The sequence below is a fragment of the Helianthus annuus genome, chromosome 14 (assembly GCF_002127325.2).
Source record: "Helianthus annuus cultivar XRQ/B chromosome 14, HanXRQr2.0-SUNRISE, whole genome shotgun sequence".
Lineage (NCBI taxonomy): Eukaryota > Viridiplantae > Streptophyta > Magnoliopsida > Asterales > Asteraceae > Helianthus > Helianthus annuus.
The window spans coordinates 125746205-125818293 of record NC_035446.2 but is presented as its reverse complement, the minus strand read 5'-3'; the positions used below and the strand labels follow the sequence as shown (position 1 = coordinate 125818293).

The 72089-nt window shown below is 38.7% G+C and overlaps 3 protein-coding genes and 1 long non-coding RNA gene across 4 annotated transcripts; 3 read left to right on the top strand and 1 right to left on the bottom strand.

Moving 5' to 3' along the window:
- Positions 1-25677: 25677 nt before the first annotated feature.
- Positions 25678-30955, top strand: LOC110909304 (putative WEB family protein At1g65010, chloroplastic). The gene is made up of 7 exons (XM_035983073.1): positions 25678-25914; positions 26109-26165; positions 26802-26915; positions 28912-28922; positions 29008-29107; positions 29213-30803; positions 30864-30955. The coding sequence occupies exons 1-7, from the start codon at positions 25678-25680 to the stop codon at positions 30953-30955; spliced, it is 2202 nt and encodes a 733-aa protein (XP_035838966.1).
- A 787-nt stretch (positions 30956-31742) lies between these two features.
- On the bottom strand, positions 31743-40988 carry LOC110909305 (lanC-like protein GCL1). The gene is made up of 4 exons (XM_022154339.2): positions 40714-40988; positions 34509-34693; positions 34315-34426; positions 31743-32747 (listed from the first exon to the last, which is right to left on the bottom strand). Exons 1-4 carry the CDS (start codon positions 40876-40878, stop codon positions 31935-31937), a joined length of 1275 nt encoding a protein of 424 aa, XP_022010031.1. The 5' UTR covers positions 40879-40988; the 3' UTR covers positions 31743-31934.
- A 3801-nt stretch (positions 40989-44789) lies between these two features.
- On the top strand, positions 44790-52036 carry LOC110909308 (nudix hydrolase 8). Its single transcript, XM_035983072.1, has 11 exons — positions 44790-44919; positions 45018-45250; positions 45362-45427; positions 45532-45669; positions 45759-45836; positions 45929-45979; positions 46063-46206; positions 47217-47424; positions 48518-48534; positions 49412-49575; positions 51730-52036. Exons 1-11 carry the CDS (start codon positions 44790-44792, stop codon positions 52034-52036), a joined length of 1536 nt encoding a protein of 511 aa, XP_035838965.1.
- Positions 46632-46813, top strand: LOC110909309. Its single transcript, XR_002575337.2, has 2 exons — positions 46632-46682; positions 46766-46813. It is a non-coding gene; the product is annotated as an uncharacterized LOC110909309 (long non-coding RNA).
- Positions 52037-72089: the final 20053 nt, after the last annotated feature.

Below are 72089 nucleotides of genomic sequence, written 5' to 3'. Positions count from 1 at the left end.
GTTCTTGTCTAGACTCGAGTAAGTACAATTGTGTCATTGAGATTAAACACATAAGGATAGTGTTTAATTCACTCAACGTTGGCTCTGATACCAACCTGTCACACCCCGATTTCCACACGTTTCACCGGTAGGCCCGGTGGGGGATTACCGTGACATAGTTGGCAACAATACAGTCAAACAACACAATATTTAAATGCACAGCGGAAGCATAAAGATAGATATATTTCAACCAACAAATGTAATATCCAAGTATCACAAGTAGTCGAAATAATCCACAGGGGATCAAAAATAAAATAGGAAATAATGTTCAACAGATAGTAGCATCCAGGCTTGCGAGACTCTAACGATGCTAAGGAGTGGCCAGCCTATTTCGTGTAGAACCTGCATTTAATCTTTTTGGGGAAAATACGTCAGTTTACACTGGTAAATACATTCAACCGACACTTTTAAAAAAAAGTTGAATGAAATTGATTTGAATGCACGTGGCACAAATTTTTATAACTTGGGATAATTAATCAAATCTAATCTTGTAAAAGAATTACATGTTCGTTATGCGTTCAGTCGCCTGGTTCGTGCCGGGTTTAAGGTTAATTGACACACCACATAGTATAAAACCGCGGCGGGAAAACCAATGGTTATAACTTTATAAATATGGACACATTGTCGGGTGTACGCCTACACTCGCGTGCCAAGGTCGTGGCCATTTCGTAAAATGATGCCAAGGATATCCGGGACATGGTCATTAAACTCCCAAAAGCGTAAAACAAACAAAACCAAATTTTTAAACGGGTCACATTGATAATACTCAACTACTAACGAGTTAAGGTCAATTGCCCGACCAAGCGGTATTTTATATACCATACCCCAAGCCCGTATAAGGGGAAATAAGTTAAAAGTATTTACCTGAGCAAGTAATAACCACAACAAGCAAATGCAAGTATCTTTTACTGGTCTCCTATTCTGGAACGAAGGTTCATAATAACCTATTAGCATCCTAACGGGTCTTTAATTTAGCCTAAGCTTAGATCGGTTAGTTTCAAAGGATAAATACGGTTTAGTCGCATGAAAGGCGAAAACCGGGAATGGAATGTGGTTTGGACCCAACAAGTTCGGATACTTGTATATTATGGGTAAACTAAACACATTCTGGATTTTGAGGTAAAAACGACAAGGTTGGACCCGTTTCGGCTAATTTATGTAAACTAGTTACATAAACCGGACCGAACGCGTAAATGGCGTGACGGGTAACCGAAAGAGTCCTACACAGGTTTCCTAAGTTAATATGCTCCAAAGAGGTTGTGGTATCAGTAGGATACTTTCCATTATGCCCATAACGAGTTTAATCCCAATATACGCCCCGTAGGGGTATTTTGGTTATTTTAAAGGTTATAAAAGGGATTTCCGGTTTATACAGGAAATCTGAGTTTTCTGACCAGGTTATAAATTTCAAACTACTCTATTTATTATATGAAATCAGTAGCAATTGGATTCGGGTCGAAATACCATGTAGAACTCATTTTATGTCCGAAAAGGGTATATTCGGTATTTACCGAATCAACGCCATAACCGCAGGTTATGAGCAGGTTAAAAATAATTAAAAATCTTTAAAAATCCCAAAATATTATTTTACATCAAGGTGTAAAAGGTTTGGTGTCGAAATTTGGGTTTAGATAGGCTTTATGCTAATTGCGCCGTTTAATCATTAAAGTTTTCTTAATTGCGCTATTTAGCATAACTCCTATTCTAGACCTCGTATTGACATGAAATTTTAGGGACATGTTTAGAAATCAGTAACTAAAGTTATTGTTCTTTCACATATCCAAGATTCTCGTTTTAAAGTCAAAAGGGCATTATGGTCAATATTCGAGCATATAACGGAAATGTGTAAATGACTCGGACAAACAACGAACCAGCCACAGAGGGTTATACCATCATGTAACCTGGTCCTAGGAGAGTCCTAAGGCATATCTAAAACATACTAAATCTGGTCAGAACTGAAGTCAAAGCAAAAGTCAAAGTTTTGCGACTTTCGGTTCCGAACCGGGTCAAAACAGTAAATGGTCAGATCAAACAAGCTTAGACCAGTTATAATACTTATTATCAAGTTATATGAGTGATAAAACAAGTTACATGCCATCTACATTGTTAATTATGCATTAATCGAAAATTAGCATTCCGTTGAGTTTTTCTAAGCAACTTTGACCCGACATTTGGACTAGTTAGAGTAGGAATCAGAGGGTGCCCTTTTAGGGGTTTAATGCCCACATAATTACCAACATATAACTACCTTTGATTCGACAAATCACTGGACCATTTGTGATTAATCGTTAAGTCAATCGTTAATTACGACGGATTGACTTCAAAGCTATAACTAAGCAAAAACTTAACTAACAAGGGTTGAGCACACTTACTGAAGTCCTATGCATGACCATAGATGAGTAGTGAAGACACTTGAGCTCGAGAAATGATCAGAAGTGTTGAAATGAGGTGTGGTTACAATGTGTGCATCTCATGGCCTTTTATAGTAGTCTTAGATGCATTAGATCATGCCACACAACTCTACAAGTGTAACCAGATCATCAACAAGTGTCCTGAGTGCTAGGGGTCGTTTAGGGGGCGCCCATGCCCTTGCAATAATGTCTAGAGTCGGTTAAAACACCAAACAGTGCTTCTGTCCACGCTTTCTGCATCTGGGCCATTGACGCGGCCCGCGTGAGAGGTCCTGCAACTCTTACGCGGCTCGTATGAATCTCTTTGTCAGAGCTCATATCTTTTACTGCTAGCGCGGCCCACGTATAGCCCTTTGCAACCTTTATGTGGCCTGCCTGAGACTTGCTGTAAGATTTTCAAATCTTTTTCAAATATTACAGTCGGCTCTTGGCGTTTCGAAGGGGTAACTTTGCGTTTTGGGCCTTTCTTATTTACGTATAAGGGCCTCGGGACTTTTACCCAACTTATTAATCCTCGGTTATTTTATTATTACCCGAAAAGTCATAACTTTCAATGTTTGACGCTTTTCACCCCTCTCATACGAATTCGATCATAACTTTCCCATTTTATAACGAAATTTGATGAAATTTATATCGTGCATTCTAGTGATCATATTTTACCGTTACAAAGCTTCGGGTTTGTTAAAGGGTCACTCAGAGGTACAAATTAAACATGTTGACACACTTAACCCCTGTAGTTTGTAATCTCTCACTTTCTTCCACATTTCGTTCCGTATGATCCATGATTCATTCGTTTGAAGGTACGAGCATCATGTCGGGTTACTGTGAAGTATATTTATCCCTTGTTGACATCTTGAACCCTTGAATTCACATACTTTCTATGTTTGTCAACTTTAGTCCCTCTGTAGTATTTATTACCACGTGCAAACTTATGACACGTGTCATTACTTTATAGGACGCAAAATTTCGAGGTGTTACATAGATGATGTATATGTCTGATCATCATTGGACTGAGATATTGATTAATTGTGTTTTCAGTTGGGCTGCCTATAATTGACTGAGATAATCACATGGTTTGATAATGTTGATCTTACAATCCTTTTAATTCAACCAAGACTTTGTTTTATAAAGTGGCCGACACTTTTAATTGAATTTCTTTTAGGAATGGTTTCTATTGGACCGTAAGCATGCACTGTTCGAATTGTCGGTTGAACATATTATTCACTAAATGCACTGATTCTTTGGGTATTTAATTGTTTGGATCGAGATAGTGGGACGGTGCATAGGAATTAAAAAGGGGTCAATCGCATGTCTGTGTAGCATAGCCCCATATGCATATTATACATTGATGGTTATATATTGTCGGTTGAACATATTATTCACTAAATGCACTGATTCTTTGGGTATTTAATTGTTTGGATCGAGATAGTGGGACGGTGCATAGGAATTAAAAAGGGGTCAATCGCATGTCTGTGTAGCATAGCCCCATATGCATATTATACATTGATGGTTATATATTTAGGGTGGGGCCACAGAGTTCCTAAAATACTCGACGGATGGGATGTGCAAATTGTTGGACTGCATGTTAATATAAAGTCACATAAGATTGTTGGGCCTAGACAGTAGTGGGCCGTATACAAGAAAAAAAAATCAATTTCATAGAATACACAGTCTTGGATTGCACAAGCACTTGGGTTTGTGGTTCACCTTGGGCCGAACACATTGGGTCGGGTAAGACATTGGGCCACACTATATCAGGCCCAAAAAGAGGTAGTCGCACATCGGCCCACGTGTGAACCTCACATCGGGGTGCATGACGTTTGGACTGTTATGTCATACACGTATATGAACATACATGTTAGTTGTGGATTATTGAATGTGAACTCGTGATAGGAACCTGTGAGTGTACTAAACATCTGATATGATTTACTAGATGAGGTGCATGGTGTGCAACGTATCAAGTATGTGATTATATGACATATGTTATTGTTGGATTTCATGAACGACTGTTACGACTCATGTGATGATGTATGTATGCCGCTTATGTAATGTGAGTGTGGGATATGTGATTTTGTGTATTAGAACTGATTGTTATTGAAACCATACTAGGATTGGATTGATCAAACAGTGAACACTTACTTTAATCTTACCGAGCAAACCAAAGGTGAGTTCACACTTTCCACAAGGCATGGGATTCCCAAGGGTTGGGAATGGGTAAAGGATCTAAACTAAAACCGCGTGATATCCTGGTTTGGAACACGTACACGCCCTCTTCATTGAAGGGTGACAACATGTGATAAAGAATTGAATTGGAACCTACGTAATCTCCTGTTTTGGGGATTTCATACACACCCTTTTTATTGAAGGGTGACAACACGGATACTAGACCAAAAACTCTATCATTAAGTCCCTCATTTTTATATCGACTTAATCGCCGGGCCAATGGCGAGCGGGTCATTAGTTAGATAGCTCTATTTAGGTTTGACAAGCCTCACACCGTGCCACAGAGGACGGGTGTGAACTAATGGATCTGGGCACTAGTCAATGATGATAGACATTGACGTCAGGGCACCAACTTACTTTAGTCAGTGGTCGATATGGTAAACGGGTCTAGTGGTTCACATGGGGAAGCCCCCACTGGTTATGGTTTGGGAAAGAAGGAATTGGTTAATCATAGTTTAAACTATGGGGTAACCCCCACGGCAAGTAAGCCAGCTAAAGAAAAACTATGTTTTTGAAACAACTTAAAACGAACACCCAACTGTGAACTCGCTCAACTTTCTTGTTGATTCGTTGTTACATGCCTTGCAGGCCTTTAGGTGCATATTGTTGGAACTTGCTGTCTGGGATGCTGGAGTGGTCATGGGTCGAGATACATGGAAACGCAAGACGAATCTAATAGCTTTCACACACTTGGTTTATGAATTTCTTAATTAATGAGTTATGCTTCCGCTGAATGTTAAATAATGTTTTGTAACACTTCTATCAATAATAAATGAAAGTTTTATTTATTTATAATTACGAGTTCAATGTGATTGGTGGCTAGATCCTGGTATGTCACACGCCTCGCAGGGGTTTCCGCATGGGGTATTTTGAGGGTGTGACAGATTGGTATCAGAGCCATTGGTTATGGTGAACTTGGTTTTAAAAAGGGGAAAAACGTTTTTGTAAAACCAGACTATAACCAAACAGTTCTGAAAACGTGAATACGACCATGACACTCAGCTCCAGATTGCAAGGTTCGTCTCTCGTATACTCGTGGTACTGCATAACTAGTGAACACTTACATATGATATTGCATGTGATTGCACGTTTAGCACAACAGTATGAATTCATGTATTACTTGAATTTGTTATGTGACTAATAGGGTGGTACTTCCCTAAACCTTCATGACTTACGCTTCGTGATGCTCCTTGTCGCTACTCGAGTTTGAGGGACCATTTGACATGAGTTAAGAGGAGCTGAGATGAGCATGCAAATCACAATATTATTGTGGGTGCACACATAATAATAATGTGGGGTGCATGCGAGTCCCAGTGAGCCTTAACAAGTGAAAAAGGGGTTCCGTTCCGTTATTAGATCGATGTGAAACATAACAAACCTATAGGGGTCATAGCAGTGATTGTCCCCTACTCGAACGTGAACTTTGCATTCATCTCTGGATCCTTTCGAATCTCGATGCTATCGAGTATTACCTGAACACCCATCTGAACGCCTAGTGAACTATGTAGAATGTTAGGTGCTTGCATGAACGTCCTTGAGTTGGTTTATACCTTTCTCACTTCTCTTCGTTTGATGGAACTCTATGTATTGACGTCTTAGACTCCGAAGTGTGATCACTTCTGCAACACTCTCGTAGCATACCGCATATTACTCAATCGACTTGTTAGATCGATGGACCAAAGGGTGAGCGTAGTATTTTACCGACCTCAGTAATTGGACAACCATGATCACCGACAACGAACACCAGCAAAGTGACTGCAATCGAATCTCTAACCCTAGTCAGCGACTAATGGGAGTCAACCTTTATGAACAAATCAAGACATAAGCAATGACAACTGACTGTAGAATGGAATGTGAAACTCCCCGCACAGTGAGTAGTGCCTTAGCACGTACCATGGAATGTGAAGAGGTGGACCCTGTCGGTAAAAGATCGTAGAGCTCCGTTTCAAACAACAGCATTAGAGGCAACAGTCACAACAACATCAAGGTATTTGTAATGATAACCAACAGTATAGAAAGGGAAGGTGCCTACGGCATGGAGTGGCCGATATTAAATCCAACGACAACAACCAAGGGAACGACGGCCGTACTGGAAATCCTCGCAACGAGTACAACAACACGGGAAATGATGCTCATGGAGGGACATTAGGGGTTGGCGTGGGCGATGCCGGGATTATAACAACAAGGTGGCCTACGTGTTCTTGGTGACTAATCACTTCGCCACTGTTCTGCTTAACCCTGATGCTTCTTGAAACCGAACCTGTTATGAAGTCGGCTGATGGCAAGACAATGGAAACCTCATATGATAGTTGGGATGCAAACTCGACCTTGGGGGACAAGTGTTCGACATCGACCTTTCTTCTGTTATTCTTGATATATGTACCCTGTGAGGAGACAATTCTACGCATCCCTCTTCTTCGTGGAGGATTGTTATCTGTTCTAACGCGTTAGAGTGGCGCAATGGTTAGTGTTATTTCAGCAATGAGAGCCAGGAGTGTCTACGGGGGGATTACCCCGCTATGTGGCAACTGTTATAGACGTAAGGTTAGGAAAAAGAGGATCGAGGACCCACCAGCTGTTCGTGATTACCCTCCATGTGCTGCCCGAGGGACCTCCAGGATCATCTCTACAACTGTTAGGTAGGGACTCAGTTTGACCTCGTGCCGGAGGCAGTTCTAACTACTCGTACTCTTTACCGTTTGCACCAGGAAGGTTTCAGGAGTTGTGATGCGTGTGTAGTGTAATATATTTTAGATGTATATTTTAAGCCCTTTTTACACTTTTAGCCAAGTTTTAAATTTATAAAACACGATATTCACTAAACTAAACACACATATGGGCAATTGCACCCATCGTGGACGTAATATAGTGTTGGTAAGATACCGAGGTCGTCCAAGGACACAAGAGCTTTTAGTACCGGTTTATCCTCAACGTCTAACCAAATCAAAATGCTAGAAAAGATTTTTAAACTAAGAAAAATAAAAACTAACTAAATGCTGAAAAATAAAAAAATAAAAAACAGATAGACAAGATGAATCACTTGGATCCGACTCGTGTATTAGTATAACCTTTGATTATTTTCGCACTTTTGCACTTGTTTAAGAGATTATCTTAGTTATTGTAGTAGGCCCCTCTTTTGAAGGCGACGTTACCCTCAACCCAGTAGTTTGAGTCAGCAAGGATACAATCCTAAAGGGTCGGATTATTGAAAGATAATGAATTAAGTTATTAATGCAAATTATGGTAGGCCCCTCTTTTGGAGGTGACATTATCCTCGACTAAGTAGTCTGAGTCAGCAGGGATACAATCCTAAATAGCCGGGTTATAGTATTAATAGTAGTTAACTTATGAGGGGGTCAAAGAGTTTGGATCCCCGCCATCCAATACCTATGGGTATTGAAGGAGATCCTACTAAATTTGACCCAAGTCCCTTGCAGGACCTCTAAACGCTGAACAAGGGCAAGACCCTTACCAAACCGTTCCCTTAACCCCCGACCAGGTAGCCAACATACCTCCATATAGACCGTGGAGATATGAATGGTGAAAATCTTTTATTTTATATAGACAGTAAAATAATGCCAAGACACCACAGACAAGCGATAAGGAAAGATCACCTTCAACATAAGCAACTAGTTATTAAAGTCATTAATACAAAACCAAATAAAAAGTGCAAAAGATTGAAAATAAAAAGTATTATACTAAACACTTGTCTTCACCAAGTGATGTAAGAGACTTAGGCAAACATGGCCTTGATTGTCAAGAACTCTTACGATCAATCTTGGATCCCGAGACGACTCACACACTCTATGATGGACAATGGATGATGGTGGTGGATGATGGTGTTGTGATGGTGGTGGGTGGTGGATGAAGTGTGAGAGAGGTGGTGTGCCAAAGGATGAGTTGCAATGAAACCAAGCACTCCTATTTATAGGCTGAACAGAAGGCTGGGCACGGCCCCGTGCCTGTCTGACACTCTCTCTCTTCATTAATTGTAATTCGCAATTACAATTAATGCGCCTGCTGTACTTTCGCCACGCCCCCGTGTTCACTGGGCACGGCCCCGTGGTGGGCAATAGAAGCTTCTATAGGTTTGTCTTTTCTGCTGCTTCTTGGGCACGGCCCCGTGCTGGCTGAGCACGGGGCGTGTTCAGTCTTCTGCCTTCTCTATTTCGCTTGGGAGGATGCTGTTGAGGGGTCGGGCAATCCACTTATGTTCCTTTTCTTGTATTTATGTTAGATTTAGCTGTCTTTTTGCTTCTTTTGTGAATTTGAGCTCATTTAATCCTGAAAATACAAAAGGAAGACAAAAACACTCTTTTTCCAACATTAGTACTTAAAAAGGGTTAGTTTTATGCCTCATTTGATGTAATTTATATGTTGCATTTTACACACATCAAATACCCCCACACTTGAATTTTTGCTTGTCCTCAATCAAAACTCTTTAATACGTGGCTTACACTCCCAAAGAAAAGGTTTTAGCTTGTCATAGAGTGTCGGGAATCCAAGACCTTTTTGGTTTTTCTTTTATTTATTTACAATCCTATTCGTTATGATTTATTTAGAACATTTCATAGGATAAATTACTTATTTGGGCATAGCATGCCTTTTTAAAATTTCATTTATATACAAGTTCACATACCTCACGGGAGAAATCACTCACACTCGGCCGAAGGTGTATTTTTAGTGAATCACTCGAGAGCGGCGTGGAACTTATCCCTACCATAGGCTTGCCAAGCAATCAATCCTCCTCCTTTTTAACTTGTTACCTTTGTAAATATCAAGAGGACTTTTTGGGTAAAGGCTTGGGCTAAAGGTGGGTAGTTGGGTTAGTGGTTAGTAGAAAAGGGCGAAAAGCGTAAAAAGCGTCGGTTTTCGTAAAACATTTTGTTTTAGTGACTTTTTTATTTTCAATGAAGTATTTCTTCAAACAAGCTTTTTGGTTTAAGAGCTTTGTTTGTTTATTTCTAACTTCATCATTTTTTTAGTCACACGAAAACCGAGCTTGTTACTAAAATAAAGGGTAAATAAAAAGGGTTTTGGTGGGTAAGAGGGTTTTAAGGTAAAGAAATGAAGGGTTTAGGCTCAAAAGGGTTAACTAGGGGGAGTTTTTGGGTAGGTGAAAAGAAAAGTGAAAATAATGGTTTTGAAAGAAAAAGGGTTAGTCCTAATGCCTCCATCATTTACTTACTTGGGTATAAGTTGGTAAGGACCGGGAATGAATCATCGTGGCAAGTTCTAGAGTCGTAAGAACCAAGCGGCTATTCACACAAGAAACGAAAAATGAGCATTTAGTCTAAAGATGTGTATTTGTATGCTCAATAAAGGCTCAAAACTCACTTTTTGTGGGAATGGGTTTTTCTATGTGATCAAGTATATATAATCGAATTTTAACTAAGCTTGCCATGCCGTTTCATAATTTTCTTATGTTAGTTCTTTTTATCACGACGCTATCGGTTGTAAACTTGCAAAAATATAACCTTATTAATCTTAGAATTCCCAACTTAAACTTTAGACAAATAAAAAAAATTGGGGTGATTAGCGGTTCCAATAGAGTTTTGTGTAAGGCTTGTTATTAGGACTTGCAAAATTTCAAGGTTTTAGCATCCCCCCACACTTAGATTACACATTGTCCTCAATGTGTCCCAAAAATAAATTTTTAGGTTGATTGAATGTGTAACCTGGTGTTTAAAAGCAAAAATTAATGTTAGTGGAAGCCTGGACACGACCCCGTGGGGACCGGACACGGCCCCGTGGTCAGGTGCCAGTAACGATAATTAAGAAACAGAAGCCTGGACACGGGGGCGTGTCGGGTGAACACGGCCCGTGTCCAGTTACCTGAACTGGGCATTTTTCTGAAGGGGGTTCAGCACGGGGCCGTGTTGGCTGGGCACGGCCCGTGTTGAACCTACTGTAACGAAGAAATTGTCGACGTGTGGTCTTGTTCTTGTGCATGGGTCCATGTTTCTCATTTCCCTTATCATCCTTTACCACCATGAGTGTGTTTTATTTATTATGAACCATCCAATCCTTAAAACCATCATTCCATTAAACCATAGAGAGATCTTACATAGTCCTAAATTTATATTAAGCTAGATAGGAAAACAAAGAAGCATTAAACCATGGAGTTCTAGCCTACACGTTATTTTAATTAGCAAAATTTCCAAGAAGCTAGTAATCTTGGTTAGATATGGCCTTATAGAACTCCTTCTTCCGAGTGTGGTTTTCCTCATATGTCGGCGAGCCACTCCTCCACCTCCCTTGGAAGGAGAAAAGAGGGCTCATTAGCGTCAGTTTGAGGAGTTGCGATTTCCACCGGGATCTCTTGTTGGTGCTCCATGGGAGGTTCCGCCGGAAAGTCGTCCCACCCGGTAGGGTTGTTAACTCCGAGTGCCAAGTTCCAATCCTGTTGAGGGAGGACCGGTTCAATCGGGGGTGTCACAAGAATATTTAACCTCTGGTGCAAGAGGTTAATCTCTTGGAAGCTACTCTCGAGGCCCACCGTAAGATCGTTAATACGGTCGATTAAGACCTCCTCTACTGACGTCATTTCGTCGAGAGCCTCCCTTAATGCTATTACATAATGCACAAGTGTAGCTTCAATGGAGGGCCTCCTTCCTCTTCGGTTGTCTGATGAATGCACGGAAGATGTTTCGCTGTTTTCACTTGACATTCTATGAAAAACAAACTAAAGATAGTTTATTTGTTGAGACAGTAGACCGGACACGGCCCCGTGCTCAAACAGCACGGCCCCGTGTTCATCTTTCTGCAGAGTTTTGGAGCAGGGAAACTTGAAGTTTTAAGTTATTTTCTGAACTTGTGGGGTCTTTTTAAACATTAATAACTTAAAACAATGTTATACAACATATTTTTACTAAGATTCCCTGATCAAAACTCATCAATCCCTACCACAAAGCTTGAAAAATTCAAACTTTAATGGAGGTTCTTGGAGAAAGATGAAGAAGAAGGAAATGGTTAAGAGAGGAAAGGACAAGATGGGTTGTTGGAACCTTCTTTTAGAACTTACCTAGGATAGTTGAGAGAAGATTCCTTCAAATCTCTGTCCCAAGTTGGTCTAAATGTGCAGAATTCTTGGCTGCATTTATAGAAAACGACAGCATCCTGGACACGGCCCCGTGTTCAGATGGAATTCTGACACAGTTTGTCCGTATTCTGACGTAAGGATCAGAAGGGAATATTTTGGTGGGCACGGGGGCGTGTTGGCTGGACACGGCCCCGTGTCGAGAGACTGTTTTATGAAGTTTGTCTAATTTTTTTAAGGAACTTAATAGTATCGGGTGGCTCCTGACTGGTTGGAACAACCCCAAAGTGCCTAAGATACCTTAATTGTCCTAGACCAAGGCGAGAACGCAAGAGGTTGTCGGTGAGGGTAATTCCTATTTTCATTCTAGGTGGACAAGTCCAACCCTTTCCCGGGCTCTCGTTAAAGAAGGTGTATGCCGAATCGCTCAGGTCTATGTATGCACCGAACGAAGTCGATGGAGAGTCCTTCACGGCACAATCGGCACAGGGACGACTATCGTCCAAGTCTTCGCTAGGTATGAAGGTATTTTTAGGAGCAACGAGGTTGTCGGAATGCGATCCCAACATTTCTTCATGGTAAGTGTCTTGGGGTGGATCAATAAAATCCTTCCTAAGCTCTTTTGACCAATTTAAGATTAGCTCTGCTAGTTGAAATAACTCGTCAAGGAGCATTTCTCCTAGAATATCTGGCTGGGCGCATTCGAGGGAGAGATAGTGATTATTTTTACTTTCGCCCCTCTTAAGGTTATAAGGAATCGTTGGGTCTATGTAGTGGGGCCTATAATTTAGAAAGTAACATTTTACTTCTTTATGTTCGCCTCCACATAATTGACACCACGTACCATAAGAGTGCCGAAAGTAAAAAGAATTACTATCACTCATGTTTATGTCAGAAATTACCAACCGCCGGGATCTAACGTTTCTATTTTCAGTAAGTGAATCTTGGGCACGGGGGCGTGTTGAGTGAGCACGGCCCCGTGTTCAGCTTACTGTCTGACTTAAAACAGGATTGCCAGTTCCAATTATTGAGCACGGGGGCGTGTTCAGCGGGCACGGCCCGTGCTGAGCTCTGCAGAAGCAGAAAAACTAAGAAAATCCTAAAAAAATTAAAAAGAAAAATAAAAATATGATTAGGCCGTTGATTCCTAACTTTCTTAAAATCCTTGTGTCCCCGGCAACGGCGCCAAAAACTTGATGCGTGTGTAGTGTAATATATTTTAGATGTATATTTTAAGCCCTTTTTACACTTTTAGCCAAGTTTTAAATTTATAAAACACGATATTCACTAACACTAAACACACATATGGGCAAGTGCACCCATCGTGGACGTAATATAGTGTTGGTAAGATACCGAGGTCGTCCAAGGACACAAGAGCTTTTAGTACCGGTTTATCCTCAACGTCTAACCAAATCAAAATGTTAGAAAAGATTTTTAAACTAAGAAAAATAAAAACTAACTAAATGCTGAAAAATAAAAAAATAAAAAACAGATAGACAAGATGAATCACTTGGATCCGACTCGTGTATTAGTATAACCTTTGATTATTTTCGCACTTTTGCACTTGTTTAAGATATTATCTTAGTTATTGTATTAGGCCCCTCTTTTGAAGGCGACGTTACCCTCAACCCAGTAGTTTGAGTCAGCAAGGATACAATCCTAAAGGGTCGGATTATTGAAAGATAATGAATTAAGTTATTAATGCAAATTATGGTAAGCCCCTCTTTTGGAGGTGACGTTACCCTCGACTAAGTAGTCTGAGTCAGCAGGGATACAATCCTAAATAGCCGGGTTATAGTATTAATAGTAGTTAACTTATGAGGGGGTCAAAGAGTTTGGATCCCCGCCATCCAATACCTATGGGTATTGAAAGAGATCCTACTAAATTTGACCCAGGTCCCTTGCAGGACCTCTAAACGCTGAACAAGGGCAAGACCCTTACCAAACCGTTCCCTTAACCCCCGACCAGGTAGCCAACATACCTCCATATAGACCGTGGAGATATGAATGGTGAAAATCTTTTATTTTATATAGACAGTAAAATAATGCCAAGACACCACGGACAAACGATAAGGAAAGATCACCTTCAACATAAGCAACTAGTTATTAAAGTCATTAATACAAAACCAAATAAAAAGTGCAAAAGATTGAAAATAAAAAGTATTATACTAAACACTTGTCTTCACCAAGTGATGTAAGAGACTTAGGCAAACATGGCCTTGATTGTCAAGAACTCTTACGATCAATCTTGGATCCCGAGACGACTCACACACTCTATGATGGACAATGGATGATGGTGGTGGATGATGGTGTTGTGATGGTGGTGGGTGGTGGATGAAGTGTGAGAGAGGTGGTGTGCCAAGGGATGAGTTGCAATGAAACCAAGCACTCCTATTTATAGGCTGAACATAAGGCTGGGCACGGCCCCGTGTCCGCTGGACACGGCCCCGTGCCTGTCTGACACTCTCTCTCTTCATTAATTGTAATTCGCAATTACAATTAATGCGCCTGCTGTACTTTCGCCATGCCCCCGTGTTCACTGGGCACGGCCCCGTGGTGGGCAATAGAAGCTTCTATAGGTTTGTCTTTTCTGCTGCTTCTTGGGCACGGCCCCGTGCTGGCTGAGCACGGGGCGTGTTCAGTCTTCTGCCTTCTCTATTTCGCTTGGGAGGATGCTGTTGAGGGGTCGGGCAATCCACTTATGTTCCTTTTCTTGTATTTATGTTAGATTTAGCTGTCTTTTTGCTTCTTTTGTGAATTTGAGCTCATTTAATCCTGAAAATACAAAAGGAAGACAAAAACACTCTTTTTCCAACATTAGTACTTAAAAAGGGTTAGTTTTATGCCTCATTTGATGTAATTTATATGTTGCATTTTACACACATCAAGTTGTTTAACCAACTACAGGAACTGACAGACAGGAGTTTTCGCTTTAAGGAGCCCTCGCTATACTCATGAAGAGAAGCATTTTCATATGTGTACTGATTATCGAGAACTCAACAAGGCGACAGTCAAGAACCGTTTGCCTCGACCACTTATTAACAACCCGTCGACCAGTTACGAGGAACAAACTTCCATTCCAAGATTTGCTAGTAAGCGAACTATCGTCAGATGGAAGTCCAAGGGGTAGAATGCTCTTAGAACATCATGTCGAATGTATTTGTCACACCCCAACCGATGGCAGAATCATCGGGGCGCGGCACTAGGCGAATCAGATTGCTCAAGAGAATCCATAACAACTACATTGCGATACTATTTATTACATTTGTTATCCCATACTAACAAATAATGCAATCACACATGTTATCACAGATTTCTTGTCCTCTCGAACAATTTGAATCCGACAACCTAGATTTTAGGTGAGTTTCTAGACTTCCTAGCTTGATTTGAGATAGCCTGCGATCTAACCTGCAACATACGTTAAAATAATGTCAATACAAAAGTATTGGCGAGTATGCAGGTTTGATATGTAATAGCATAATAGAAAAAGTATTGCGAATTTCCTACATACATAAACGGGATACACGACATATATACTCACAAAACTGATACTACCAGCTAAATCCTCGATGCTCGATTCTTCGATGGCATAACTAGACCCCGTCGGGCGCAATAGTACTATACTAGTCGTGGTGGGACATCGCGAGTATAAGTCCTAGTACATATGCAATTAGCATCACGTATAACTATGCACGTATGTCATTCGCAAGTGATAAGTAGTTTTAGCATTTGATGTGATTTTCGGTAGAACGTATGTTACACCCAAAAGTGTGATAAGCAAGAAGGGTTCAAGTATACTCACAGTGCGTATTTGGTTGGATTGGCGGGATAACGTCTGAGAACGCCCTGATTACAGACTGGTCACATGAGCGTTTGATAGCGCGTTAAATGATAACGGAATACACAAAAACGAATGATAATCAGATAGAAGGCTGGCCCGTTCAGATGGGCTGTCCGATCGGCTAGCCTTTCCGATCGGTTGGGCTGTCCGATCGGATAGCCTGTCCGATCGGTTAGCCTGTCCGATCGGTTGGGCTGTCCGATCGGCTGGCCCGTCCAGCTGTATTCGACAATATTTTGAAGGTTTTCGGTGGTTTTGGTCGAGACGTTGCTGTGACGTGTTAAACCACTGAAATCCCGTCAAGTCCGACTTATTTTAACGGCCGGGAATCACCCAGTTTCATCAGAAATGGCCGTTCTTCGCGGTTTTTCCATGTTTAACCCGAAATTGGTCGTCTCATCATTAGGAATCAGATCTTGGACCAACACGACACTAGGAATGAGTAGAAGGTCGGTATAAGCTCCGATTCCACCGATCTTGAGTGTTTGAGAGTAAAAGAGTTGAAAGAAAGTTGGAAAATTATCTTTCAATCCCTTTATTCATGATTACGTGTAGATCTGTTATGGAAATGTTGTTTATTCTTGTGGAAATCCTTTGGATCTGAGTTGTTCTTGGTGGAATGAGGCCAACACTTGAAGTTCATAAGAACTTTATGATGACATCACTCTAGAACACCCCAAATCCGTTGATTTCACGGTTAAAAGTTGGGATTCGAAAGATAGAAAGGTAGAGGAGTGCATGTAGATCAAAGAAGTACAAGATTTGAGTTGGAAACTTTCAAGAATCGCGAGAAATCGAGAGATGAAGGGGTTGGAACGTCTGGTCGAACAACAACAGTCACAGCAAGTATGCTTGAGGTGACTATGGGGTATTTATAGGCAAAGAGGAGGAGGAAGGGAATAGATGGTCCAGATCGGATGGCCCGTCCGATCGGTTGGCCCGTCCGATCGGCTGGCCCGTCCGATCGGTTGGCCCAGCCGTTTGGCCGGCCCAGCCGTTCGGCCGGCCTAGCCGTTCGGCTGGCCCATTCGTTCGGACGACCTGTCCGTTCTGAGGCGTTTCGATCCACGTGTTGGTGCGTTGCGATAGTTTTGGTCGCACATTTTCATATATTTATTTGTTATTTATTTATTTATTATAATTAATCACAAAAGGGCCATATATACGTATTCGTATTGTATATTTAATTATCCAAAGTCGCGATACAATAATTGAGTTTCGTTTCGAGTATTCGATTTCCTTTCGACGCTTCACGGTCATCGAGGAGGGTAGAATAGGTCCTCTTCTCAATGTCATCATGTGTGTTATATGTATTTTAGGTAATGAGTTGCACTACGACACATCACGGCTATCAAGGAGGGTAGAATTGGTCCTCGCTTGACAACTTCGTGGTTGTCAGCAAGTGTAACGTGATGTGATAGTGATAGGATATGCGAAAATATTGCGACATAGCGGTGTAACTGATATAGGTACATTATGATCCGAATCTCTGGTGCTAGGCGTAACGAGTATATCGAGTAGTAACAACGCACGAAAGTGCGGGTTGTTACAGTATTGCAGCCATTTCAACGTTATACACCATGATCATTGAGTTGACCAACACACCAGCAGCTTCAAGGATCTCATGAATCGACTAAAATTGTTGTTGACGTTCTGAATCATGACTAGGAGAAAGGAATGCCATGGGTGGCATTTGTATCTTATTTTAGAACTCCTGAGGGAGGAGCCACTCTGCTCAAAGTCTTGTTAAATGTAATTTCTGGGTTCGAGATGTACCTTTAGGATATATAATCAGCGTAGTGGGAATGCACGTGGATCCCGCTAAGATCCGTCTTGGTTGGAAACTGATCGACACCAAAGAGTCCTTCGTGGATACAACAATTTCTTGGTCTCACTTGATGCTATCGTAGATAAATCACAAGATTTTCGAAGGTCGCACAGCTTAAATCTCTCTAGCACAGCAGGGTGCTGTGTTCGTGAAAGACAGAACAGGAGGACGTCTTTTCAGCTTTCGAATCCCGACTCTACAATGCACTGAGCATCGTTTTTTACCCGAGGGTGCGGGTGATTCAGTGGTATACCCTTATGGTCCGAATCAGAATCTCAGCTGCACATCGACGCAACACGAGAGAGTGATGACATACGTGATGGAGTTACAAAGAGGAACTGCGCGACACACACGACTTGCGGTGAAAACCGTGGCTTTTGGATTTTGGGATGGAGGCATCACTTGGACGGTACCAGATGCGTTATTTAGACCGATCACAAGGGCCTCCCATGTACCGATGTTCGAAAGAGCTAAAGCATACAATGACATCACTGGATGGAACTTCTGGATGAATACGACTGCGAAACTTGAACGCACCACCCAAACTCTTGAAGATATGATTCGAGCATGTGTAAACGACATTAGTAACTACTGGGAGCGGCATCTACCATTAGTGGAGTTTTCGTATAACAACAATTACCACACCAGTATCCAGGCTACTCCGTTTGAGGCATTGTATGGACGGAAGAGCCGATCACCCCTTTATTAGGCAGAAGTTGGAAACCGCCAAATCACTAGCCCAGAACTTGTCATAGACATAACCAAGAAGATTGCTTAGATACGACAACGAATGGCGGCAGCTCGTGACTGTGAGAAAAGCTACGCTGATAAGCGCAGGAAATCACTCGAGTTCCAGGTTGGGGATCGAGTACTACTTAAAGTCTCACCTTGGGAAGGTGTAGTTCGTTTTGGTATACGAGACAAACTCAACCCATGATATGTTGGACCTTTCGAAATCACGGAGAGAATTGGCAAGGTGGCCTACAGATTGAATCTACCCGAAGAACTCAGTGGAGTTCACAACGTATTCCATGTGTCGAATCTGAAGAAATGTTTGTCAGATGAAACTCTTATAGTTCCTTTCAAGGAGCTCACCATAGACGATCAGTTGCGAATTGTCGAAGAACCAGTGGAAATCTTGGACCGGGAGGTCAAGATCCTCAAACGCACCAGGATACCTATTGTTCGAGTTCGTTAGAACTCCCGTCGTGGCCCAGAGTTTACCTGGGAATTCTACTGAGGCTGAAGCTTCTGCGGAATTTCGGAACGAAATTCCAAACCAACGGGGAGATGATGTGACACCCCAGGAAAACCAGGAAACTACGCAACCTAACTAGCTTCCTCAGTAACTACGTGCTAAATTTCGGGACAAAATTTCTTTCAAGTTGGGGATGATGTGACGACCCGAACTTTCACGGTCAGTGTCTCTTAGTCACGTGATCCTGTTTCTTGTTATTTCTCTTTCATATTCCTTGCGATAATAAAAATTAGTAAACGTAAACACTTGTGACAATAACGTGATTGCTAAATGAATAACGTGTTTGTGTATGTGTACCCGTGTTTGACTGATTAACTACAAGGAACCGTTAAACGTTTCTTGGTGTCGTTTAGGGAACTAACCTGATTCAGGCCGCGGATTTGCGCGCACGTAAATTAGTCTAATTGGATCACATTTATGCACGGGCTTAGTAAAGCCCAAATGGGATCCCCAAAACCTGTGAAGCCCAAAGATTTACTAAATTGTTTTGATAGCCCAAGTGAATGGGCTTAAGTCCACTACGGATTAGCTTGTAACCGCCCCCTAATTTCTTATCAATTATAATACATGAATTGTATTCTTGTTTAGCTGAGAACTCAAAGAAAAATAATAATAAAACCCTAAAGCGTTACTCCCTTTCTTTTGAATTGTGCAACGGCAGTGCGTAAACCCCCCCCCCCTGCGAGACTCTATCTCGCTTAACTTAGGATCTCGGTGAGTTCCTGTGCTTTATATCTTTTGTGTTTATGAGACTATGTGCTTGCTGTTTGTGTCATGCATGTCTAGTGTGTCGATACATGTTTGAAATTGGTGATTATGGTCATACTTGATGTTAAGTTACATGATAATAGATGTATTGCTATGATGATAGACTATTGATAAATACAAGATTCAGTGGTTATAACCGATTGCTTAGGATGATTAGAATAATAATGTTTACATGTTGAAATCATGACTGAATTAGATGATGTATATGTCCGATCATCATTGGACCGAGATATTGATTAATTGTGTTTTCAGTTGGGCCGCCTGTAATTGACTGAGATAATCACATGGTTTGATAATGTTGATCTTACAATCCTTTTAATTCAACCAAGACTTTGTTTTATAAAGTGGCCGACACTTTTAATTGAATTTCTTTTAGGAATGGTTTCTATTGGACCGTAAGCATGCACTGTTCGAATTGTCGGTTGAACATATTATTCATTAAATGCACTGATTCTTTGGGCATGTAATTGTTTGGATCGAGATAGTGGGACGGTGCATAGGAATTAAAAAGGGGTCAATCGCATGTCTGTGTAGCATAGCCCCATATGCATATTATACATTGATGGTTATATATTTAGGGTGGGGCCGCACAGTTCCTAAAATACTCGACGGATGGGATGTGCAAATTGTTGGACTGCATGTTAATATAAAGTCACATAAGATTGTTGGGCCGAGACAGTAGTGGGCCGCATCCAAGAAAAAAAAATCAATTTCATAGAATACACAGTCTTGGATTGCACAAGCACTTGGGTTTGTGGTTCACCTTGGGCCGAACACATTGGGTCGGGTAAGACATTGGGCCACACTATATCAGGCCCAAAAAGAGGTAGTCGCACATCGGCCCACGTGTGAACCGCACATCGGGGTGCATGACGTTTGGACTGTTATGTCATACACGTATATGAACGTACAATTTAGTTGTGGATTATTGAATGTGAACTCGTGATAGGAACTTGTGAATGTACTAAACATCTGATATGATTTACTAGATGAGGTGCATGGTGTGCAACGTATCAAGTATGTGATTATATGACGTATGTTATTGTTGGATTTCATGAACAACTATTATGACTCATGTGATGATGTATGTATGCCGCTTATGTAATGTGAGTGTGGGATATGTGATTTTGTGTATTAGAACTGATTGTTATTGAAACCATACTAGGATTGGATTGATCAAACAGTGAACACTTACTTTAATCTTACCGAGCAAACCAAAGGTGAGTTCACACTTTCCACAAGGCATGGGATTCCCAAGGGTTGGGAATGGGTAAAGGATCTAAACTAAAACCGCGTGATATCCTGGTTTGGAACACGTACACACCCCCTTCATTGAAGGGTGACAACATGTGATAAAGAATTGAATTGGAACCTACGTAGTCTCCTGTTTTGGGGATTTCATACACACCCTCTTTATTGAAGGGTGATAACACGAATACTAGACCAAAAACTCTATCATTAAGTCCCTCATTTTTATATCGACTTAATCGCTTGGCCAATGGCGAGCGGGTCATTAGTTAGATAGCGCTATTTAGGTTTGACAAGCCTCACACCGTGCCGCAGAGGACGGGCGTGAACTAATGGATCTGGGCACTAGTCAATGATGATAGACATTGACGTCAGGGCACCAACTTACTTTAGTCAGTGGTCGATATGGTAAACGGGTCTAGTGGTTCACATGGGGAAGCCCCCACTGGTTATGGTTTGGGAAAGAAGGAATTGGTTAATCATATTTTAAACTATGGGGTAACCCCCAAGGCAAGTAAGCCAGCTAAAGAAAAACTATGTTTTTGAAACAACTTAAAACGAACACCCAACTGTGAACTTGCTCAACTTCGTTGTTGATTCGTTGTTACATGCCTTGCAGTCCTTTAGGTGCATATTGTTGGAACTTGCTGTCTGGGATGCTGGAGTGGTCATGGGTCGAGATACATGGAAACGCAAGACGAATCTAATGGCTTTCACACACTTGGTTTATGAATTCTTAATTAATGAGTTATGCTTCCACTGAATGTTAAATAATGTTTTGTAACACTTCTATCACTAATAAATGAAAGTTTTATTTATTTATAATTACGAGTTCAATGTGATTGGTGGCTAGATCCTGGTATGTCACACGCCTCGCGGTGGTTTCCGCATGGGGTATTTTGAGGGTGTGACAATAAATACACCGGTAAGACAACGTTTTTTGCATTGTTATTCTAACGGATTTAAGTTGCCCAGCATATTTGTTTCCGGCGTAACTGATAAATCTTGAATGCGAGTTCAAGTGTCCAGCGTATTTATACGCAGGTCAGCTGTGGTTTTGCTCGTAAAGACAACACATTTACCAAAAAAACCAAAAAAAAAAAACTATGGAAATCAATCATGAAAAAATCAGTTCTTGGATATTTGATTCTGGTGCCACTGACACCATGACGTTTAAACCATTGGACATACGCTCAATGACCAAACCAACTCAAATCCATACCGCAGACAACGGAACAATGCAAGTGAGAGGAGGGGGAACAATTGAAATTTCACCAACTACAAAATTACCAAATTGCCTTTATGTTCTGTCATTATCACACAAACTGCTCTCAATTAGTCATATTACCAAAAATTAAATTGTACGGTACTAATGCATCCTACCTTTTGCCTCCTACAGGATATCAGGACGGGTGTGATTATTGGACGTGGTACTGAGCACCAAGGATTTTACTACGTGGATGAAGTGGCTCCACAGGGTACTGTGATGTTGGTACATGGAACTGGAAACCGGGAAGCCTGGCTATGGCATAGACATTTGGGACACCCATCCTCCGGTTATGCGCATCTTCCGTTTCCAAAACTATTTCCTTCAAATGGTAAAATAGAGTGTGAAACTTGTTTTCGTGCCAAGAGCCATCGACAACCATTTAAAGCTAGTAATACCAAAGTTGATTTACCTTTTTCACTAATCCATTCAGATGTGTGGGGTCCTGCTCCTGTTGTGGGGGGCAGGGCTTTCGATACTTTCTACTATTCTGAATGATTACACTCGCATTACATGGGTATATTTTTAAAAAACAAAGCCGAAGTTTATGAGAAATTTACCATGTTCTATGCTATGATTCACACCCAGTTCAAAAGGGAAATCCAGATCCTTCGATCCGACAATGGGGGGAATTTGTCAAAACTTCCATCAAACAATTCTTTAAAACCAAAGGATTAGTTCATCAAACCTCTTGTTCTCATACCCCCAAACAAAACGGTGTTTCCAGACGGAAAAACCGTATTATTCTTGAAATAACTCGAGCTCTTTTAATTGAATCTCATGTACCTAAATTTTTCTGGCCGGAGGCGGTTGTAACCTCCGTGTATCTCCTAAATCGGCTTCCCACCAAAGCTCTTAAGTTTAAGACTCCCTTAGATTGTCTATCTAAGTCTGCCAGTATTCCCCATCCTCTTAAACTTGAACCTCGAATCTTCGGGTGTACATCATTTATCCACATACCAAAAACCAACATAAACAAGCTTGGCCCATGTGCTGAGAAGTGTGTATTTGTCGGCTATGGGATCGATCAAATAGGTTACCGGTGTTATAATCCAAAAACTCACCAAATGTTTACCACAATGAATGTTAACTTTCTTGAAACAAAATACTTTTATAACACCCAACTCAGTGGTCAGGGGGATAATGAACATATAGACACTCTAAGTTAGCTAACTCAACTTCCATCATCTGATGAAGTAACAAAAGAAAACCATCACAATACTTCGAGTCCTTCAAACACAGCCACACAATCTGCGGAGCACAGCACCACTGAAGAAAGTCCATCCAACGTGATACCAGAGGTAAGAAATACTGAGAACCCTGATTGTCCTACGTTTTATAACTATGAGACAACAGGGGAACACATAGAACCGACAACAACAGAACCTAAAAACATGTTGAACCAGATGCTGAACAGGTTGAACCAGATGTTGAAGAGGTTGAACCAGTCGTTGAACATGTTGAACCAGTTGCAGTGGAGACAACCGGAAGATACCCTCTCCCTCCAAGAGCCAATAGAGGGGTCCCTCCAAAACGGTACTCCCCAGAGAGGGAAACCATAAATTCAAGGTATCCTATAGCTAATATGGTTAACGGGAACTTATCTAACAGTGCGAAAGCATTTGTTACCTCACTATACTCCGAACAAATACCTAGCTCTGTAAAGGAAACGCAAGGTAAGAAGAACTAGAAAGAAGCAATGGAAACGAATATACATGCTCTTATGAAAAACAATACGTGGGAAAAGTGCATTCTCCCAAAAGGAAAGCAAACAGTTGGATGCCGGTGGGTGTATTCAATCAAATATAAACCAGATGGTTCCATTAGAAGATACAAAGCTCGGCTTGTAGCCAAAGGGTACACTCAGACGTATGGGATCGATTACTCTGAGACATTTTCTCTGGTTGCAAAAATGGACACCATCAGAGTCCTCTTCTTCGTAACAGCCAATAAGGAGTGGCCTCTCCATCAGTTTGATGTTACAAACGCGTTTCTCCATGGAGACCTAACGGAAGAAGTCTACATGGAAGCACCTCCAGGTTTTTCAGGGGGTTTTAAAGAAGGGGAAGTTTGTCGGTTGAAAAAATCCCTATACGGATTAAAACAGTCTCCTCGGGCATGGTTTGGGAAGTTCACCTTGGCCATGAAAGAATACGGGTATCACCAAAGTAATGCTGATCATACTCTGTTCCTCAAGAAAAGAAACGGCCTCGTAACTTGCTTGATCATATATGTAGACGACGTGATTATTACCGGAAATGATGTAGAAGAGATAGCACGGCTGAAAAAGAATCTGTTTTCAAAGTTCCAAATGAAAGACCTTGGAATCTCAAGTATTTCCTCGGGATAGAAGTTCTCAGGTCTAAACGGGGGATTTTCATCTGGCAAAAGAAGTATGTCCTTGATCTCCTGGCGGAAACTGGGTTGATTGATTGTAAACCAGCAGATACGCCAATGGTGGTGAACCACAATCTTCACATGGAACTTAATGGAGAGCCTGCAGACAAAGAAAGGTATTAGCGACTTGTGGGCAAGTTAATTTATCTCTCTCACACTCGCCCTGATATAGCTTATGTTGTTGGAGTGGTAAGTCGGTTTATGCACCAACCACAAGTTGCCCACATGGAAGCTGCTCAGGGAATTCTAAGGTATCTCAAGGGAACCGTAGGCAATGGAGTGTTGTTCAAAACAAATGGACATTTAAATGTTGAGCTCTGCACTGACGCAGGCTGGGTAGGAGATAAGGGTAACCGAAGGTCAACATCAGGGCACTTCTCCTTGGTTGGTGGAAACCTTGTTACCTGGAGAAGTAAGAAACAGAAGGTGGCCGCTCTGTCGAGTGCAGAAGCGGAATTTAGAGGCATAGCTCGAGGGTTAAGCGAAGTTCTTTGGATCAGGAAGCTTCTAGAAGACATTGGTTTCTCCCAAAGAACACCCAGTAAAATTATATGCGACAATACAACTGCAATACAAATCTCATAAAACCCAGTTCAACATAATCGAACAAAACACGTGGAAGTAGATCGACATTTCATCAAGGAGAAACTGGAGGAAAGGACCATAGAACTCCCGTATATATCATCAAAAGATCAACTCGCAGATATTCTCACAAAAGCAGTCAACGGAAACACTTTATTAGCTGTTTGAGCAAGTTAAGTATTGATGACCCCACTACTCAACTTGAGGGGGAGTGTTGGAAAGAAGGAAAATAGATATAATATAGGGGCTAGTGTGTAATATGGTGTTCTATATAAACACCATCTTTGTGTAACCCTAACTTAGTACAATACAATTTCAATACAAAAATTCACAATCACAGAGTTTTCTCTATACCAGACAACAATAAAGTGGCAGAAATTGTTGTAGATGATGATCTTGTGAATGCTGCAGCACTTACAAGGTCAATCTTCGATACTAGCGCATCACCTAGATCATAACCGCATATGTCAGAATCGAAGGGGCAATCGAACGGTGGCAACTCTAGCCAGTTGGAAGAAGTGGAGCATAGTGTGCATGGTGGTACTAGTGGTGACCACTACCACCATCATTATACAGAAGATGGGGATGATAAGGGGTCCTATATGCATGGTCTTTATAACCGGAAGAAATTGTTTAGGAAGATTGGAGAGCTTATAATCGGGAAAAATAATAAGAAAATGCAAGGTAAAGAACAGGCAAAAGAATAAGGTAAAGAACAAGAAAAAGAGCCTGGTAAAGTACATGCAAAAGAATATGGTAAAGAACACACAAACGACATGGTAAAGAGAAGGCAAAAGAACAAGGTAAAGAACAGGCAAAAGAACAAGGTAAAGAACAAGAAAAAGAGCATGGTAAAGTACATGCAAAAGAATATGGTAAAGAACACGCAAACGAACATGGTAAAGAGCAAGCAAAAGAATAAGGTAAAGAACACGCACAAGAACAAGGAAAAGAGCAGGGAAAAGAACAAGGTAAAGAAATGGCAGAAGAACAAGCAAATTGATCTTCTTATAGTAAGTTTAACTTGGGATTTGGAGATATGATTGTATGTTTTAGTGAAACAATTCATATAATTATATAACTTTTTATATCTTGTATCACTGATCTTGATCATAGTTGCAACCCCTTTAGTATACTTTAATGTTTCTTCAGATGTGGTGTGGTTCTTTGGTATTTGTAATCTAATAATTGTACTTTATTTAAACAGAATAATTATTGGGTGTACCTATTTGCACACCCATTTGCCTATTGGCACACCAAAAAGGTGTTTTTTGTCTTATATGCACACCCTGCAGTGTCGAGCTGTGGCCAAAGCGCGGCGTTTTGGTCCAGTCAACCAGACAAAGACTGACGAGTGTCTGACGGGTCTGTTGACCGGACCAAAACGCCGAGCTTTGGCCGTGTTTTGGTCCTGTCAACCAGACAAAAGACTGATACCCGGTCTGGTTGACAGGACCAAAACGCGGCCAAAGCTCGGCGTTTTGGTCCGGTCAACAGACCTGTCAGTCTTTGTCTGGTTGACCGGACCAAAACATCACGCTTTGCCCACAGCTCGACACTGCAGGGTATGCACATAGGACAAAAAACACCTTTTTGGCTATCTACACACTTGGTGAGTAGATAGTTTGAGCCTAATTATTTTCTATGGGTGTGTTCGGTTGGCATATCGACCTTGTCTCTAGTACAACCTAAAGACAAAAATTGTTTATTTGCAGGAAACTAGCTTCAAAGAATTAAACGTAGTTAATAGCGTAAATTATGTAAATAAATTATCTTAGGAAATAGTATTTTTGTATAGCATTATATTTTCCATATTTATAGGATTTGTTTTGTGTTATATATAGAGGATAAATAATATAGAGTATTTAAGCCGTGAATTACAAATCTTATATGGTATCAGAGCAATTCTAATTCTGATCTTTCCCCCATGCAAGGGCGGATCCAGCCTACATTTGTGGGTTCCCAGGAACCCAATGCGTTTGGAAAAAAACGGAAAAGATTTGTGAGAACCAAGGTTGGATAACTCGTTAGTCGCTAGTCGGCCGGTGAGGTGGGGACTAGCGACTACTCGGGATTACTCAGGATTAATCGGGATTAATCAGATCGGGTTTTTATATGTAATTTTCACTTTTATGTATACATATACACATTTTTATAGGTAAATATTTTAAGTATCTAGGTTTTAACTCTTACTCGACTCATTTTTTTCAAGTATACAGGATCGATTATTGGAATTTACATGGTTTGGTTGAAAACTGGCCGGAATTTAGAGGTTTTGGCCGGAATATTCAGGCTTTTTGCCGGAATCTGGCCGGAATCACCGATTTTTGGCTGGCCGACTAGGTCCGACTAGGCCGACTAGGTCCGACTAGACCCGACTAGCGATTAATGGACTGATTAACGAAAAATTACTCAGTTACTTGCTGACTAGCGATTAATCGCCGCCTAGTCGCGATTTTTACAACACTGGTGAGAACTTTGTAGAATTTAGAAAAAATTAGTGAGAATTAAAAAGAATTCACTAAAAGGAACCCATTAGAATAAAATCATGCATCCGCCACTGCCCTCATGCTAACCTTCCCCTCTGCGCTGCTGATTTCCGCCACACTCTCCTCTTCTCTCCCCATCTTCCTCCTAATATATACGTATGCGTTCCAAGATCCATCCAACAATGACAGTCAACAACATTAAAAACCTTGTTCCCATAACCCTAGAAGTCGAAACTGCCCACTACACCACTTGGGCAGAACTCTTCTAGAACTCTTGTCGAGTCTATCAGGTCCACGACCATCTGGAACCCAGACGAAAAGCACTGGCAACTGCCTCCTCCTCTGATATTGAAGCGGCTAAGGTCGCTGCTTCTTCCTCTGATGCGGAAACCCTTTGTTCTCATCTGGATGCCATTGTCAAACAATGGATATATAGCACCATATCGACACCAAGAAATTTCCATAACAAAATATTGTTCATATCAATCATGATAAATTTCACAGATTCAAATTTTCTCCCCCAAAGAAACTTTTAACCTGTCCCTCATGCCATCAAATCTCTTATACGCTTCGAAAGAATGTACAACATTATCAACGACACAAATACATCACTCATTCACAAATAATCTGTCTCAATCATTATGTCATCAAACCTACTTCACTATTACACCATAGTAATCCACACTTTATATAAACCTACGACCACGTCTCCGCATTACGACCTGCAATAACATTAACAAACTCCATCGCGCGTACACACACAGATTGAGATCTATGATCAGTTTTCTAAAAAACTAAATCGAGATCTAAAGCTTGTAATAATAACTTTCACATGATGTTATCAAAGAAAAGATTAGGCCTTTTAATTTTGCAAACGTGTGAAATATACATACATGAAGAGTGGTGAAGTGTGGTCTGGTCCGCTGTGGTGGACTCAACCGGACCCAAATGTGTGGGGACCACACACAAAAACTTTATTTTATAATATATATTTTTATATAAAAGTGGGGTATGAGGTGGAGGTCCGGATTGGTTTAGCGTTAAAAGAAAAAAGGTCATCTTTTTAGGTAGAGGTTTGGAATGATGTGACATGCTCAGGTGGTGGGTCCGAAAACAAACCCAACGGTAGCGTTGGAGATGCTCTTAGTTCAAGAGAAGGACTAAAATAAAAACAACCCTGTAGCAATATATTGGAAAATAAAACATGAAAAGCAATGAAAGACATTATGAAGTTGTTAAAAACATAAAACATGAAAAGCAAAATAGTTTTGAATGTTGGAGATACGTATAAATCGATTATAAATTTAGTAAAATAAATTCTAACTTCTAAATATAGATTGACAATGAAAATAAGTGGAAATATTGGTGGAGAGAATCTGATTTTTAACATCCGCTAGTTTCTAAGTTGGTGATTAAAAGATCTGTGTTGCAAATGATGAGAGTGTTTTGAAGGAAAATTTGGTTTTGTTCGTTCCCAATTGCATCATCATTTAATAAAAATTGGAATCATTTGTTTATTAGGTTAAAGATTTGTATATAATCCGATCTAGATCATCTGTTACATACGGATTTCGTAGTTGCAATTCATATTCTTTACGAGTTATTGTTGATCTTTAGATATGGTCATTTGGAATTCGGACAAAAGAAGCATTCGTCGTTTCTAGTTAGAAGCATTTCTGTTGATAAACAAGCCTTAGTTTCTGTTGATCGCAATTCGGTTAGTTTATCTGACGTATATCTAATTGGGTTGAACTATAAATTTGTTTCAATTAGGTTGAGATTGGTTGCATATATGACTATGATTTATAATTTTGTTATGTAGAATCGGATAGCTAAAGCTACAATGACGCAGAAACAAATTAGTGATTTAGAAGAGGAATTGAAGAAACGGGATGCTTCTATAGAGCGATTTACGAAACAGATTCGGGATCTGGAAAATGAACTGGAGAAAACTAAGCAATCAGAATCACAAATGTTGGAATCATTGATGTTTCAAACCCAACAAATCGAGCAAACTAAAATGGACTTGGAAGAGTCTAAGCAAGATGTCATAGCCCTACAAGAAAAGCTCGATAACCTTCAAGCAGGTGGTAGAAACGGGTTCGATCGGAGGGGTGATATGGATTCATCTTCGAATACGAAAGCCCTGAGAGACGAAATCGCAATGTTGCGAAAAGAAGTGAGAATAGCACAAGAAGCTGAGGAGAGAAGCAAGAAAGCTATGGATGATTTAGCATCGGCTTTAAGCGAAGTAGCGATGGAATCTAGTAGCGCAAGCGAAAAGCTACGGTTATCGGAAGAACAAGCAGCCCATTTGAAAAAGGAAATCGAGCGATTACATGAAGAACTCGAGTTACAAACGGAGACAGCTGAACGGATAAGAGTAGAATCTGAAGAACATGTTCTTGCATGGACCGCGAAAGAAATGGGATTCATAAGTTGTATAAAGAAAGCCGATGAAGACATCGCATCACTAAAACACGATAACCATAGACTAAACGAGGCTTTAGTTGCAGCTGAGAACACCACAAGAATTGCTAGAGAAGAAGCTTTCAAACTGAGGGATCATGTGAAACAAGCTCTAAATGAGTCATCAGTTGCTAAAGAAGCTGCAACCATCGCTCAAGCCGAGAATACAGAACTTAAAGACTTATTAGCCGAGAAGGAAGAATCTGTACACTTCCTCACGAAAGAAAACGAACGATTAAGAATCAATGAAGTTGCAGCTCGCGAAAACGTCAAGGAATTTAAAAGATTACTAGCAGCAAAAGCCGAAGCTAATAAGTTTTACGAAGAACACACTGACGTTTTCAACTCCCCAGATTCTATGCTTTATGAAGACCATCTAGATGGAAGAAATACACCGCGACAAATGTTTCACTTTGATTTTAGTGAGTTTAAAGCGTTTAACAAAGAAGATGAAGACATGATGTTTTACCATGAAGACGATAATGTGACAGAAATTGTTGTAGATGATGATCCTGAGAAAGCTGAAGCGCTTAAAGGGTCGATCTTCGATACTAGCGTGTCACCTACATCAGAACCACACACGCCAGAATCGAAAGGACAGCAAAAGGCTGCAACAGGCTTTGAAGATTTGGGTGGGTCAAGTCAGCTTGAAGAAGAAGAGCATAGTGTGCATGGTGGTACTAGTGGTCACCACCACCACCACCATCATACGGAAGATGGTGATGACAAGGGCTCCTATATGTATGGTCTTTATAACCGAAAGAAACTGTTTAGGAAGATCGGAGAACTTATAGTTGGGAAAAATGAAGCCAAAAAAGAAGGGTCAACGGAGCAAGGTAAAGAACAAGCAAAGGAACAAGGTAAGGAACAGGCAAAAGAAGATGGCAAAGAACATGCAAAAGAACAAGGTAAAGAACAGGCTAAAGAACATGGTAAAGAACAAGGTAAAGAACATGCTAAAGAAAAAGAAAAAGAAAAAGGTAAAGAACCTGGTAAAGAAAAAGGTAAAGAACAGGCAAAAGAACAAGGTAAAGAAGATGTAAAAGAACAAGCAAAAGAACATGGTAAAGAAGAAGGTAAAGGACAAGTAAATTGATCTTCTTATATTAAGTTTATACTTGGAATTTGGAGCTATGATTATATATGTATGTAACACCCAGTATGTGTCAGGGCAAACGTGTCACCTATACAATAGTCAAAATTCAATACTTCATTTCCATTAATGCTAAGACATTTCAATACTACAATATAAAAAAAAAATAACAATCATCGATTTCATTTAAGAAAATCTTTGATTTTAAATCCCTTAAGCCCACTTCTTGGTCTTCACCGATGGTCCTATAACCTAATGCACATCAAAGGAAAATGTACGTCTTAGTAAACCAGGTTTTACTCGGTGCACGGATAATAACATAACAATATACTATACTTCAACATTTGTAACACATTTGGTAGTTCACATTCGGTAGGACATTTGATAACACATTTGGTAGCACATTTAGTAGTTCGCATTCGGTGGTTTTAGGGGCGGACCCACTGTCACCCTTGGGTGGGCGGGCGCCTCCTTGAAAAATAAACTTTAAAGTACTGTGTACGTGAAAACCCTGAGCGCCCCCATGAAAATTTGACCCCCCCCCCCCCCCTGAAAATTAAGTGAAAACGGAAGAACGAAATGTTTTTCCGGCAGTCATTTGTTTGGTCGGCTACTGATGTGAATTGGTCCACACAAGAGAAGGAAAGCGAAGGAAATTAGAACGATTAGTTGCATAACATCCTCATATTCACTTTCCCCTGATTATATAATACATGTAATATATATCAAAAAGTATATAAAAATAATAAAGGTTAAATAGCCGGTTCAAAGTTTCACACGAACAGGACGGTTAAACTGAACTGTTTAAATCTCAAACCAGTCGACATATTAAATAGTTTAGACGGTTTCGTTGTTTGAACACCCCTAGTACATAACTTTTAGATTGTGAGACATGAATGTTAGAAAACGGTATCGTTACATACCAACTACTTAACCAACCACCTAAAAGTATCATTACATAAAACCCAATGATATAAAAATTTTAGATTTCAAACCCAGGAAACCTAGAGTCCTCTGGTCTGACCAGGTCAGACCAAAGGCAAGCTACTCCAGCAAGCCCTTGAAAAAGGGAAAACCCATGGTCAAGTCCATGAGAAGTGGTGCTAGTCATAAGCTTCCTAGCATTGGCATACAAGAACCCACCAAACGCCTTGGCACGGTCCACATAAATAGCGTCTCCCGTTAGCCGATATAGCGCAAGGAAAGCATATGCGTTCCCAGAAGCACCGTCCGCAAGCCCTGCTTTCTCCACTAACCCGCTCTTCCACACCACTTCTCCTGCTTCGATTGCTGCATCACGCAACTCTCGATCATGTGGGAAAACTTGAGAAGCCTTGCACAGGGTTATAGCCATGCCACCGGCACCGTGAGACCACTGAACCAAATTATCCCTTGCATTACCTTCACTAGATGGGTAATTGCCTGTATGAGGGAACCTTTTGCTCATCATGTATTTTAAAGTCTTTTTTACATCCTCCGCGTCTTCTTCAGATAACGGGAAATGAAGCAACACATGCAATATGCCAGCGAGCCCATGAGCCGCACCCCAGTATCTGGTCCCATGCCATCTGTACATCAACGGGCACATAGCGTGGTCAGGTGCACCGGCTCTTCCTCCAGCTATCACTGCTTTGACTATCGGATTGAGGGTATCGGATGGCACTGTTTCTTGACCGATGTGTTTGTTTATGAATAATGCAGCCCATAAGAAACCCGCACGGCCGTGAAGAAGATCATACGACATTCCAAAACCGCCTTCCTCAGGTCCCGCAGGGAGGGCCGTCTCTTGTGCCAGCTGGAAACAAATCAATTTAAACCACAAAATATATAAGTTAACTCTATTTTCATAGATAGAGAATATATTGACTTGCTTGAAGAAAAGTGAAATTATTTTTGGTTTAACACAAAATTAGTTTAAAGCATTCACCTTTAATGAAAATATTTTCTTTTTAGCTGTTTACACTAAAGATTTCTAATGTGTATTAAACCAATGCTAGCTCCCTAAACGCGTTGGTGATATTTAAGATGTGAATTTCCTTATAACCCAAAATCTCAATCGCCCACAGGTGACATGAGATTTGTATAGCGTATTACAAGTAAAATTTAGGACCGTATCAATAATTTTTAATATCTAGACATGACCCTCTTCTATGTTATTATGATTTACAGAATGGACCCATTGCCACACTGGGTAAAGGGAATCTCACAAGTGTTTGTTGGAACACCTGTGGCCTCAACTTTGGTAAACTTTGGACCACAATCAAAGATTGTGAGTACAAAATATCTTCTTTTCCCACTTGCATTTGTCCACAATTTCAGTAAATAGACCCATGACAATATGTTTAGGCATGTGCGTATATAGATGTATGAATATGGATACATCAACGCGTGTTCCTGAGATTTGGGTGATAAAGACAAATCGATGGCAATGATAAGGTGATCTGTGGCTAGGATATGTAATTCATTATTCGAAATCGATGGCAATGATAAGGTGATCTGTGGCTAGGATATGTAATTCATTATTCAAAAGAATATTTATGCGTACACAAAGTTATTCTGTTATTGCATCAACTGATCCTTATTTTCTTTAAATACTTGGAAAAAAAATGTAATTATTATTCGTTTGTAATTAGCTTGTAGTGTTTGGGAGCTTCAAAAAATTAGTTATTGGTATCCATTCATAAAACTAATTAAAGATCGGGGCCAGGGTCGTCTATGATCCAATAGATCGTTCAACTACATTTACACGTACGACTAAAAGGGCCGAGTTAGGTAAAGCCATTTGTTGATAATCTAGACATGGTTTTAAGATGGTTTTAAGCTTGAAAACAACTTGTCCAATATACCAGGGGCGTAGCTTTCAAGGGGCCGGGACTCCCCGAACTTTTCGCCCAGTAATGTTATGTATGTACGTTTCGTATAAAATTTTTTAGGTATATACGTTTTCGACCTCCCGGTTTTATAAAAAAATTTACTTATATAAATTTTTTAGGTCTGGTGACTTCCGACCCCCCGGTGGAAATTTTCAAGCTTTGCCACTGCAATATACTTTATAACTGTTAGATCTTGTGAACACATAAAAACTACACTATTTTAATTAAATAATTCCTAAATGATCAACGTCATTCAATCTTAACAATAAAGAAGTAGACTACAGCCTGCTTAACTTTTATATTAAGTTATTAACGCTTAATCTAAAGATTAAGATTATCATGGTTTGACGTGATTGTTTCTAGAGTCCTCCAATAGCAACATCTTGATGACTGTTTAAAAAGACTCTTGGATCAACACGACAAACCACAGTAAACACCAACATTCAAACGATTACGTTTGGGTGATGAAATTAAAATATGCATATGTACCTCCATAAATTCGGCAAGATAAAAATCACGCTTGCGATGATCTCCGCAGTGATTCGCTATCACTGCACCTAAGGCATATATGCCTCCTCTTCCACATAAAAATGTCATATACCTGTTTTTTTATAAAAGAAACTATCATGGAAACTAAATAGGGAAAGATCTCATCCAAATGGCGCTAAAACCAGATAATCTACCTAGTGGAAGTATTAGTAGCACAAGCGTCGACGATATCAGCGCTCAATTGCAAATCCCGGTGACTACCAGTAGCTTCATAGAACCGCAGGCAGGTGAACGCAGTCCCTAACAAACCTGTGTAAACCGTTGGATCCACTATTTCCACACCTCCGGCGCACACCTCCGTCCACGTCACTTTCACCACCTGGTAAAAAAATATAGTGTTATAAATATTGTAATAATATATATAGTTTTTTAATACTTTTATTATCTTCTTTACTTTTTAACTTGGATTAGCTTGTGTCAACCGGTACTGGTATCGAAAATATCGATACGGTTATCAGTACATGAAGGTAAAAACCGACACCAGCCTGGTACAGAAAACGTCAAAAGTCGATATCGAATTGATTTTGAAAATCTTTTAGTTTACATTTAAATTTCGGTTTAGGTAACTTTTTGGGTAATTTTGCACTTCCACTATACGTACTGGATCAGTACCGGTATCAGCACTAAGGGTGTCCGGAGTGGTCGGTAAAGGGGCGCGGCAAAGTCGGTTTGCCGAGCGGCAACACCGCCGCCAACCCCTTTACCGATCGGTGTGGTAAATGGATCGGTGCACTAGTACAAAACCAATTTTTTGGTAGTGTCAAATTCATTTTTTGGTGTTATATTATAATACAAAGCACCAAATAACAACATTACAACACCAATAAATAAACATACCACCAAAAAATAGATTACAAAGCACCATTAAATGCTTACAACCATAAAATTGATTTTTTGATGGTGAAAGTTGTTAATACCATCAAAATACATCACAAAATTGCTTTTTTTTAGCCTGGAAGTTGAAAATAGCACCAAAAATTTATCTATGCTCAATCTTCTCCAATCCACAATACCATTAAATTAAATATTTCCAATTAAAGGTATTTTATTGATGATAGAGTAAACTTCCGTTTTACTCCCTGTGGTTTGACCGTTTTAACGGTTTTGCCCGATTCTTTCAAAATAGTCCTTTTACTCCCTGATCTATGAAGTTTATCTCTATTTCACTCCCATCCCCTGACGCCATCCAATTCAACCGTTAAATCCTGGTCACATGCCCCTCATATGAGGGGCATTTTAGTCTTTTCCCATAATTAATTATTGAGTTAACTTCCATTTTGCTCCCTATAATTTGGTCATTTTAACGGTTTTGCCCCAATAGTTTAAAAATAGCCATTTTCCTCCCTGATTTTTCTAACTTATCATCATTTTACTCCCTGCCTATAACTCCATCAAAAAAATCCATTAACTAGAAGGGTATTTTGGTAGGTGATGGTGGTTGTGGATGGTGTCAGCAGGTGGTGGTTAGTGGGGTGGTGGGTAGTGTCGGTGTTGACAAGTGGTGGTTAGTGGGTGGTGTCGGCAGGTAGTGGTTAGTGGGGTGGTGGGTGGTGACGGCATGTGGTGGTTAGCAGTGGTCGGCGGATGATGGTGGTGGTGTAGGATGGTGGCTGTTGGTGGGGAGGTTGTTGATGGTGAGACTGATTTACGGAGTAGAGAGAGCATGTAGAGAGAGAAGAGAGTGTATATCTGTTTTATATATGTATTATATTATATATAATAACAAAATATCTAAAATATGGGAAAAGACTAAAATGTCCCTCCTTCTGTGAGGGGCATGTGACCAGGTTTTAATGGTTGAATTGGATGGCGTTAAGGGCAGGGGGTGAAATAGAGACAAGTTTCATAGACCAGGGAGTAAAATGACTATTTTTAAAGGATTGGGGTAAACCGTTAAAATGGCCAAATCATAGGGAGCAAAATGGAAGTTTACTCTTGATGATATGTTTTGATTTAATATTTCATTTGTTATGTTTTAATTGAATATAAATTTTTATTTTTTTAACGGCCAACAGAATCAATTCTGAGCACTCTCGGGGCACCCACTGGACAAACGGAGTACTCTGAGAGTAACCCGAGTCCACCACCAATTACGGGGAAAACCCGGTAACCCACCCGTCCGTAGGCACGACGGTGAAATTACCGGTAAAACTTGTTTGGCTCAAGGAACCAACCCAGGTTTCCCTAGATCTCCTATCATTGCCCACCAGTGTCTCACTCTGCACCAAGTGGGAGTTTAACCTACATCCCTCAAGGGAAATGCAAGTCTTCCACCACTTTCTTTAAATCTTTATTCAATCATCACTTTAAGGTACGAAGTTTAAATTTAATTACATTTATTGTGTAATTAAGTTGGGAGTGGTGGGAGCCGAATGGATAGCTAGGAGTGACAAGAGCCAATACCTAATAGTTAAGGGTGATAAAATTAAATAACACTAAAAGAATTTTTTTTCACATTATTAACATACTAAAATAAATCACTTTGGACAAGGGTTAATGAAATATCAAAAATATAAATTAAAAATTTCGGGTATAAGATCGGGTATATAGTTCGGGTAAACGGGTATATGGTTTCGGGTAATTGGGTTTGGTATCACCTAATCCTGTACCCGACGTCCCGACCCATACCCGTGAAAAAAAATTAAAACTAATCTCATACCCGGTCAAATACCCATCGAACATTGGGTATACCTAGGGGTGGCAATCGTGTCGGGTTGATAGGTCGGCGGGTTGACGGGTTACGGGTTGGCGGGTTGGTGGGTTGAAATGCTCAACCCGAACTCGACCCATATTATTATTCGGGTCAAAGATTTCAACCCTAACCCGACCCATATTAATTTGGGTCAACCCGAACCCGACCCGTTTAACCCATATTTTTTAACGAGTTGATATAAGTTGACGATTCATAAACGAGTTGTTCGGTTTTAAGCGGGTTATCGATAACATGTTTAATGATGAGTATGAGTGTGATAAATAAATAATATAATGTGTCAAAATTAACATTATTATAACTAACCATGTAAAATAGAAACTGAAAAAACAAAAACAAAAATATAAAATATTTTTTTATCTAAATAGTTAAACGGGTTAATGGGTCAACCCGTTTTTATACGGGTCAACCCGAACCCGACCCGTTTTTAATACGGGTCAACCCGAACCCGACCTGTTTTTTTAAACGGGTTGTGTTAGTCGACCCAAACCTGTTTTTTTTTGTGTCGGGTTCGGGTCAGGTTAACGGGTCGTTTCAAGAATTGCCGCCCCTAGGTATACCTGTTTTAGTATCAGGTTTCAGGGATACCCGTCTGACTCGAATATTTTTGCCATCCCTACCACTAGGGTATAAAGCAATGAGGTTTGATTTCTCTATCTAAATAATAATACAATATTAAATTTCCTATAAATGCCAACGTTATCTTTTATAATTCTATATGTTTTTAATTTTATCTTGAGAATTAATAAATCTAAAGTTTAAATAAATGTTGGCATTATCAGAATTTAAAAAATTTGAATACTACGAGATAATGTGAAGTCCCTCAATATTTTGATCATTTGACTTAAAAAACTAAAGTCCCGCCCTCCGCTTCCTCCCAATATTTTGATTCCCCACACCCAAAAATAAACTTCTCTTCTCTCCCCTAACCCTAGCACGCTCAGTTTTCCCAACCCAACTCAACTGATCATTTGCGTTAAGTTTGCTCTCAACCGTCTCCCCTAAATTGATCATCGCTAAATCGATCTCTCATTTGTAGCTCTGTTGGAAATCATCCTCTAGGCTCGTTAATGGTCCTCGTAAAAACAGGTCCGTTCAATCTTTCTTCCTGATTTCGTCTTTTTTTTCCCGATTTGGTTCTAAAAGTTTATGCTATAAGTTGCTTAATTTTGTGTGATCCGGTTTATATTTTGATTTTTGGATAGGGGCTTTTTTTTTTTGCAGGTTGTCTTGACCTTGAATTGTTATAGCTGAGCGAGGTTTCAGTTTTGGCTACTAAAACAAGTTCTAATCGTTCAAGTCTTTCACCAATAGCTTAGGCTTTTTGAAACCCCTCCACTGGTAGGTACCATTATTCAATGTTTTTCTTTTTTGCAAGAACCGTATTTGTTTGATAAGATATCTCAATACTCACGCACACATACACATTATAATTAGCATTTTCTTTATATTTATTCCTTTTATATATGTAGGCTTTTGCTTCACTTATGGAGTCTCGTAATCCGTATAATGTTTTTTTTTTTTTTTTTGTTTTAGCTTTAGAATGAGCGTAGATAAATGAACTTCATTAAGATTTCTGTAAGGCAATGAATGGTCTGATCAAATTGGTCAAGCATCATGACTTTTGAGCACCTTAGGATTTCTGGCATGTTTGGCTAAGCTTTTTGAAACAACTTATTGACTTATTGGTTTTTTGAAAAGTCATAAGCTCCAAAATAATGTTTGGCAATGAGGGTGTATGTGAGGAGAAAAAGCCAATAAGTCAATAAGTTGTTTCAAAAAGCTTAGCCAAACATGCCCTTCATCTTACCACTGTCTTTGTTTATTTTTTTAGGACTAGCAGAAGTGGAGATCCCTATCTACATTGTTTTCAACCGTTTTCCCAGGAATGAACAAATATTAAATCCAAACAGTGTAGTATGATGTTTAATGTACACCGTATACACGTTTAGTGAATGTTTATTGTAAGCATATGTATGTTACATGACAAACAAGGGTCAGACATCGATTTGGTTAGGTGATGAGAGATCTATTTTAATAATTGTTTGTAGTATTTCATTTCGTGTACAAGAACAAACAATAAGCATACAACCACACTTTCTTAATTTTTGTTCTAGTGTTTTTTCTATAGTGGTTTGTCACCGCCATGGCTTGCTTCTAGCTTTTGGGAGTGGAAAAGGAACTTGCTTTACATGCCCTTATCATGTGAGTTAACTTCTACAATCTGAGAATTGTGTTTTCTTGGTTAGTTGGTGAATCTTGAAAGTACAAGCATGTACGAGCTTAGTTTTTTGCAGGTCTTTTGTGACAGTTACTTATTATATGGCCGGTATCGTGTACCTTTCGCACATAAAGATCTTGCATCACGTCTTAAGCTTGACTCGTATTTCACTACATTTGCATTATGGTTGTGCTCTTTCTAACTGTTTCTTGTTTTTGCGTGCCCCAGGATAAATAAGTATACTCTATGGATGGACACCAATGAAGAATGGTATTTTGGAGAATCTCAAATCGAGAATTTAGTGGTAGATTTAATGTTGGGATTTATTAAAAAGATGTTTTGATGTTGTAAACATTAGTTTGTGTTTCATTGAGACTTTTAATTTGTAATTCGATATACTTGAACAGGTTGTTTAATACTAGTTAACTTTTGTCGTGAGCATGTCTATTTGTGTGTAATTGGAATTATATTGGGAAATATTACTGAAAATTCTAGAATTTTGCAAAAATATTAAAAATTTATGTTTTTTTCTTGTCTTATTTTTTGGTGCTATGGAGATGTTTTTTGGTGCTATGTAGATTTGTTATTATTTGACACCTGTTATTTTTTGGTGGTGTGTTTGTAGATTTAATGGTGCTGGGACTTGTGTTTCTATCATCGATTTTTTGGTGGTGTGTTTGGAGATTTAATGGTGCTGTTATTGAACAGCACCAACAAATCCTATTATTTGGTGGTATATTTGTTGGTGCTCTATGATACAACACAAAATAAAGCATAAAATACAGAACCAAAAAAGTTATTTTGTACTAGTGGTGATTGCTTGCCGACGCGGGGAAGAAGAGAGAGAGAGAGTGAGGGAGCAGGAGAGAGGGAGTGTATGAGAGAGAGGGTGTTGTGGGGTGGGGTCCATGCCATCTCTCAACCAATCACACCTTTTTCCTTTTTTTTTTAAAAGTTTACCACTTCACCAAGTGTTTAAACCATTGCCAACACTTTTCACCAAAGTTTAAACACTTTTTACTGATTGACGTGGCACACTCTCATTGGTTGATTTTTTAGTTTGCCACTCCAAAATGTTTAACCACTCCTTACACCCTAATATTTATTTTTATGATTTTAAGTGCAAGTGCGAGTACTGCGCACCATAACAAGTACAAGTACCGTATCCGGTTTGTGTTTTTCCTTTCACGGACTATAGTCTGGCACAACTTGTTGCTCGTCTTCCTGTCATTAGTCTGTAATCGTCTCTATTTTAAATGTTTATATGTCTTAAATGTTTAAATGTCGTTAATAAAAAAACCTCCTAATTGTCGCCTTAAAAAAAACTAAATTAAACTAAACTGATGTTATATTTCCAAAACTTACAATTAAATAAAAATCTCTTTAACTCAATCCTGAAAAAAAATACCTGCTCTTTGAGAGCAACGGCAGCTTCCAGAAACGTCTCCGGTGAAAGTGACAAATTAGCGGCACCATCAACCGTCGGACAACTTATTTTATTGAGAAAATCGAGCTGTTCATAACCGCCGTCATTGTTATCGCTGGAAGAAGTGAAATTTACTACGGATGACATGATCTGTGTTATGAATACAGTTTACAGTGCTTGCTCTTCGTTATCTGAAACTTTGATGGATGATAAGGTTTATATAGAGAGAATCGGTGGAGAAACATGATTGATGGAGGTGGAAGGTAGGACAGAGAACATATGGTGTACACGTGCCACGTTAGCACACACACCGTGTTTGGCCCAATTGATATATATCACGCATTACTTGTGGGTTATTATTATATTTTTATTGGTTTCTGAGTTTACCATGATAAGACAGCCCTCTATAGAATGTTCTGTTAATTTTTATTATTTCAGCTTAGGTTGGTTACGAGCTAAGGTTAAGAGTTTGTGCGTGGCCCGTAGATTACAAATTTGGTATAATTTAAGTCGTTAAAAAAATTGTTATATGAAATTTAATTATAATATTTATACAATATTTTGTTTAGAGTAAATTGCTAAAATCATCTATAAGGTTTTGTCATTTTTGATAGTTTCATTCAAACAGCTTTTTTATACTATATTATTCTTCACTTTTGAAGTTTTTTATGCCATTTTTATCCAAACGTCTAATATTTTTGCCAAAATCGTCCTTGAGCTTTAGGATTTTTTGTCATATATATCCAATTTGACAGAAAAAATAATCAAAATTAGACGTTTGGATGAAAATTGTAAAAAACCTAAAAGTGAAGGGCAATATAATAAAAAAATTGTTTTGGATGAAATGATTTTGTTTAATATATTTGTAAGAACGCCTCATATTCATAGTAACTTGTCCATTTTACTGGATGCGCATTAGTCAAATGATGAACTGACGATATGATGGATCTGATTATAAAACATTTGACCGTCTAGTTACCTAATGTCACGCACCGTGAAAGCATTTGCGTACTTGAATTTTTTTTTTTTTTTTTTTTTTCACTAGTGTCATAAACTTAAGTTTTTTAAGAGGTTTGTAAAAATAAAATACTTTTAAGTGGGGTTTGAGGGTTGTAAAAACAAAATACTTTAAGTGGGGTTTGAATGCCAAAGTTTTGAATAAGTGAAATTAAAATTACCAGACCAACTATGAGTGGCTTTGGAGACTAGTGCTTCGAGTGAGACTTGAAACTATGACAGATAAGTGAAAAAAAAAAAAAAAAAACAATATCAATATCAATCACTCTTTTTATATGTCAGCTTTGATTTTATTTTTGGCTGGTTGTTTATATGGTATTCAAGATCGTTCAATTTTTTACAATATACATGACATACAAATTTTAAAAACCTATCCACCCGTACGTGCAAGAATTCATGATGACTTCTGATCATTGATCAACTAAGGACACACGTCATACATACACTATAACTTATATGAGATACATGGTTTTTACCTTTTTATGAAAATATCGAGTAGAGTTGAGGATGGTTCCGAAAAACGAAAATAATGGGTATCGGTACCAGTACCGAATATAGCCAGTATGGTACTGGTTCGATACCGGTATTTGGTACAAAATGCTCATCCCTAATATCGAGTGTTAGTAACAACAAAACATACAAAGTAACAGATTTCATATTTACTACAATGATATCAATAGACATGTATTCCCATCTATACTATATAATAAAAGAAAGGTGTTTTGGGACACTTGTCATTCTCTCATTTAATTGATTAAAATTATTAATAATACTAATAATAATAATATTTAATCTAAATTAATACAAATTCTTATTATTAATAATTTTTTTTTGTTTAGGATAAATATAAACTTTGTAAAGTTAAATGTAAATATGAAATAAAAAATTTATGACAGGTGAGTATTGGTGAAAGTTGTGATAAGATATATTTATGTTACGGTATATTAGTAATATTAAATTAAATATTAGATTTAATATTAATCTAATCTAATATAAAATTAAGGATACCCGATAATATGGATAGAGTTAAATTAGATTAGATATTATTAGTTATTAATCTAATATATGTAAGAATTATTTACCAAAGGTTTACTTTATTATACAAAGAAACCTGTTTTGAGACACTTGTCATCCTCTCATTTAATTGATTAAAATTATTAATAATACTAAAAATAATAATATTTAATCTAAATTAATACAAATTCTTATTATTAATAATATTTAATCAATCTAAAATCTAATCTAGTACAAATTTTTATTATCAATAATATTTAATCAAATCTAATAAGAATTCAAACGAATTCTAAAGTTGATATTAACTTTCAAATAATTAAAAAAAATCCGCCTAACATCACAAATGTTTATGTTAAATTCTTTAATTAATTTGTTCAACAATCACTATTATCTTTATCATTCAGTACGGTTAACCTATTTATCATAATACAACTTCCCACCTATTCAATCATATGATTTTTCAATCTTATACTAACTAAATAAATAAAGATTAATATTCAATCTTATCCTACTTTAAATATAAAAAAAATCCATTAATTTAAATTAATATTCAATCTTATCCTACTTTAAATATAAAAAAAATCCGTTAGTTTTTTTAAATATATTTTTTTTATTATTTGGTATATAAAATCATATTTATTCAACCCATGTAATACACGGAGGTTTTTAAAAATATAATTTTTTTTTATTATTTGGTAAACAATGTTACATTTATTCAACCCGTGTAATACAATGGTTTTAAAGATATAATTTTTTTTATTATTTGGTATATAATATTACAATTATTCAACCCGTACAATACATATGGTTCTTATAGATATAATATTTTATTATTTAATATATAAAATTACATTTCTTCAACCCGTGCAATAAAGGAGGCTTTTAAAAAGATAATGTTTTATTATCTATATATATATATAAACATGATAAATAAGGGCTGATGTGTCATGATATAAGGGCTTGGAAAATGATGTGGCATCACCATAGGCACTCTAGAATTTGGTTTTGGCTCCAAAATTCGGGTCATAAAAATTTGTGTATATGGGTTAACGCGGGATCCATTTCCTTTAATTTTGACCCGACTTCCATTTGTATGATATCTGTGTTTCTTTTCCAAAACCCTAGAGAGCCTCCATCTCCATTCTCCTCCTGTCGCTCTCATCTTTTCCCGTTCCATTTTCACAACCCTAACCAGTTTTCAACGCCGTTCGTCCCTGATTCTTCATCAGACTTCCATCATCAACCTCTTAATTCAAAAAATATGTTCGTGTAATATGTTCGATGAACGTGTTTACGAGATTAAGCGTTTGATTCTGAATGTTTTCTGGTTTTACAACATGAAACAGTGGAGATTCGAGGAAGTTTGGGGGTTTGAGAAGCTAGGGTTTGTGGATTTGGTAAGTTTTTTGATCTATAATCTAATCCATGTATGTTTTTTCGTATAGAGATGGTGCAAAACCTGAGGTGATTGATTAATTTAGGGTTTCACGATACACAATCATCCATCCTTGATGACAATTTAATTTATTTACATTTATATTAGTTTGATGTTTTTTTTCTTTGTATGATCTGTGTAGGATTGTTTTCGAAGCCCTAAATATCGATATACATTTTCCTTCTGGTTGAAGCCTCTTAAATCCAAACATTCAAGCATCAGGTACAAACATCTTATAAGAAAATTCGTTGCAGTTTGAAGGTCTATTGTACAGCTCATACGAAGATTTGTCAGGTACTTTCATTTGTTTGGGTTGAATCCATTCCTACTCAATGTTATTGGGTTGTTTACACTTTACATATGTAGCATCTGTTATACTGCAGGAGAACTATTGCATTCTATTCTATTTTATAAAATCTAAGTTTGGTATGTAGATTGGTAATTTCATTTTTTGTGCACTGTTATTGTTTCTAAATCTTAGATGTCAAGGAATACTAGATGTTTTTTTTTATTTCCTCTACTAATTTGGATTTTGGTTTTAATTGTGGTTTAATAGTTGTTTCGATGAGTTAGCGTTTGAAGAGCATCAACAATGGTGCCTTTACTCGAATTCTCCACACTCTATTTCATTGTTTATTTTTTCTGTTATGGTGGTTCGTATTCTACTATAGAAGAAAGATTGGCAAGGAATGAAGGAAAACAGGAATCATCGTCATTGCACTGTATTTGGTGACAATGAAGAAACAATGTTATTAAATCTTGTGATGGGAAATTGAATTGGTGAATTGGGCATTGATTGTTGAAATGATTTGTTTTATAGGTAATTCTCGAGGGGGTGTTAGTTTTGTTGGGCAAGATGCATATGAGGTGGGAGATTGTTCATATAGATACGATGGGTCGGGCTCGAACCCGAGTTTGTTTACGGAAAAACGAGTTCTTGATGCATTTGATGATGAGTATGGTGGTGTTGTTGTGAATCCGGAGAAGCTACCGTTTGAGACTAAAGTGTTTGCGTCTATCCTTCGGTCGTCTGTTTCGGTTTGGAGGACAGAGGTGAAGTTTGTTCATACTGATGCTAAATTGCTAATGTTTTGCTGATAGAACTTATTCCCAAATTACCCTTTTGTCCTAGGCAATTGATGTATTTCTTGATTCCAATTGCAGGGTAAGAAAGGAATTTGGCTAAAGTTGCCTGTAGAAAAATGTGATCTTGTTCCTATAGCAGTAAGGGTATAGCTTCTGCCTTTTATTAGTCTTGATGCTTAGATGTTCTTAAATTATAATTCTTATTTTTATTTTTTAATGGAATTAAACGAGCGATATATTTGTTATAGGAAGGGTTTCAATACCATCACGCGGAAACAGGATACGTTATGATGACATATTGGATTCCTAATGAACCATGTATGTTTCCTGCCAATGCTTCCCATCAAGTAGGAGTCGGTGGTTTCGTGATCAATGACAAGAATGAGGTGTGTGTGTATATATATATATTACATGTAAAGTGACATGCTAATCATGAATTTGTACAAGTTTTTATAAGAAAAAATTTCGGATGCAGGTTCTTGTGGTTCAAGAGAAACATTGTGCACCCGAGCTTGTCGGGCTTCGGAAGCTACCAACGGGCTTCATTCTTGAGGTGCGCATTTTTATAAGTTATAACTAATCTGATTTAATTTCTACACAACCCATATAACATTTTTATAACATTTTTGATTTGGTGTTGACCATTCGGAGGAGATTTTCACAGGAGCTATAAGAGAAGTGAAAGAGGAAACTGGGGTAAGAATCCGTGATTAACTATGATGTATCGCAGTATCAGCTGAATCGAAGTCTAACGTTTTCCGCTACATATTGTTTTTCAGATTGATACCGAATTCTTGGAAGTTATAGCTTTTAGGCACGCGCACAATGTGGCTTTTGAAAAATCGGACCTGTTTTTCATCTGCATGTTGAGACCAGTTTCAAGTGAGATCAAGACCGATGATCTTGAAGTTCAAGCAGCCAAGGTAAAACGATAGATTTTGTCTAGAGGTGTTGATTTCTGACACGACACGAAAATAGTCAGGTTTGGGCTATCATATCTAACACGTTTAATAAACGGGTCGTATTTAGGTTGACGTATTTAATTATACACGTGGACCCGCCAAGCCTTTTAACATGTTTACAACTTGATTACTACAAGTCAACCTGTTTGACTCGTTTAAATGTATGAGTCGTGTTTGGGTTACATGATTTAAATGTGCCTAGGTTAGGGCTAGCGTCTTTGACACGAATAAATACATGAGTCATATTCGGGTTCAACTATTCAACGCAATAGGAATTGACAGTTTGACGCCCCTAATTTTGTCTATGAATAAAATATCTGCACAAGCAGACATGAGAATCAAATATCTAATATTTTTTATAACATTTTTGATTTGGTGTTGACCATTCGGAGGAGATTTTCACAGGAGCTATAAGAGAAGTGAAAGAGGAAACTGGGGTAAGAATCCGTGATTAACTATGATGTATCGCAGTATCAGCTGAATCGAAGTCTAACGTTTTCCGCTGCATATTGTTTTTCAGATTGATACCGAATTCTTGGAAGTTATAGCTTTTAGGCACGCGCACAATGTGGCTTTTGAAAAATCGGACCTGTTTTTCATCTGCATGTTGACAAAAGAGTCAGGTTTGGGCTATCATATCTAACACGTTTAATAAACGGGTCGTATTTAGGTTGACGTATTTAATTATACACGTCGACCCGCCAAGCCTTTTAACATGTTTACAACTTGATTACTACATGTCAACCTGTTTGACTCGTTTAAATGTATGAGTCGTGTTTGGGTTACATGATTTAAATGTGCCTAGGTTAGGGCTAGCGTCTTTGACACGAATAAATACATGAGTCATATTCGGGTTCAACTATTCAACGCAACACGAATTGACAGTTTGACGCCCCTAATTTTGTCTATGAATAAAATATCTGCACAAGCAGACATGAGAATCAAATATCTAATATTTTTTTGTTGCGTAGTGGATGGCGTTGACGGAGTTTGTTGAACAACCGTTAATCAAAGGAGACAACATGTTCAAGAAGATCATAGACATGTGCATTGCTAGGATCGGGAAGCGCTACTGTGGATTAGCTGTTCATAAAGTCGTTTCCAAGTTTGACAACAGACTATCTTCCTTGTATTATAACGTTGTTGACGATCAAAAGTTTCTAAGATACGGAAACCATTGTACCTGGATTGCTATTTTGTGTTATTGTTGATGGACCAGTAAGAAGAATACGAGGCTGGCATCTTCAATTTCCATTTCTAAGATACGGAAACCAAAAGCAGCCCTTCATGGTTCGAGAAGATTCAAAGAACTGTGAGAATATTCTGCAGACCGTTAACCCCTTTTAGACGCCCGTAGATATCTGGTAAAACTGGCCTCTTTTAAATTTTAATAATTAATATGTAAAGATACAATAAAAAAGTTCTTTTAAAACATTTCTACTGCATGTGCCTGTTCTCAACATTTTTTTCTAATTGGGTATCTGCATTTGAGCATGCTAAATTTGTTCATGGGTTGAATTCATGGCCTTTGTTTATGTACTCATGAAAATACCACTCATTAAAGCCTTGGATCATTTGGATACTTTGTTGGGCTGTTGAATGACCCGTATGAAAAAAAAATAACTTTTTAATAACCAAATATCTTTCTTCCATGACATGTTGATGCGACAATGTCTCAAGTTAGGTAGTTGGAGGCGAGAAAAAAATATGGTCGCTATGAGTAATCGTTTAAGTATTTGATGCAGGTTTGGGGTATGAATACATAAATTTTACGTGCGTTGAATCCTGGTGAGAATTTTAAATTTTACATGCATCGTGCCCTTTGAAATTGGAATTGGAACTGTTCGTTTTCAATTCATGTTGTCATTTGGGAACAATTGGGGGGGGGGGGGGATTGGTAACAGTCTAATGATCAAATTTTAATTGTTAAGAAAATTATGCATCTTCCTTTAGTACAATTGCATGTTTAAAAAGAAATTTTTAAGTTTCTTATGTTGTCGTAGTGTCGGATTCTGAGTAATTTATGTCTTCTTCATTTACGGCTGCTTAGATAGAAGTAATGATGTCTTTGATCTATGCCAAATCTCCGAGGTGACCAAAAGGTCTGGTTGGGCAACCTGGGTAACGGGACAAAATAGGTTAGGTTTTAAACGTGTCATTTTTGTATGGGTAAAAACGGATTGGCTGAGTTGGGTTTTTTTTTTTTTTTTTGCTAACGTGCCTTTTCTTTTTTACTTAGTGTGTTAATAATATGAGATTACTGTTGCATTAGGCTTTAATGATTGGCTGGTATATATAAACATTGTATGCCTAGAGGTAGGGGTGTTCAAAAAAATCTGAATCCGAAACCGAATCCGAAATATCCGAAAACCTGTATCCGAAATATCCGAATTTTCGGATATCCGAATTTTCGGATATCCGAAAATCGGATAATCCAAAAATTCGGATTCGGATTCGGATAGTGATTTTGAGAATTTTCGGATAATCGGATTATCCGAAAATATCCGAAAATTTAATTTTTATTTTTTTCGGATATCCGAATATTCGAAAATATCCGAAGTATCCGGAAAATATCCGAAGTATCCGAAAATATCCGAAGTATCCGGAAAATATCCGAAGTATCCGAAAATATCCGAAGTATCCGAAAAATATCCGAAATATCCGAAAAAATATCCGAAAAATGTCCGAAGTATCCGAAATATCCAAAAAAATATCCGAAATATCCGAAAAAAATATCCGAAATATCCGAAAAATATCCAAAATTTATATTCGGATATCCGAAACTATCCGAAAAATCTGGTTCCAAATATTAAAAAATAATAAAAAAATAAAAATTAAATAAAAAATTGGATATTCGGATATCCGATTAGATATCCGAACCCGAATCCGAAATTTCGGATATCCGAAAATCGGATATCCGAAATTTCGGATTCGGGTTCGGATGTCAATATTTCACTATCCGAAATTTCGGATATCCGATTTTCGGATATCCGAAAACCGAATTATCCGATCTTGAACACCCATACCTAGAGGTTAAACTTATAGATTTCCACTTGCGTACCCCACAATGAGTAGTATTCATGATCTTGATTTAAAGGTAAAGATTTTGTGGTTTTCCCTGTAATATTCTCTGTATGGTGTCTCGGTTTTTTGTTTGAGGTTACAGGAAACAGAGGGCTCTATTATTCATCCTGTTATTCCTCTGTCAAGTGAAAAAGTGAATGAGCATGAAATCTATCTTCTTGAAAATGGTGAGGATTGTTTGATATATATCGGAAGCACTGCGGATCCTGATACAATGAGGAAACTGTTTGGCATGAAAATAGTCAGGTGTTGATTTCAAAGGGACTCGACTATCTTTAAATTGTGTATCCACTGTATCACTAATTTATGTAACATGAGACTTTGTATTTTATTTTATTTGTACACTTAATATTTATTTTAATAGTTTTCTCCAACCCGGGTAGCACCCGGGTGATAACCTAGTTTGTTATATAAAATTCATTTATTCAACCCGTGTAATACACGGGGTTATAACCTAGTTATAGTTTATAAACATTAAAAGTTAACGCATAGATATGGCGTACTTCTTACGATATGATTGATTCTTTTTATATTTTTAAACTACGTTAAAGATATGTGTATTATATGCATAATACAATTAAATATTTCATGCATTATGGGTACTACATAATTATTAATGAGAAGATATCAATAACAAATATCAATTATTACTTTGTTTAGTAGGTTGATGTGACATCGTGTTTTGGAATAGATTCATAACTCAAATTATATATTACTTTGCCTACTTGTCGGACACCCCTTCGATTTATTATTATCCTTAGAAGTATCAAAGATATTTAATAGAAAATTTTTATCACGCATGTGTAACACACGAATAATACAAGTAGATTATAGATAGAGTAAATTACAAGTTTTGTCTTTTATGTTTGCTTCAAATTTCAGGCGCTGTCCTTTAGCGTAAAAATTGACAGGCGGTGTCCTTTACCTTTCAAAATCTTGCACGTTTTGTCCTTTAGGCCAAACCCAGTTAGATTTTTTAGTTAAATCTAGTCATGTGCAAGGCACATGAGGGCACTATTGTAATTTCAGCATTCAAGGGGTTGTTGTATAAGATAAATTATATCAAGGGGCTATTATAACAAAATAATTTAAGATATTATTTTTATAACCATATATATATACATATATATATATATATATGTGGTTCTCATTCTAGCAGCCCCCTATATATATATATATATATATATATATATATATATATATATATATATATATATATATATATATATATATATATATATATATATATATATATATATATATATAGGGGTCCGCTAAAATGAGAACCACCTCGAGTTGTAAGAACCGTGAGAACTACACCGTACGGGGCGAGGAGGACCAATTTTTTTTTTTCACAAACGTAGATGCGTGTATTATAAACACATTTGAAAAAAAAAATTCAAAAAAAAAGTTTTTGAGCACCACAAGTGTATGTTTACGGGTACCGTAAATTTTCCGGTAGGATTTACGGTACTCGTAAACACAAACTTGTGATGCTCAAAACTACACACACGGCATTTTTTTTTTGAATTTTTTTTACAAATGTGTTTATAATACACGCATCTACGTTTATGAAAAAAATTTTTGGTCCACCTCGCCCCGTACGGTGTAGTTCTCACGGTTCTTACAACTCGAGGTGGTTCTCATTTTAGCGGTCCCCTATATATATATATATATATATATATATATATATATATATATAGGGGAGGGTTTAAATGAGAACGCTAAATATTTGTGAGAACCGTGAGAACAAATGAAAAAACCATGAGAACTTGGTCAAAAACAATTCAAATTCAAAATTTTTTTCTATACTTATCATTATTATTCGAATACAATGTTAGAAATTCAATTTACACGTTTAAATTTACGTGAATTCATAAATAAAGAAAATTTACACATGTGTAAGTTTGCCATTTACACATGTGTAAATCTGCTATATTTACACATGTGTAAAAAATCTAAAAAGAATGATTTTGAAATGAGAAATGAATTATTTGATGTTATAAATTCTTGTTTTGATGTTGTATCTTAATTACAATGAGGTTTGTATAAAAAAAATTGGTTTTGATTGGTTTTTTCATTCGTTCTCACGGTTCTCGCAATATTTAGCGTTCTCAAGATAACCCTCCCCTATATATATATATATATATATATATATATATATATATATATATATATATATTTCTGAAATTAGGAACCACTTATCACCACCATCTTCCACCACCACCACCACCACCCTTCACCGCCACCACTACCACCTTTCATCATCTACAACCACCATACAATCAGACCAAATTTGCCCATAAAACAAGTATCAAATTCAGCCCATAAACTTGTGCAGATATAAACCCCAAAACAAAACAAAATATATTTCAAAAATCATATGATAAATCAAAACAGAGGCCTGGATTTTAATAGTGCAGATTCAATAGATCAAGTCCACGGCATCGGAGATTGTGGAATAGTGAAAAATCACCGCCTTCCACCTCCCACCACCAACACCCACCGCCGCCACATCCCAGATCGAAGATTCAACGGAACAACGTGTGTTTCCGGCGAAAGAGAAAGGGGTTGTCGGCCTGCTTCCGGCGAACTCCGATCGACGATGGCAAACCCAGATCGAAGATTCAACGGAACAACGTGGTTTGGTGACGTTCACATTATTTGTCCGGATCTTGTTGTTGATCAGAATTCAGTTGGGCGCTGAATTTAGAGATGTGTAGAACCGAATTCACCTCTCGGATCTTGTTGCAGTTCCGTTATCAACCATGAAGTGTTTATTCATATCTCCCACTGTGTAAACATGCTTCCCAGATTGTTGTTGGTTGTCTGTAGTGGTGCGGTGGTTAACGGTGGCTTGGAATAAAAAATATGGTGAAGGATAGTTGCAGGTGTTCTTTTGATTTTGTGTTTTGAGTTGATAATATAGAGAGAGAGAGAGAGAGAAAGAGAGTAAAGAGAGCAGGGCATGACGGCTGCAAATAGGGTTTCATATCTTTTAGGAGGTGTGTGAGAGAGAGATAAGAGAGAGCTGAGTTTTGTTTTTTTTTTAAATATCTTTTTATTTTTTACACAATAGTCCTTTGATATAAGTTTTGTTACACAATAGTCCTTGAGGAGGTGAAAAGACAAGAAAACCCTCATGTGCCTTGCACATGACCAAACTTAACCAAAAAAATTAACTGGGTTGGGCCTAAAGGACAAAAGGTGCAAGATTTTGAAAGGTAAAGGACACCGCCTGTCAACTTTTGCGCTAAAGGACAGCGTCTGCAATTTGATGTAAAGATAAAGGACAAAACTTGTAATTTACTCTTATAGATATTATTATATCCTTAAAGATTAGGGCGGACCTAGTAGGCTCAAGGGGTGGTGTTTGAATCACGAGTGTTTTTCAAGACATTTTGACATCAATGCCCATGAAGTTTCACACTTAAAAGAAGAAGAGAAGAAAGTAGATTGACGAGTGGAGAGCATGATATATTTTGACAATTGGCACACTCTAGACAAAAGATCAAATACAAAGTATCCTATCGTACAAAACGTACGAATGGAGTGGAAAAGTAAAAAAAAAGACGGTGACATTTTCAGAATTATTTTACTCATAGAATAATTAACAAAATTACTCTACGGATGATCCTGTAGGGTAGTTTTGTAAAATAATCTTTTAGGGTAATTTTGACCTTGTAGAGTAATTTTATAGAGTATCATAATTACTTTACAAACGATCTTGTAGGGTAATTTTGATCTCTTAGGGTAATTTTGATCTTATAGGGTAATTTTGTAGAATATTATAATTACTATATAAATGATCTTATTGGGAAATTTTAATCTTTTAGAGTAATTTTGATCTTGCAGGGTAATTTTGATCTTGTAGGGGGTAATTACGATTAAAACAATAAGATACTTTGTACGGGATTTTACTCTGGTTTTCCATATAAAAAGAAGGAAAAAGATGAAGTAAAATGTTAAGACTACCGGGTTTTTTAAATTTAAAATAATCCAACCTATATTAAATGGTACATCTAATATTGATATATTAAATTTTCTTATACTAGTCCTTACTTTATGGGTGGTTAATGTAACACCCGTTGGTCGTGTTTCCTATTAGTTTCAGTAACTTAAATCACTGGTTACATTGCCAACTTATTAGGCGTCATTTTGATGGTTGTATTTTGTTATCATTAGAAACATCAAAATTATTTTAATAAATAAACTTTATCAATTCTTAGAATATGATTGGTTCGTCATTTATTGTTAACTAGTTTAAAGACATGTTTTGCTTGGAAAACTATCTTTTATAAGAGTGTCTTTCCAGATACGCAAAGCGCCGGTAGAGGTGTTCATAATCACACGGAAACCAAAACCAGATAAACATAACCGAATAACTAATTCGGTTTTCGGTATCACAAATTATCAGTTTGGTTGACCTGAATAACTCATTTTAGATCCATGTCCCCTTATATCGAACCCAAACCAAAACCAAATAAACCCAACATAATTTCTTATTCGATTTTTGGTTTAGTTTTCGATTTCACAAATTCTCAATTTGGTTGACCCGAATAACTATTTTAGATCCATGTCCACTTTTAAGATTTAACTTACGAACTTAGCCCAATACACTATGCACCAGCCCACTCTTTAGTTCAACCCATATCCCGCAAACACTCGATCGGGATGATTCTTGCTAAAACTGAAATAACAGAATAAAAATCAATAACATTAGGAATGATTCTTCAACTTTAGGAGTTTTAATTATTGTGGTAAGTGAATCCCTAACCCTAAGCTCAAGACGGTTGTTATTGGAAATGAAATTAATCATATTGATTAGATTTTGGATATTGAGTTCATCAACAGAAAGTGTTCTGAAGCTTCTTGTAGTGTTTGAACAGCAGGAATAAAAGGAGAAATCTAAAAAAAAACATCTAACCCTTGTTTGTAAACAATTTATTTCAAGAACCATCTTTGGGTATTCATTAATTTGTTGTCGTTGCTCGGATCATTAACAGAAAGGGAAAATGAGTCACTTTTTCTGGGTATTAATTAAGTTTACTCGGTGAAAAACCTAAAACCAAACCGAATTCTTAATTGGTTTTCAATCGGTCTAAGCCATACCAAATTTGGTTCTACACTTCTACCCAAATAAATTATCAAACCAAAGGAACCCAAGAGCCCAAAACCCATACCAATGAACATCCCTACCCCTAGTCCTAGTTCACGAGTGGTAAATAGGATTGATTCAATGACAAGGCGATGGTAGGTGTCAACCACGAGGATTGAACATCTAACCCTTACTGGCCCACTAATGACCCAAAACGTTATCAGACACTATAAGTCGGTGATGGGCCATGTCAGGTTGAAACGGTGCGGATCAGGTCCGCGCCGAGATCGGGGTATGGCAGGTTAGGTGGTAGACCCGATTTGGGTTGTAGCCTGTCACACCCCGATATTTCCACATATTTCCGGTGGGGAGTATCGTGACGTAGTTGATATCATCATAGTCAAACAACACAATTTTAAATGCACAGCGGAAGCAAAAGATAGATTCATTTCAACTGAATAAATTGTAATATTAAGTATCACAAAATAGTTGAAACAGATCCACAGGCGGATCAAATAAAAAGGAAACTTTGTTCAACAGACTTTAAAGGCATCTAAAGCTTGCGAGACTTGAGTAATGATGCCAGGAGTAGCCAGCCTATTTCGTCTAGTACCTACACTTAGCCTTTTTGGAAAATACGTCAGTTTACATTGGTAAATACAATTAACTGACTCATTTTGAAAAGGTTTAGAAAATTGATTTAAATGCACAAGGCACAAAAATATTTTTATAACTTGGGACAATTATTAAAAATAATCTTGTATACAGTTTTACTTATTTGTCGTCCGTCAGGGCCGGTTTGTAGGGCCGGACAAGATTAACTGACACGCCACATGTATAATGCCCACAAGGTTGATTCCTTTAAGTGGATTACCAATTTTTACATAATGCAACTGTCAGGTGTACGCCTACACCCCGTGCTTAGGTCGTGGTCATTTCTTTGAATGATGCCAAGGATATCCGGGACATGGTCATTTAACCCCCAAAGGCCATACACCAAATAATACAGATTAAACGAGATATGTAAATGCATTAATCACAATCCGATTTAAATGACTACATACCCGACCAAGCGGTATTATTATAATACCGTATACCAAGCCCGTATAGGGAAAATAAGTTAAGAGTATTTACCTGAGCAATGTATAATCAAAAACAACAAGTGCACGTAGCTTTTACCGGGCTCCTAATCTGGAACGAAGGTTTTTAATAACCTATTAGAATCCTAACAGGTCTTTAATTAAGCCTAAACTTAGACCGGTTAGTTTTAAAAGAGGATACGGTCCAAAACGCATGATTAAGCGGAGACCGGATTAGAATGTGGTTTAGACCCGACAAGATTGGATACTTGTTTAATATGGGTAAACTAAACACATTCTGGATTTTGAGATGAAAACGATATGGTTTGACCCGTTTCGGCTTATATATGCAAACTAGTTACATAAGCTGATCTGAACGCGAAAAGTGCTTAACGGGTAACCACATGAGTCATATACAGGTTTCCTAAGTTAATATGCCTTAAATATGTTGTGACATCCGTAAGATATCTTCTATTATGCCCAAAACAGATTTGTAGGGGTATTTTGGTCATTTTAAAGGTTATAAAAGAGTTTAAATATTAATATGAGTTACAGGTCTGATATAATCAGTAAAATATTTATTTTTATAAGTCATAACAGTAGGGTATTGTATATATGTGAAATTTATCTTTTATAACTAAACTATGCACCGTAGGGGCATTTTGGTAATTTCACTTAAGCCTAAAAGGTCAAAACTGGAAACCTGAGTTTAAAAATTTTGCTTACTGTTAGAATATAGAAATTTACTAAAAAATATCTGTAGATATCAAGTCTTATATTTATAAAATAGTTTTTATACATACTATGCGCTTAAAACGCGTAAAAAGACGGTTTTAAGCGATTTCCGGGTTTTTAAAGAAAAGTTGATATTTTTATCATTCCAGAAAGCTTAAAATATTTTATTTATCATATAAAATTAGTAGTAAAAGGTATAGGGTCAAAAGGTTTTGTAAAACTCATTTTATAAGCCAAAAGGGCAAAACCGGCAATTACCGAATCAAGCTTAGAACTCTATGTTATGCTCAGTCTAAAAATAATTAAAAATCTTCAAAAATCCCAAAATATTATTTTATATCAGTGGGTAAAAAGTTTGGTATCAAAAAATTGGATTTAGATAGGCTATATGCTAATTATGTCGTTTAATTAATAAAAAGCTTTCTAATTACGCTAATGAGCATAACTCCTAATCTAAACCTCAAAATGATGTCAAATTTTAGGGACAAGTTTATAAATCAGAAATGAAGGTTTCCATTCTTTTACTTTTTCAAAAATCACGTTTTAAGGTCATAAGGGCATAATAGTCAACATTTAAGCATTTAATGGAAACATGCATATGAATCGGATAACTAATGAACCAAGTTGTATAATCACAGAGGGTTATACTAACATGAAACCTGGTCCTAATAAAGCTCTAAGGCATTTCTAAACTATGCTCAAATGGGTCAGAACTGAAAGTCAAAGTAAAAGTCTACTTTTGCGATTTTCGGTTCCGAACCAAGCTTAAACTGAAAATTATCGAGTTGAACATGTTTAGACATGTCCTTACATTAATTACCAAGTTATATTAGTGATAAAATAGGTTGCATGGCTTCTACATTGCTAATTATGCATTTATTTGAAAATTAGCTTTCTGTTGACTTTTTAAGATTAACTTTGACCCGACAATTGACATAGTTAGAGTGGGAATCAGAGGGTGCCCTTTTAAGGTTTATTGCCCACATAATTACCAACTCATAGGTACTTTCAATTTGAAATTTGACTGGACAAATTATGATTAATTACGAAGTCAAATCTTAATTATGACGGTTTGACTTTAGGCTAATAAACTAGGCAAAACTGAATTAAGAAAGGTTAAGAATACTTACTGAAGTCCTAAGCACGACTAATGATCACTAGGAAGGGGTCTTGAGCTCCAGGAACTTCCAGAAAATGAGTTGTGAAGTTTTCAAGTGAATGATCAAAATGATGCAACTTTGGGTTTCTTATATAGTGAATTTGATGCACCAAGATCATGAAAAATAAGTCTATGGGATGATTCCTGATCATCCCAAGTGTCCCTAAGCCCTTCTAAACCATCAAACAAGTCCCTGGTATAAAAAACAAGCTCCATAAGTCGGTTAAACCTTCAAAACTGACACCTGCACAATTTTTCTGATGCTGGCAGTCCCAGGCGGCCCGTGTAAGGATCCATAGGGACCTTACGTGGCCGGTATGAGGGACGGGTCAGGTTACACAAGTTTCATTTATTACATTTTGGCCCCTGATCCTTTTCAAACGTGGTTTTAACTTCTTTTCTTGCATTTTCAACCCTATAACTTGACTTTTAAGGGCTCCAAGACATAATCAAACATCGTTAAGTCCTCGGTTAACTTTGTGATCACCCGTAAAGCCTTAAATTTCAACGTTGACGCTTTTAACCCCTCGTATACGAATATTGTCATAACTTTCTCATACTTTATCGAAACTGTTAGGGGAGGATTTTCTAACAATTAGTGATCCTTATTTGCTATCCTAATAAGTGATCCTTACTTCTGTGACAGACAGTGATCCTCAGAAGAGCTTCAGGATCAGGATCATGGATCACCCTAAGGATCCTCATACTAACGATTGGCTGTTTGTGTTTCGTATTGTTTTGCAGGAGTATTGAGCTTGACTTGGTCTTGGCAACGTTACTATGGAATATTCCACGGGTATTTCATACACATTTGAATAGAAATGGACGTTGTGGAGAACGTGGGAGCATGGCACAAAAGTCGGACAATTAGTTAGCTTAGTTAGCTTTCATTTTTAAAGGGGTGACGAGCTAAATTTAGAACACTTAGTCATTTTCGGTTACACACACACTCTCGTGCAATTGCAGTCTCAAAGCTCTCAGCAAACACTTAACAAATCTCACACTTTTACACGATTAACCATAGTGATCCTTGTACTTAGCTCGTCACTATCCGAAGTTGTAAACTTTTATTGATTTATTTGAGCTTGGTGATCGGTAGTTTCCATCACCCGAGGTTTTTTTATGCCGGAGATCATTCATTGATCAAGGGCTTTTTCCTCGTATAAATCCTTGTGTTGTTTGTGCAATTTATATCGAAGTGATCCTTATTATTGTTCTTCATTTCAAGCATCATTCCCCGTAACTAAGAGTTTGGTTGCATTATCCTCATTAGATTTTTGACCAAAACAGTTTGGCGCCTACCGCGGGGCAATTGGTGCTTCATTTTTAAGAAAGCTTTCTGTTGGTGATCATTCCGGTTCATTGCATACGAATACATGGCTTCATCATTGAAGAATACCTCTACTGCAATGTCTGCGGTCAATTCGTCTCAGGGCATTCCACCTTTGCCCCCACCACCTGCTGGATCTCAGAAAAATGCTGAGAAGAAACCAACTCCCATTTTCTCTAAACCTCCAACTTCTTCTGCTACTTCTACTCCCACTACTAGTGACATGTTTACCTTGATTTTGCAGATGAGGGATCATATACAGCAATAGGATAAGACCAATGATAGGATCCTCAAAGAAATCGGAGATCTCAAGAAACAAAAGAAAACGGCAGAGGATCATTCCCCACTGGTGCCCAGATCTTTGAATTTTGATACTCCGGTGATTACTTCTCAGCCATCGTTGATTCCAGATGTTCAGTATGTGGGTGGACCAAAAGGAGTGCACTACGGTTCAGCAATAGTGACTCAGGCATCAGGTTCATATTTCCAGCCAGCAGGATCCTATCCTCAGCATATGGGATCCTTCATGAATTCAGGAGCCTACTCAGGAGCGCAACAGATTCAAGGATCCTCCTTTGTTCCAGGATCATCCCAGGTTCAAGGATCCTCCTTTGTTCCAGGATCATCCCAGGTTCAAGGATCCTCCTTTGTTCCAGGATCATCCCAGGTCCAAGGATCCTCCTTTGTTACAGGATCATCCCAGGTTCAAGGATCCTCCTTTGTTCCAGGATCATCCCAGGTTCAAGGATCCTCCTTTGTTCCAGGATCATCCCAGGTTCAAGGATCCTCCTTTGTTCCAGGATCATCCCAGGTCCAAGGATCCTCCTTTGTTCCAGGATCATCCCAGGTTCAAGGATCCTCCTTTGTCCCAGGATCATCCCAGGTTCAGGGATCCTTCCAGATGCCAGGATTCTTAAGGAGTTTGCAAACAGGAAGTGCAGATGTTCATCAAGGAGATTTTATTCCAATGCAGACCATTGCTTCCACTGGTCCCTCCATCATCCCAGAGTCCCAGCAATATGGATTCACATCCAGTGTTCCTAACTTGAACCCGATGGGAGGTAACACTTATAATAATTCTCTTACCACTAACCATGGATTCATGCAGGATACAGGTATCAACCATGCTATGGCCAGAGAGTTGCAAAAATTGAAGGATATGATATCAAGTGTTCCAGGAGTGGTCAAACCTATCCCGGAAATTGCAGATGGAAGCCATAAGATATCTCGTTTTGCACCACCAATTTGTGATGCTGAGATACCCAAAAGGTTCCATGTGCCAACTGTTAGGGCTGGATTTTTATGACATGTGATCCTTACATGTGATCCTAACATGTGATCCTAACAAGTGATCCTTGTTTCTTTGGCAGATAGTGATCCTCAGAGGAGCTCCAGGATCAGGATCACGGATCATTCCAAGGATCCTCATACTAATGACTGTTCTCTTTGGACTTAATATTATCTTGCAGGAATTACGAGTTGGATCCGGTCTTAGCAACGTAAACAAGGAATCTGTCACGCTAATCTCGCATATGCATAATCAAAGATGGACGTTATGGCAAATATGGAAACTCAGCACAATTCAAGGGCGATTATTTAGGCTAAATTTACTTCTATTTCTAAAGGGGTAACGAGCTAGTAGTTAGGTGATTTGCCTAAAATAGAACCACACACACTTGTATAAATGGCACTCTTGAACATTCGGAAGACACAACACGTTTTTCACACGCTTTAGCATACGATACTATAGTGATCCTTGTACCTAGCTCGTTACCATCCAAAGTTGTAACCATTATTTGTTATATTGAAGTTTGGTGATCGGTAGTTTCCATCACCCGAGGTTTTTTATGCCGGAGATCATTCATTGATCAAGGGCTTTTTCCTCGTATAAATCCTTGTGTCAATTATGCAATTTACATTTGAGTGATCCTTCACTTTGTTCATCTTACCAAGCATCATTCCCCGTTTACATAAAGTTTGGTTGCATTATCTTTAAGTGATTTTTGACCAAAACAGTTTGGCGCCCACCGTGGGGCAATTGGTGCTTCATTCATAAGAAAGTTTTTCTATTGGTGATCATTCCGGAAGTGCTGCATGGCTTCATCGTTGAAGAATACTTCCACAGCGATGTCTGCAGTCAATTCATCTAATGGCATTCCATATTTGCCTCCACCACCAGCTGGATCTCAGAAAAATGCTGAGAAGAGACCAACTCCTATCTCCTCTAAACCATCATCTTCTGCTCTAACTTCTTCTATTCCCAGTACTAGTGATATATTTACTTTGATTTTGCAGATGAGGGATCGTATGCAGCAGCAGGATGAAACTAATGACAGGATCCTCAAGGAAATCGGAGATCTCAAAAGGCAAAAGAAAACGGCAGAGGATCATTCCCCACTAATTCCCAAATCTTTGAATTTTGATACTCCGATGATTACTTCTCAGCCATCAGAGGTCCCAGACGTTCAACACATGTGTGGATCAAGAGGAGTGCATTTCGGCCCAGCAGTAGTGACTCAGGCATCAGGATCATATTTCCAACCGGCAGGATCCTATACTCAGCATATGGGATCCTTCATGAACTCAGGATCCTCCTTCATTCCAGGATTATCCCAGGTTCAAGGATCCTCCTTCGTTCCAGGATTATCCCAGGTTCAAGGATCCTCCTTCGTTCCAGGATCATCCCAGGTTCAAGGATCCTCCTTCGTTCCAGGATTATCCCAGGTTCAAGGATCCTCCTTCGTTCCAGGATTATCCCAGGTTCAAGGATCCTCCTTAGTTCTAGGATCGTCCCATATTCAGGGATCCCTTCAGATGCCAGGATCCTTGAAGAATTTGCAAACAGGAAGTCCAGATGTCCATCAAGGAGATTTTATTCCGATGCAGTCCATTGCTTCCACTGGTCCATCAATCATCCCAGAATCCCAGCAATATGGATTCACATCCAATGTTCCTAACTTGAACCCGATGGGAGGTAACACTTTTAATAATTCTCTTACCACTAACCATGGATTCATGCAGGATACAGGTATCAATCATGCTATGGCCAGAGAACTACAAAAACTGAAGGATATGATATCAAGTGTTCCAGGGGTAGTCAAACCTATCCCGGAGATTGCAGATGGAAGCCATAAGGTATCTCGTTTTGCACCACCAATTTGTGATGCTGAAATACCCAAAAGATTCCATATCCCTACTATGAAGCTGTATGATGGTACAACGGATCCTGAGGAACACATAGCACAATACAGGGAGAGGATGGAAATCAATCCTATTCCAGAAAGATTAAAGGAAGCATGCCTGTGCAAGGGATTTGGATCCACTCTTACTGGATCAGCTCTTAAATGGCTGCTAAGTCTTCCCCCTTACTCTATTACTTCGTTTGCTAATTTAGTTAACTTATTCAATAATCAATTTTCTTGTAGCAGAAAATTTGAACGATTGACTAGTGATTTATATAGGATAACACAGGGTCATAATGAATCATTAAGGGATTATATAACCAAGTTTAGTAAAGAATCCTTGGACATTCCTAACTTGGATGTGGCCACAGCTGTTGAGGCCTTCAAGATGGGATTGCTTAAGGATTCATTGTTCTATGATGATCTTGTTATGACACCGTGTAGGAACCTAGACGAAGTAAGAACTCGGGCACTCAGGTTCATCCGGCTAGAGGATGACAAGAGGATCCAGGAGAGACAAGTAGGATCCTCAAAACAAGAAAAGCAAGGATCCTCTTTCAAAAGCAACAAATTCAAATCCTATAACAGAACTGACAATCAGAATGTGCATGCTGTAGACCAAGAAGAGGATGATGAAGATTATCCTCCAATTTCTGAATACTGTTTTTCCGTTGATAATCATGAACTAATCCTTGTAATGCAGAATCTAGGAGAAAAGGCCAGATGGCCCAGAAAAAATGACAAAGCAGCCGCAACTAAAGATAAATCAAAGTGGTGTGCATACCATGAAGATTTTGGGCATTTGACAGAGGAATGCATCGCATTACGAAAGGAAATTGGATATCTGCTGAGCAAGGGGCATTTAAAAGAATTGTTGGGAAGAAAAAAGCAAAGGACTCAGGATCCTGAAAGGATCCCTGAGAAAGCTCCAGCTCCTCCAGTAGATGCACAAGTGATTAACTTTATATCTGGAGAATCAGACATCTGTGGTACATCCTTCTCAGCAGCTAAAAGGCATGCAAAGGAAGCTAAAATGGATAACGGAGAAAGACCTATTCGAACATCAAGTGTCTCGGAAGGAAAAATCATAACCTTTGATGAGGATGATAGAATTAACATCCAGGATCCTCATCATGATAGTTTAGTTATTACTCTTTTTATTTCTAACCATTTTGTCCGCAGGATCCTTATTGACGGAGGAAGCTCAGTAAACATTATCCAGCTTGATGTTCTGAAGAAAATGGGTATCCCTGAATCAGATATCACACCAAGATCCTCCATGCTTGTAGGATTTAGTGGCGAAACTAAGAAAACCCTGGGGGACATTAAACTCCCAATTTATGTGGAAGGATTAATTATAAAAAATTTTGTGTTATTGACTGTTTGTCTTGTTGTAATGTTATCCTTGGCAGGCCCTGGATACACGATATGAAGGCAGTCCCGTCCACCTACCATCAGTGTGTGAAGCTTCCTAGCCCATGGGGAATAATCAAGATCGATAGTGATCAACAGGAGGCTAAGGATTGTTACACCTCATCAATGAATCCAGCTTCGAAATCAAGGGAGCAATAGCAATTAAAGTATCCTCCAAGGGGTGTCTTGGAGGCAAGAGAGCAGGATGTGGACGAAATCCTCTTGGATCCTGATGATCCTGAATCCAAGATCTACATCGGATCAGGGATCCTTGATAAAATGAAAGAAGACATAGTATCCTTCCTCAAAAGAAGAAAATCTACCTTTGCATGGAAACATGAGGATATGACAGGTATATCCAAGGATATTATCACTCATAAACTTGGCATTGACAGGTCAGTTAAACCGATCCATCAAAAAAGGAGGAAGTTTGCACCAGAAAGAAATGCCATTATCTAGGAAGAGGTAGAAAGATTACTACGAGCAGGTATGATCAGAGAAGTAAAGTATCCAAAATGGCTGGCCAATGTGGTTGTTGTTCAAAAGAAAAATGGAAAGTGGAGGGTATGTGTCGATTTCACTGATTTGAATAAGGCATGTCCCAAGGATCCTTTCCCATTACCCCACATTGACTCCATGGTGGATGCAACGGCGGGTCATGAACTGTTAACCTTTATGGATGCATCATCTGGATTCCAACAAATTCAGATGGAACCATCTGACCAAGAGGATACGGCTTTTATGACCCCAACCGGTTTATATTGTTATATTGCTATGCCTTTTGGATTAAGAAATGCAGGTGCAACATATCAAAGGCTGGTGAATATGATGTTCAAAGATCAAATTGGACAAACTATGGAAGTATACATAGACGATATGGTGGTGAAATCCAAAAAAGCTGAGGATCACCTAAGGGACTTGGAGGAAGCATTTGATATCCTTGATAATTATAACATGAAGCTTAATCCTTCAAAATGTCACTTTGGTGTTAAAGCAGGTAAATTCTTAGGATATATGGTAACCCAGAGGGGCATTGAAGCAAGCCCAGAACAAATCAAAGCATTGATGAATATCAAATCCCCTGCCAACGCTAAGGATGTGCAAAGGCTAACAGGCAGGATAGCAGCTCTAAACAGATTCATATCCAAATCCTCAGAAAAGTGTAAAGAATTCTATGATATCCTAAGAAAGAACAAGAAATTCGAATGGACTGAAAAGCATGAGAATGCTTTACAAGCCCTAAAAGAATACATGTCCTCAGCCCCAGCATTGATGAAACCAGAAAAAGGAGATGTGTTATCCTTATACCTTGCCGTATCCTCAAAAGCAGTAAGTGCAGTCCTTGTTAAGGATCATGAAGGTACACAATATCCTGTCTATTATGTAAGTAAGAGTTTACTTGATGCTGAATCCAGGTATTCACACCTTGAAAAACTTATTCTTGCACTGATTATGGCATCTACTAAACTAAGACATTATTTTGAAACCCATGTTATTGTTGTTAGAACTAATTTCCCAATTAAGAATGTCCTCAGGAAACCAGAGATGTCCGGAAGAATGGCTAAGTGGGCAGTAAAGCTTAGTGCCCATTGTTAGGGCAGGATTTTTATGACCTATTATCCTTACATGATATCCTAACAAGTGATCCTTGTTTCTTTGGCAGATAGTGATCCTCAGAAAAGCTCCAGGATCAGGATCACGGATCATCCTAAGGATCCTCATACTAACGATTGTTCTCTTTGAATTTAATGTTGTTTTGCAGGAATTACGAGTTGGACCTGATCTTAGCAACGTAAACAAGGAATCTGTCATGCTAATTTCGCACATGCATAATCAAAGATGGACGTTATGGATAATATGGAAACTCAGCACAATTCAAGGGCGATTATTTAGGCTAAATTTACTTCTATTTCTAAAGGGGTAACGAGCTAGTAGTTAGGTGATTTGCCTAAAATAGAACCACACACACTTGTATAAATGGCACTCTTGAACATTCGGAAGACACAACACATTTCTCACACGCTTTAGCATACGATACTATAGCGATCCTTGTACCTAGCTCGTTACCATCCAAAGTTGTAACCATTATTTGTTATATTGAAGTTTGGTGATCGGTAGTTTCCATCACCCGAGGTTTTTTATGCCGGAGATCATTCATTGATCAAGGGCTTTTTCCTCGTATAAATCCTTGTGTCACTTGTGCAATTTACATTTGAGTGATCCTTCACTTTGTTCATCATACCAAGCATCATTCCCCGTTTACATAAAGTTTGGTTGCATTATCTTTAAGTGATTTTTGACCAAAACAGTTTGGCGCCCACCGTGGGGCAATTGGTGCTTCATTCATAAGAAAGTTTTTCTGTTGGTGATCATTCCAGAAGTGTTGCATGGCTTCATCGTTGAAGAATACTTCCACAGCGATGTCTGCAGTCAATTCATCTAATGGCATTCCACCTTTGCCTCCACCACCAGCTGGATCTCAGAAAAATGCTGTGAAGATACCAACTCCTATCTCCTCTAAACCATCATCTTCTGCTCTAACTTCTTCTATTCCCAGTACTAGTGATATATTTACTTTGATTTTGCAGATGAGGGATCGTATGCAGCAGCAGGATGAAACTAATGACAGGATCCTCAGAGAAATCGGAGATCTCAAAAGACAAAAGAAAACGGCAGAGGATCAGTCCCCACTGATGCCCAAATCTTTGAATTTTGATACTCCGATGATTACTTCACAGCCATCAGAGGCCCCAAACGTTCAACATATGGGTGGATTAAGAGGAGTGCATTTCGGCCCAGCAGTAGTGACTCAGGCATCACGATCATATTTCCAACCGGCAGGATCCTATACTCAGCATATGGGATCCTTCATGAACTCAGGATCCTCCTTCGTTCCAGGATCATCCCAGGTTCAAGGATCCTCCTTCGTTCCAGGATTATCCCAGGTTCAAGGATCCTCCTTAGTTCCAGGATCATCCCATATTCAGGGATCCCTTCAGATACCAGGATCCTTGAAGAATTTGCAAACAGGAAGTCCAGATGTCCATCAAGGAGATTTTATTCCGATGCAGACCATTGCTTCCACTGGTCCATCCATCATCCCAGAATCCCAGCAATACGGATTCACATCCAATGTTCCTAACTTGAACCCGATGGGAGGTAACACTTTTAATAATTCTCTTACCACTAACCATGGATTCATGCAGGATACAGGTATCAATCATGGTATGGCCAGAGAACTACAAAAACTGAAGGATATGATATCAAGTGTTCCAGGGGTAGTCAAACCTATCCCGGAGATTGCAGATGGAAGCCATAAGGTATCTCGTTTTGCACCACCAATTTGTGATGCTGAGATACCCAAAAGATTCCATATCCCTACTATGAAGCTGTTTGATGGTACAACGGATCCTGAGGAACACATAGCACAATACAGGGAGAGGATGGAGATCAATCCTATTCCAGAAAGGTTAAAGGAAGCATGCCTGTGCAAGGGATTTGGATCCACTCTTACTGGATCAGCTCTTAAATGGTTGCTAAGTCTTCCCCCTTACTCTATTACTTCGTTTGCTAATTTAGTTAACTTATTCAATAATCAATTTTCTTGTAGTAGAAAATTTGAACGATTGACTAGTGATTTATATAGGATAACACAGGGTCATAATGAATCATTAAGGGATTATATAACCAAGTTTAGTAAAGAATCCTTGGACATTCTTAACTTGGATGTGGCCACAGCTGTTGAGGCCTTCAAGATGGGATTGCTTAAGGATTCATTGTTCTATGATGATCTTGTTATGACACCGTGCAGGAACCTAGACGAAGTAAGAACTCGGGCACTCAGGCTCATCCGGCTAGAGGATGACAAGAGGATCCAGGAGAGACAAGTAGGATCCTCAAAACAAGAAAAGCAAGGATCCTCTTTCAAAAGCAACAAATTCAAATCCTATAACAGAACTGACAATCAGAATGTGCATGCTGTAGACCAAGAAGAGGATGATGAAGATTATCCTCCAATTTCTGAATACTGTTTTTCCGTTGATAATCATGAACTAATCCTTGCAATGCAGAATCTAGGAGAAAAAGCCAGATGGCCCAGAAAAAATGACAAAACAGCCGCAACCAAAGATAAATCAAAGTGGTGTGCATACTGTTTTGGTCAAAAATCACACAAAGGATAATGCAACCAAACTCTATGTAATTGGGGTATGATGCTTGGTTTGTTGAAAAAGTAAAGGATCACTTTTACTATGAAATATGCAAAGACACAATGATTTATACGAGGAAAAAGCCCTTGATCAATGTATGATCTCCGGCATAAAAAACCTCGGGTGATGGCAACTACCGATCACCAAACTTCAATATATCAAAATATGGTTACAACTTCGGATGATAATGAGCTGAGTACAAGGATCACTATCGTAATGTGTGTCTAAGCGTGTGAGAATTGTGTTGTGTGTTCTTCCGAGTGGGGAAGAGTGTTATATATACAAGTGTAGGTGACCTATTTTAGGTAAAAAGACTAATAATCAGCTCATTACCCCTTTAGAAATAAAAGTAAATCTAGCCTAAATTGTCGCCCTTAAATCATGCCAAGTTTCCATATCCTTTGCAACGTCCATCTCTGATTAAGCACATGCTATAATTGTAAAGACGCGTCCTTTGATTATGATGCTAAGAGCGGATCCTGCTAGTCATTCCTGCAAAACAACATTAAAGTTAATGAAAGCAACTGTTAGCATGAGGATCCTTATGATGGTCCGTGATCTTGATCCTGGAACTCTGCTGAGGATCACTATCTGCCAAAGAAACAAGGATCACTGGCTAGGATCACATGTAAGGATCATGTATTGTAAAAATCCAGCCCTAACAATTGCCCCCAAAATATAAGGAGTTTATTGTAAATAAATAAGTTATATTTTGCTTTGATCTTATCTGCAACGAACAACTCGGATAACTAGCCGTTAATCTCGAACTAGCCGTTGCAATCCTTACGTCACTGAGGTGACATCCCTGCAAATCATGATTATAAATAGGAGATAGGGTAAGGATCAATTTGCATTTAAATTCAAGATATACTCCCTTTATAATCTCTACCGAAGATCGATTAGGTATTCTCTTCTTTTCTTTCTTCCTTCTCTTGCTCTGTTTTTCTGCTCCTCTGTTTTAATTCTGCTGTAAGTATGTTGCTCCGAAATTCTCCTCACAAGGATCACAAGAAGAGCAGTCCCCTAAAAAGCCAAGGGATCATTAAAGACTCTCCTACGGAGAGATGCTGCTTCACCGACGCTCATGTTGATAGGATCCGTCATTGTTTTCCGGCGGATGCTATCTTCAAGTCATTCACTTCCACCGCTTTAAGCGATTTTGTTTCCGACACTTGGGTGGCCTTTCCTGCAACTCCGTTTACCATAGGATATTCGTATCCTTTTCCAGCCTTCACCCAATCCTTCTTTTCCTTGACCGGCATATCTTATATCCAAGCCATGCCGATGATCTGGAGGGTTCTGTATACCTTCGAGAGGATCATCGAGCAGGAGGGGATTGACTTAGGGATGGCAGAGCTGGCTGATCTTTATGATCTTACCACGTTTGGTTTCTATCGATATTTGCTGAAACGGAAAGCTGGAGAGGATCACCCTGTTTTTAAGGTCATAAAAAATGATACCAACTGGAAGCGACGATTCTTCTTTGTTAGGAGAGATACCATCCCTAACGGGGAGGATCTGCCCAAGGAGTGGGCTACTCATGGTAGGATAGAGGATCTTGGAAGGGTCACCATCAGACTTGTCTCTTATGATGGGGATCACTAATGTCTTTTTTGTCTTTTGTGCAGCTATCTCCATTGCTCATCTCAAGTTAACCCCTGCTGCAAGAGAGAGAGTTTTAGCTTTCAAAAAGCTTGATCCTGAGACCAGAAGTTTTCAAGTCACCGTCCAAGATTCATAAGAAGTATCCTCCGCATCTGCCACTATGTCAAGTAAGTATCCTTGTTAAAAAGTAAGTTATATGTAAGACTGTTTAGTTAGTAAGGGAACTTATCTTGTTTTGATGGTGTAGGCGCTGGGAAACCTGCTAAGTCTGCCAAGTCTGCCTCCAAGTCCGGGATTGATGAACTTGCCAATGTCAAGTCTTCAAGAAAGAAGACTTCTGTTGCCAGTCCCTCTGCTTCGGCTCCTAAAGCACCTGTTAGGGGTAAGGGGAAGAAGAGAAAGACTTCTGAGGATCTCCAAGGATTTCCCCTGCTTCGCCAGCAGTTCCTTGACTATGTCAATGAGGTAAGGATCACTGCCCCTGTTGGTTATCATTCTTGAATATCCTGCTTGTGTATTTTGCCTGTATATCCTGCTTGTGTATTTTGCTTGTATATCCTGCTTCTTTAAGGATCACCTGGTCCTGAACTTACCCTTTTTTTTTCTGCAGAAACTTGCTGAGATTGAGACCTACCTTGTCCATGTCGAGGATCAGGAAAGCCAAATCGCCGACCTCCAACAAATGGGCGTGTTAAAGGATCTCAAGATAGCCGATCTTGAGAAGGAACTCCGGGCTACTAAGGATGAGGCTGCTCAAATGCTGATCAACATGGATGGCGAGAAGCAGGAGATCACCCAGGACGCCAAGGTCTCTGCCGCAATAACCATGTATAAGATCCAGCTGCAGATGGCTGTGGAGGCTCAGGATCCTTCCTTTGACAAAGGCACATGGGACGTGGAAGGTTGGAAGGCAAGGCTGGCAGAGTTGGAGGATGATGATGATGCTGAGGATATCCCAATGCGGGAGGGTGGTGATGCTGGCAAGGATCAGGGTGGAGAAGCTAGTGGAGCCGGTGGTGATGGAGCAGCGAAGGTTTGAGCTGCAGGATTGGGCAATGATGGATATTTCGAGACTAGGCCGGAGCCCAATTTTTTAGGTTTGGTAGTGGTTTGTGGTTGTGATGTTTGAAACAATTATGGTTTGTAACTTTGAACAATAGTTTTTAGGGTTAAGGATCCTGGATCCTTTGAACAGTAGGTAGGATCGCAAATGGTGGAGGGATCCTCTGTTTGGGGGATGAAGCCTTTGTGATCCTGCCGCCTTTTAATTTCCTGCACCTGCTGAGACCGCATAGACAATGGACACCCTTTGCCAACCCATGTGGACGGGCCACGTTTTGCTGGTAGAAATGTGGGTTGGCAATTTTGACAACTTTTTTGAAAGGGTTTAAGATCCTTTGTTAATAATATAACTTTAATCTTTCTGGTTTATCTCGTGTTGTTATCCTTTATTTGTCTTCTTATTTTCCAGTTTGTTTTAGAAACATATTTGTTAGAGTAACAAGAGTTGAGCAAACCATGTTTAATAAATTTAGGATATGATGCTAGATCAAATATCCTGACACTGAAATTTTTTGAAGTACTTCAATTTCAAGGACCATAGGTTTAGTTGTCAAAGTGTAAGGGTTGTTTAGTATAATCAAAATAGTCAAGGATCATACCTGAGGATCCAAGTTAGGATCCTAACCTTTAATCAAGATAACCAAAAGTGAAATTTTAACGGATAATAAGGATTAAGGATCCTTATTTGTTTAACTTCGAGAACCTGAAAAACGGAACATAACTTGAGACTAAGCCAATGTAAAAGATAAATTAATAACTGGGGACATGCCCAAAGGATAACTGGGGATGATCCCAAAGGATCACTGGGGACAAGCCCAAAGGATAACTGGGGACAAGCCCAAAGGATAACTGGGGACAAGCCCAAAGGATCGTATGTAAACTGGAGTATGGCCCTTACTGGCGACTATCCAAACTTAGTGACATGAAAATGTCAAAACCTTAGCTAACGTGAAAACGTTAGAAACCTTAGGAACGGATGTATGGTACGTCTACCATTATACGTAGGATCCTAGGTATAGCCAGTACGATGAGGTTGTCAGCCCCGGAAGTGGGTACTGGTCCCAAAGACGTGAACTACATCATGCGCTGCTGGCGGAAACTGGGGATAATCCCAAGGATAACTGGGGTTGAACCCAAGGATCTGCGGTGCTTTTGAAGATCTTTAACGATAAGCTGAAGATACCTGAACTATCATAACTCAAATGGTTCGTGAGATTAGGATGAAGGATACAGGATCCTTATCCTTTGGTAAAAAGTAAGGACATGTAATAGTTTTAAGATAAGGACATTACCAGAGTAAGGGTTACTGACATCACCGGGATCCTTCGAGGATACTTCAATGTAAGGATCACATACTTGAAGGATCATGTTCACATAAAGTATTTCTTTAAGTGAACAGCATTCCAGGCTCTTGGTAACAAATTTCCTTCCATGGTTAGCAATCTGTATGCCCCCTTTCCTGCTTCAGCTTCAATCAACTTAGAGAAGTAGTCAGTCATGGCAAGCATAAATACTTTTCCACCAGGTGCTTTAGGGAGCTTGCCAACTATATCCATCCCCCATCTCATGAATGGCCAAGAGGATGGTATAGGGTGTAGCAATTCGGCTGGCTGATGGAGGATATTGCTGTGTCTTTGACAAGGATCACACTTCTTAGCATATTCTACAGCATCCCTTTTCATAGTTGGCCAGTAGTATCCTGTTCTAAGGATCCTTGAGAATAATGCTCTGCCCCCGGTGTGGTTTCCACAATCTCCTTCATGGAAGTCTCTCAACACTTCTTCGATTTCAGGATCCTCGATACATTTTAAATATGGTCCTGCAAGAGATCGTTTATATAGCACATTATTTAAGATTGTGAATTGAGATACCTTAATCCTGAAAGCTCT

Excerpts from the sequence above, each read along its gene's own strand:
- LOC110909305 (XM_022154339.2), bottom strand. The coding sequence starts at position 40,878 with ATGTCATCCGTAGTAAATTTCACTTCTTCCAGCGATAACAATGACGGC. Across the intron at positions 34,694-40,713 it reads CCGTTGCTCTCAAAGAGCAG|GTGGTGAAAGTGACGTGGAC; the intron begins GTATTTTTTTTC and ends TTTTTTTACCAG. Across the intron at positions 34,427-34,508 it reads GCTACTAATACTTCCACTAG|GTATATGACATTTTTATGTG; the intron begins GTAGATTATCTG and ends ATAAAAAAACAG.
- LOC110909304 (XM_035983073.1), top strand. The coding sequence starts at position 25,678 with ATGGTAAAGAGAAGGCAAAAGAACAAGGTAAAGAACAGGCAAAAGAAC. Across the intron at positions 25,915-26,108 it reads AGCAAATTGATCTTCTTATA|AATAATTATTGGGTGTACCT; the intron begins GTAAGTTTAACT and ends TTATTTAAACAG. Across the intron at positions 26,166-26,801 it reads CCTATTGGCACACCAAAAAG|AGCAATTCTAATTCTGATCT; the intron begins GTGTTTTTTGTC and ends ATATGGTATCAG.
- LOC110909308 (XM_035983072.1), top strand. The coding sequence starts at position 44,790 with ATGGTGCCTTTACTCGAATTCTCCACACTCTATTTCATTGTTTATTTT. Across the intron at positions 45,251-45,361 it reads TTTCGGTTTGGAGGACAGAG|GGTAAGAAAGGAATTTGGCT; the intron begins GTGAAGTTTGTT and ends TTCCAATTGCAG. Across the intron at positions 46,207-47,216 it reads TTGAAGTTCAAGCAGCCAAG|TGGATGGCGTTGACGGAGTT; the intron begins GTAAAACGATAG and ends TTTGTTGCGTAG.